This window comes from Nelumbo lutea, chromosome 7 (genome assembly GCF_056320005.1).
Source record: "Nelumbo lutea isolate HS-2025 chromosome 7, American lotus-T2T, whole genome shotgun sequence".
Classification (NCBI taxonomy): Eukaryota; Viridiplantae; Streptophyta; class Magnoliopsida; order Proteales; family Nelumbonaceae; genus Nelumbo; species Nelumbo lutea.
The window spans coordinates 25,784,338-25,856,426 of record NC_142690.1 but is presented as its reverse complement, the minus strand read 5'-3'; the positions used below and the strand labels follow the sequence as shown (position 1 = coordinate 25,856,426).

The 72,089-nt window shown below is 37.2% G+C and overlaps 1 protein-coding gene across 1 annotated transcript; it reads right to left on the bottom strand.

Annotated features, from left to right (window-relative positions):
- Window positions 1–27,993: 27,993 nt before the first annotated feature.
- On the bottom strand, window positions 27,994–57,957 carry LOC148845781 (phosphoesterase). The gene is made up of 13 exons (XM_088955386.1): window positions 57,449–57,957; window positions 57,268–57,327; window positions 57,043–57,105; window positions 56,899–56,958; window positions 56,714–56,776; window positions 55,282–55,353; window positions 55,054–55,110; window positions 48,421–48,497; window positions 33,854–33,935; window positions 33,575–33,691; window positions 32,116–32,243; window positions 31,837–31,906; window positions 27,994–28,391 (listed from the first exon to the last, which is right to left on the bottom strand). Exons 1-13 carry the CDS (start codon window positions 57,800–57,802, stop codon window positions 28,344–28,346), a joined length of 1,251 nt encoding a protein of 416 aa, XP_088811512.1. The 5' UTR covers window positions 57,803–57,957; the 3' UTR covers window positions 27,994–28,343.
- Window positions 57,958–72,089: the final 14,132 nt, after the last annotated feature.

Below are 72,089 nucleotides of genomic sequence, written 5' to 3'. Positions count from 1 at the left end.
CCAAGTATTTGACCCTTAGAGGATTAAACTAGTTGGCATAACAAAAGCAGCTCAATCCAACATTTAGTGTAGTATTGTTATCAAGTTTGGGGTTAAGTGCAATTCTATAGTTTTATCTATTTATCTCCAAAGTCTATAACATAACTGAAGATGGTCATTGTTTAGTGTTTCACCAAACACCCACTCACTGTACCTTAGGTCTAACCCTAGTAGTTGAGACAGACTACTCCACCAATTCGGTAGTACAATAATGTCAACCTTAGCATGATAAACTCCCTAAGTTTATCAAATGGCCAAGAACATTCTCTCATAAATATTCAATTTATGGGGTAAATTACCAAAACTCACATGAAATAACAATGTTCTAATTTTATTTAACAACAAATATCATATTACAACAATTTGATTGAAGTTAATAGCACACACTGTCCAACACTAAAAATAGATCTACCAATGGTGAGGAAAAAAATCCTAAAGAGGATTATCCAATTGTTTCCTTGATTATGGTAGAAATTGGTGTTAAAATTGAAAATCCTAACTAGAAAAAAAAAAAGGTAAAATATCAAGATGAAAATCTTAAAGAGGACATTACAACCATTCCTGATCATGGTAGAGAAGGGTTCTGACATCAAACTAGTACTGCTATAAGGAAGAACAATGCACTAATAATGTTGAAGATAAGGAAGTAATATGGCAGGTGTATGATGAAAATATACTGAGGTGGTGGTGGTAGTTGAGAAGGAAAAAGATATGGCATGAAATTAAAAAAAAAAAATTATAAGCAGTAGATTGGACACGGATTAGTGAGACCCTACAAAGAAGGGTTATGAAAAAAAAAATGTCTTGCCATGTTGCTGCAAAACCTCATGAGATTAAAGCAACCATTGTTACTGTGGAAAAACAAACTCGCAACCATGTATACTCAATTAGAATAATGTCCTAGAGTTTAGAAAGATTAGAAAAAGAGATCCTGCTTAGTATAACTAATGTAGTCTATTTAGATATTATTTTCATCTCAAGTGTTTATTCCTTTTTGTATTCTTCCAAGGTTTAGGTTCATATCCCCTCACAGTGATGATAGACAAAATTTTTCTTTTCTTTTGAAAAACAAAAAGATTTTTGATTTTGACATGCATTAATAAAGATGTATATATGCTTAATTATCCTTACCAAATTTATCCCCCTTTCATCACATAGTGCACATCTATGTCCCTTCAATAGTTTTTTTAAACTTTATTAAACAAAATGCTAGTTACTAGTGAATAAGCTAATTTGCAATTAACATTTACACTTTTCAATACGTGGAGAGATATGTTGATGACGATGCTGTTTGTCTAATTCCTTGGCAATTTATTAATTTGTGTTTGTCATGCACGTCAAATCTATTCCCTATTAGTTGGACCCTTTTTCACAAGAGATCAAATCAGTCTCTCACAAGATTGCTCCCACAACGTCCCACAGCACATCTCCGTCATATATTGAGAATATTTCATGATATGAAAGATTGTGGGGGACAATCTTGTAGGGGCTGATTTGAACTCTTTTCCCAATTGACGTTGGTTGTTGAAAACTTCAATCTCCATTCGCACACTAAAAAGGTTCTAATTCTCTCTGCCTCTCTGTAAACAGAGGGAATTAGGAACATGTGATTTCCATTTGGGCTGCCAACATGTAAAGAACCCCGCTTGTTCATCTATATGAAGACAAAAGAAAAACACTTTTGCTGTCCAGTCTCCCTTCATATAACACGTCAGTCAACAAATCAGCACAGGTTGTAAAATGGGATCAAATCAGCCTCTCCACAAGACTGCACCCCACAGCACATCCCCGCCATGTATCGAGAATATCTCCCGATGATAATATCAAAAATGATGATGTTATCATTGGAAGATATTTCCAATACACAGCAAGGATATGCTGTGGGATGTTGTGGGGCGCAATCATATGGGGGGCTGATTTGAACTCTTGTAATATGTGGATAATCAATTCTTTTCCTTCTAAACACATGTCCAACTGTGTAAGAAGAGTGGGAGATGAATAAAGTGCAGAGAAAAGAATATAAATGAAGAGAAAGGGGAAGAGAGAAAAACAAATGGATCAAGTTTTTATCATGATCTTAAAAATAAATTGATGTTTTCAATTAGTATCGACAATATACAGTAAAGATAAAAATAAATACATACACGTATATACAACTGGAGTTTTTTCTAATATAAATTAAAAGTTAGGGAAAATCTATGATACGGAAAAGATATGATATGGGAAGAGTTTTGATGAATCAAAACCCACCCATGAATTTTGATAAATAACACATGATTGGCTATCACATTTATGATTCCAGTTAATTGGTCAAAAGTTTTTCACATATCATAGTCGAACCCTAAAAGTTAATATATGGCTAGGGGTGAGTATTATTCCGTTAAAACCGAAAATTTGGTTTCTGTTTTTAATTCAGTTTTTAGTTAATTTGGTTGGGTTATTTCAGTTTTTTTAATATTTTAGTTTTGGTTTTTAAAATTAGAAATTCGGTTAATCAAAATAGCCGAATTAACTGGACTCTACTATATAACATTTAATATATATATATATATATATATATATATATATATATATATATATATATATATATATATATATATATATATATATATATATATATATATATAATATTTTTATTAATACATAATATAATGAAATTTGATTACATTTGAAATTCTGTTTTAACCGAAAATTAAACCAAAAATTTTGGTTTTGGTTATTTTAGTTTTTCTATAATTTGGTTTTAGTTTAGTTTTCATTTTTTAATTTTGGTTTATTCAATTTGATTTTTAACTAAATAAATCAAATTCTTAACCCTACGGATGACAAATATCACTTGAGGAAAAAATTAATACAGTGGGGGTGTTGGATGAACCCTACTTGACCTGCACATTATTGCCCAAAAAAGGAAAAAATAAAATAAAACCTTTTTCAAACAACACCAATGCATATATGCTCCTAAGCTTTTACCACCCCTCCCCCCACGGCCTCTATTTCTATTTAGGCCCCAGTTTACAAATTTCTTACTTACCTGGGTTAGTGTACTTACTCATCCACTAGACTAAATTTTGCATATGTAATATCTTGTCAAGAAATTAGATATTTTATTTTGTCAAAAATCAAGAAATTATATATGTGTGTATTAGACCAGAACTCAACTGGAGTAAATTAATATAACCATTTGGATATTGTAGAAAGATAATCTCTTGCAACTCAAAAAATCCACACCACAAATTAGGTGGTCAAAACATCCAACGATGGTGATATTTGGGACATTCAATCTATATTCCAAATTCTGCTGGATCCTGATTCTCTCCTTCCTAGCTACATAATTAGTTTATAGTTTGTGACACTAACATTTTAGGTTGAGCCTTTGTTAGATTGCTCTTTTGACATCTACAAACAGATTCAATCTATTTGCTGCATGTTAAATTAAAATTTCAACCAATCGCCTTAAAAGAAATAACATAGTCTATTTACTTTTCATTAGTTTATGTAATTATGTTACATGATATGTATTTTTATGTTTCACAAGTTGACTTCAACAACGTTAAACATGTCACTGTGACATGTTGCTTTACTACTGGTTCATTCACCTTAGTTTTAGTAATGTTACAGCGGTTTCAAAGAATTCACCATAGAATTTACCAAGGTTTTTAAAATCGATTTGGACAATGAATCGGTCAGGGGTCCAGTTCTCAGGTCAAATGGTCTGACTATTTGAATCGAACGGATGATTTGTTCTGACAAAAAAACTAAAAAAAATAAAAAACAGTTAAAACTGTTGGACAGTTCAAATGGTTTGAACGATTCAAAAACCCGGGTCAGCAGTTTGCTGACCAAATCAACAGCTTTTGACGAAATAATGATTCTGGGGTAAAACAGAACTGGTCACCTGACCAATTCCCAGTTTTTCTGATCGGACCATCTGATCCAGTCCAGTTTTGAAAACCATGAAATTTACCTACGATTGAAGTCTTAAATACCTGGACATGTGTATTTTTTTCACACGTTCGTAGTGCATCTGTGTATGTATCTTCCGTGCTTCGCTGTATATGCTACGCCATTAGGCTAATATTTTGGAAGAAGATGCAAGAGTGTGTTGTCAATTTATTTTCCAAAAGGCAAAGGAAAGAAAGAATATTAATATTCTCATCATTTGGAAACACAAAACAAGAACTACATAAGACTAGTGGTTGTGTCTGAAATTGAATACCTTCATATCATCAATTATGTATATAGAAGAATAACTTCTAAACCCAATAATTGAATGCTTTTTGAAGGCCAGAGAAATGCTTAAGAACACATCGAGATCAAAAATTTTCTGTCATAGGCATAAGCATCTGGTTCTAGAGAAGCCTTCCTCTCACCTGAAGCCACCAACTTCTCTTCAGATGAGAATATTATATCCTGTTAGGACTTGTATGTAAAGAATTTGGATTCTTACTCCCCAACCCTTCTACATTCCCTAGTGGCAAGTTGCATCTCTCCTCTTTTCTTGAATGAGATAAAGCATATATGTTGTCATTGCTTAGTTATAAATGTCTGAGGACTCAATTCATGATATAAAGGGATACCCGATATTATTATTATTACTATTGCCTCACCTATTCTTAATTCATCAGGAACTTTCCTTAGTTTGCTGTTCCTTTATTCGATACTCCTAAAACTTGAAAGTCTTCTTTATCTTATTTATTTATTTTAATTTGGGAAATTCGTGATTAGTATCTTGTACGTACTTTGAGCCTATTGTCATTTTGATCCCTAAACTTTAAAATAGGTTAATTCAGTACCTGAACTTTCAAAATATGTCAATCCAATACCTGCTGTTAATCAGCCTTTTAACCAGCCATTAATTGACATTTGAAAAGAAATAAACGCCATTCAAGTGTCATCTAATTCTCTTTATCAATCATCCAAATATTAACAAAAAATGAAAAAAAATGAACAGTCCCAAATCCTTGCCTCTTCTATTCTAAAAAGTTGGGGTCACGTCTCAATAGTGACCTCAACTTTCTTGAATAAAAGAGGCAAGGATTTGGGACTGTTCATTTTTTATCAATGTTTGAACGGTTAATAAAGAAAATTAGATGACACTTGAAGGGCATTTTTGTCTTTTCAAATGCCACTTAATGGCTGATTAACGAACTGGTTAATAGCGGGTACTGGATTGACACATTTTGAAAGTTGGGGTACTGAATTGTCACATTTTAAAGTTCAAGGACCAAAGTGGCACTCAGCTCAAAGTATAGAGTACTAATCGAGATTTTTCCCTTTTAATTTTTCAGAAAAAACTATATATCTATTTCTAATAATTTTCTATTGATATGAAATAAAACACTTGATAATTGGATGCTTATATAATGTTTTTTGTAATAATTTAATGGGTTTTTATTAAAATATCAATTTATAAATTAGTGGTTTTATTATTCAATCCACCTTATAAATTTTTATAAGTTTGTACAGTTGATAACAGTGGCAAGCGAAAGAATCCATCACAATTCAAGGGGATAGGCATAAATGGAAATTTGCGACAATACATCGATTTAAAAAAAAAAAACCAAAAAAAAATTCTGAGGGTAACCAGACAATGAAATCAAGAAATTAAAATGGTGGTTAAATCATGCACTCGAAAAAGGGGCCTTTACTAACTTACTGATATTAAAGGAGACCTGTAACGATGCCAAAGAATATATTCTTGATAGAGTGTTAAGTGTTGTTCATGGCGCTCAACTGGCGATAAGATTCCTCTCCATACACAGTATATGTATGCATGTAACGTATCTTAAGACACCGGTGCTCACTGCCCTCCACCACTAAATTTAGGACTTAGGAGAGCCTCTTTCATTCAGTTTCAGGTCACAACTCAACTCATCAAAGGAAAGGAATCACAGAATCAGCTGAGCAGGAAGGAAGAGGAACCCATTTGCCATCCTTGAAGAATCAAAGATGCCAATTCAGAGTTCAGAGTTCAGACTTGAGAGTCAGAGACCCCAAAAGCCAAAAGTTCATTTTAGATTGGAGCAATAAGGTCAAACCAAACCTCACGTGTCAGAATCCTGCTGCCTCTATCCACTTGGCTGTATACAATTGATTCGTAATTCATTGCTGGAGGGGTGCTTGTAGCGCACCAAAAGCCCAACCCAAAAAATTTGGCTCCTGGTCCATCATCTGTTTGAGGCCATTGAGTCCATGGGGGCCCATCTCCACCTAAGTGATGTTGATGTGTGATCTATGAACTATGATGTATCATACATGTATGCTTTTCCAATAATACTAATTATTATTCTCTTTTTGTCAATGGAACAGAAGACAGATGCATCCGAATTCCGAAATGCTCCTCCCCATCTCTCCTTTTTATTTTTCCTTACGTAATCCTTCATGGGGGGGGGAACCCACAAGATCGATACACATAGAGATTAGAGGTGGGCCTGGAATGAGCATGTCTCCAAATTTTCAAGGGCTTAAAATGAATACGTGAGACAGATGATGAGATCATGAATTGATTCATGACTTAGGTGATGAATAGGGAATAATGGTAGATTCCCAGCAAATCTTTTCAACTAACACCAAAGAAATCAAGGAAATAAGAGGGTTGTGTGGTCACAATTCATTTTCATTGCATAAAGTATTTATCACATATCAACATTTGGTGAGAAAGAAAATTATTCCATTTTAGAACTCAACGGACAAAAATAAATGCATTTTTTTGTCAAAATCTCCTATTGATCAAGAGTTTGATTATTCAAAGCTTCTTTTATATACCATGGTTAAAGCCTTAAGGCTCAGTTTGGAAGGAGTATAAATACAAATATAGAGTGCAAAATCATGTATTTTGTATAATTTTGAATATATTTGTACTGTACATATTTACATCTGTATTCTTTCCAAACTGAGCCTAAAGGGTAATGTGGACGTCAATGGTGAAGAAAGAGACTAAGAGATACGACTGTCATTGTTAACACTTAACACCACCATGGTTCAAACTTCAAAGTATGGATACATCATCAAAAATTCTTTTTATTTTAATTTTTAGCTGTTCAGGATGCTGTGGAACCAATAATGACATTCCATAGCAGTTATAAAATGCATGGACCCCACAATCATTCAATCTCTCAGTGTGGGGCCCATGCATTTTATCACTGGTGTGGAGCGTTATCATTGGTTCCACATGCTAGTCAGCTAATCCGAATTCTTCACATGGGGCCTCTAATACATAATGGGATTCTCTGCAAGTAAAAACCCTGCACACACCGTGTGAAAGTGTGGGAATCCCACTGCACGTTGAAAACATCTCCCCATGAATTTAAAATAAATGTAAGTGAGATGTTCCTGTGGTATGGATGGATGCTATGTGAGCAGAGTTTTTGCTTGAAAGAGAACCAGTTCCCTCTAGGCTCTAACACTGGTTTTTAAAGACTTGAAAAGGCCGTATCATGGACCCATCAATACAGGAATAGGATCACCTGCCAAGAAAACGTGTTCCAACACCCTACCAACATCATCTGACACCATACATCTCATACATACATGATGGATCCAACTTTTATGGTGGGCCCTAGTTTGGTAGTGAGATATGCAGTATCAGATCAAGTTGGGAAGGTGTTAGAATTTGTTTTGTTGGCAGGTGATCCTAACTCGTCAATATAAGGCGTATAGCATCAGAATATTGAAACTTGTCAACAGATTGATTCCAGGTCAGGGTGAACCAATCCCAAAGCAAAAAAAGAAAATACAAAGACCCAGTTGGCCTAAGTAAAAGAACCAGAACCAACCTTGTTACCCGATCCAGATTATAATTTATAACTGATGGGTTTTTAATTTCTAAATCTTTTTTTTTCTTAAAATAATAATTCCAGACAGTTTATATGGGGTATTAAAGGCAAATACTATAGGGATACAGGATGCATATGAAAGCAGACCCAGTCAGACAACAGCAACACCTTATTTAATTTATAGGTAATTGAGATGCAGAATGTGTTAGAAAAACTTGTATCGGTTGCCTTTATGAAATTTTTAAACCTTGTTACCACCAGCTCTGTCTCATTTGCCTTTGTGAATCTCCCTAGTAGGAAACAGAGGGAAGTGGAAAAAGTTTACATCATTATGCATTTCATCAGCTTGGACGACCAGAAGGATGCAGTTGTAAAAAACAAAGCTCTCGCATACAAAATACAAAACCATGCATCCTTTCTGACAAAAAAATAAAAAAAAAATACAGAAAATTAAACAAAGAAAATAATTATCAACTGAAACACTAGAACCCTACTCTAAAGCAGTTGAAGAAATAATTGTTCAATTGCCATCTCTCTTCTCTTCTGGTGGTGGCTTCACATATTTTTCCGATTGCCTTTTGGCGAACACGCCGCCTCATCCTCGAGAGCTTATCCTTGCTCTGTTGTTTCTTCTTCTCCTTTTGTCTGTGCCGTAGATTCCGTTCCCTCTCATACACCCCTTGCCAGAAGACCTCACCTGTTGATGGCCACAGCCACCGCCGAGTGGGATGGTCAGAATCTGCCTCCTCATCTAAGTCCTCATCCATGCTCTTGAGGGTGGTGTATGAGAACCACCTGACCCACATCTGACTTCTCCTGCTCTTCAACCTGTGTTGCTCCAGCATTGCACCTGTCTCAGGGTTCACGTAAACCATTCGCCTTGCACTGTGGTATGCCCATACATTCACAAGCAGTTCAAGCACACGAGAGTAGCAATGCCGATCCTGCAATATGCAGTATCATCATTATGAGCCTAAAAAAAACAAAGGAAAAGACAATGAGCAATGGTTGAAAATGAAAAATTGGTAGGAAGCTACTTCTTGGAAGTCTGAATAGAGGATTTTGACTATTAACTGGAAAATTGTTATGTCTTTGAACAAGTATATTTGTTAACTAGCCAGCATCATTCACTCAGCATGCAAGCTAGACGTTCTCAATGTCCACTTCTAGGGCTTGGAGATCTAGATTGGATCACCAGTTGAAATGGTCATACTCCTGTATGTGCATGATGTTGAACGTACTCCAACTCGAAGATAACATCCCACCATTGTTGCCATAAGACAGTTATTCTACTCCAGTCCAGCTGATTTTTGACTAAAACCATCCAGTTTAACCCAGGGGTGAGGCCTGGGTGGGGATGCAACTGTTGTGGGAATTAACAGTGTGGGCTTCGGCCCATTTATGTGATGTTTTTGACTATTTCTTGTTGGGCTGTACTGTGATTTTTTTCCTTCTTCTTCATAAATCAGAATACAAATAGCAACTAGTGCCACGTTAGCCACAAGCCCAACCCAAAGCCAATATGTCTTCATATGTATGCATGATACTCCTAAAGCACCATAATTCTGTCTTTATTATTTTATTTTATTTTATTTTTTGACAGGCAAGCATCCTTGTACATATAATAGTGTCAAAAGTTAGTTAACCATAATCTACTAATGTGAAGAAATTGGTGCATGTTTGGTTGGGTTAGGTTGGGTACTTTGGTTGAAGGTCAATCCAGGCCCAACCCTAAAAGGCTTGAACCTTAGTCCAATCCAAGGTCAAGCTCAAGTTTACCAATCCAAGCTTAACACACACAGGATGGGCCCGGGCTTGGTCATTGGAAGGCTTTTTTGCATGTGTTTTGCATACCCACTCTTGATTGGGCTTTATAGCCCACTTTAGGAGTAGAATAGGTTAAAAATATAACACAAGTGACATCAATAAACGCATACTTACATATTTTATACAATACATACATGCATATATATAATTAGACAAGGACATTTTTATATTAATAACATGCATAATATGTGTATATTTGCACATATTTGAGAATGGATGTGAGTTAAGGTTATTCATGTGTGTGTGTGTATTATAAAAGTAGAAATCTGCTGAATTAAAAAATATGAAAGAAAGTAGTTTCTTGAAGAGAGAAGGAGAAGAAGAGAAGTTGAAAGAAAATAGAGCAATTCATCTAGCCACCCCCTTCACTTATTATTTATACTAAAATAATAGAACAGTACAAAGATAACTATGCCCTTATAGGGCAGCAAAACATAAACAGCATATATAAAACTCAAAAAATATAATAAAATTTGGACTCACATAATTACTGTGGTCCCCACCTCCTATCTAACAACTAACATAAACATCTACTCAGAAAAACATCATAAAACTAATTAATCTTCAACACTCCCCCTCAAGTTGGGAGTAAATGTCACACATTCCCAACTTGTGTAGATCATGTTCAAGCTTGTTCCTTGCCACCACTTTAGTGAGAACATCAGCCAGCTGCAACTCTGAAGAGGCATAAGGCAAACAAACTTCTCCAGTTGTTACACTTTCTCTTATAAAGTGTCTATCAACTTCAATGTGTTTTGTCCTATCATGTTGAATTGGATTGTGGGCAATATTGATTGCAGCCTGATTGTCACAGTATAACATCATAGTTTCTTCTGCTTTTACCCCAATCTCACTCAAAAGAAATCTAACCCAAAAAAGTTCTGAGACACCATGAGCCATGGATCTATACTCAGCTTCTGCACTTGACCTTGCCACAACCGCTTGCTTTTTACTCTTCCAGGAGATCAAATTTCCACCTACAAAGATGCACACTCCTGATGTAGACCTCCTATCATCTAAGCATCCTACCCAGTCTACATCTGTATAGGATTCTAGTTTCAGATTCTCATGATTTGAGAAAAAAATACCATTGTCAGGGTGTTTTTTCAGATATGCAAGTATTCTATCAATAGCTTCCAAGTGCTGAACTCGATGTGCATGCATGTACTGACTCACAACACTGACAGTATAAGAAATATCTGGTCGTGTCATACACAGATACAGTAGTCGGCCCACCATTCTTTGATATTTCCCCACATTCTTTACTAATTCACCATCCACATCATTAATTATGTGATTTGGATCAATAGGAGTATTTGTTGGTTTGGTCCCTAGTTTCCCAGTCTCTCGTAATAGGTCAAGTACATACTTTCTCTATGAAATGAAGATCCCATGCTTGGATCTTGCAGTTTCAATCCCTAAGAAGTATTTGAACTCACCAAGATCTTTGATCTCAAATTCTTGCTGCAATTATTTTTTGGGATCATCAATCTCCTCTAGATCATTTTCTGTTACCACTATATCATCCACATACACAATTAGAATTGACACCAAAGCATCTCTCCTCTTCACAAAGAGGGTGTGATCAGACTGTGTCTATGTGTATCCAAAACAGATGAATGCCCCTCTGGACCTGTCAAACCAAACCCTAGGTGACTGTTTCAATCCATACAAAGATTTTTTGAGTCTGCACACCTTTCCTTTACCAACATTTTCATAAAAGCCTGTTGGAATATCCTTATATACCTCCTCCTGTAAGTCACCATTGAGAAAATCATTTTTGACATCAAGCAGGAACAAGGGTCATGAATAGGTGGCTGCTAGAGATAAAAGAATACGAATTGAACTCATCTTAGCTACTGGTGCAAAGGTTTCCAGATAATCAACACCATAGGTCTGAGTATACCCTTTTGCTACCAACCTTGCCTTGTACCTCGCTATCTTGCCATTGGCCTTATACTTCACTATGAATACCCATCGACATCCGACTGTCTCTTTGTCTGGGGGAAGATCAACTATTTCCCAAGTTTGGTTTTTGACCAAAGCATCCATCTCATCTTGCATGGTTGTTTTCCACTTAGGTTTGGAGAGTGCCTCAGTAACATTCCTAGGTATAGACACAGAATCCAGGGAAGAAAGAAAAGCATGGTAAGAGGGTGATAAGGCACTGTAGGAAAGATGGTGTGAAATGCAGTGGGTTGTACACTTTATCTTCCCCTTATGAAGTGTAATGGGAAGATCAAGGTTAGTGGGATCAGTTGCAATAGTGGTGTTAGGGACAGAAACATTATCATCAGAAAACATAACAAGCTCAAGAGGAATACCTGGAACTATATCTACCGAATCTGGAGTTTCAGAAGGACTGACAGAGAGTGGTGTGGGTCAAGGATGTGAAAGTCAACCATCATTTATCGGCACTGATATTGCTGTGAGGCTGCCCGTAGTGGCTCAGGTAATGAAACTAGAGGTGCTGGTGCTGGTTGAACCGATAGAGGCACCATAGAAGCAGGAAGAGGAACAGATTATTAGTTCTCCTCCCCAAAACTCTCCCCTTGAGGAGAACCACTCGAGAAGAACAATGTGGATTCAAAAAAGTTAACATCCATAGTGACAAATCTGCTCATCGACACTGGGTCATAACAGCAATACCCCTTTTAGTTCTAAGCATAACTAAGAAAAACACATTTATTGGTCTTACAATCAAATTTCTTGCGATGAGGGCCAAGAATGTGAACAAAAGAAACACAGCCAAAAGCCCTCAGAGGTATATATAATATCTCTCCATCTGAAAAAATGAGGCAAAATAGCACCTTAAACCCCAAAGTCCGTGAAGGAACATGGTTAATCACATGTACGACTGTAAGAACTACATAGGGACTGAAGTGCGCACCACAAGACTCCTTGCCACCTCCACAATGTGTTTGTTTTTCCTCTCAGCAACTCCATTCTGTTGCGGTGTATATGCACAACTGCTCTGATGAATTACACCATGTTCTAAGAGATACGTGGTTTGATCCTTCTCAAAGTACTCTCTAGCACTATCTGATCTAAAAACCTTAGTTCTCACTCCAAATTGTGTGAGAACCATCTGGTGGAATTGTCGTACTAAGTTAGAAACCTCATCACGTGATTTCATCAAATATAGCCAAGAATACCGTGTATAATCATCCACAAACAAGAGAAAGTAACGGAACCCTCCCATGGAAGGGATTTGATATGGCCCCCATACATCAGTATGAACAATATTAAAAGCAAAAGTACTTCTTTTATTACTTGGTTTAAAAGACTATCTACAATGTTTTCCTAACTGACAACTCTCACACTCCAAAGTAGATAATTGAACAGACTCAAATAACTTTGGGAAAAGACATTTCAAAGAATTAAAAGAAAGATGTCCCAAGCGATTGTGCCAAAGAATAATCCGATTTACTGACTCTGACCAACTACTATTACTACTGCTAACATGATGGTCCTAATGTCTCAAAATCTCATCCATAAGGTAGACTCCATTCACCTCATGACCACTTCCAATCATCTTCTTTGACTCTAGATCCTGCAAAATACAATTACCAAGAAGAAAGGTCATAGAACAATTCAATTTTTTTGTCAAAAAACTAACAGACAGTAAGTTGGTATGAACTCTAGGGGCATGTAAAACAAATGACAGAGTAATATCATTGGTCACTCTAACTGTCCCCTTCCCAGCAATAGGCATATGTGAACCATCTGTTGTAGAGACTATGTCTCTACCAAAGCACAACTAATAGGAACTGAAAATGTTAGGGGCATTAGTCATATGCTCAAATGCTCCTGAGTCTATAATCCAAGGAGGTCCCTCCTTGCCTGAAGTGGATGCAAGATTCGCAGTTGCATATGGACTACCTGTATGTGCAAAGGAAGTGGTGTAGTTGGCTCCTGCATTCTACTGTCCATCTGGAAGGCTAGGGCTGGGTGAATCTTTCTTACTCATAAGATGTCCAAACCTCTCCAATTTTGTTCTCACTGCTACTACTGCAATGGATTCCCAATCAGTTTGGGAGAGAGGGGCTGAAGAGTCTCCTGTAGTAGCTACATTTGCATTTCCCTTCTTGTTTCTTATCCGAGCAAGCATAAGATTTGGATGAAGCTTTCAACAAGTGTTCCTGGTATGCTTAGGCTTCTTGCAATAATCACACACCAAGTCCTTCTTATCTTCCCTTCTAGTCTCACTACTCCTGTCTCCATTCGGCTTAGGTTTTGTTGTACCAACCATAGTCGACTGGTCAATCCCAAGCTGTCTTAGTATTACATTCTTCATACTCTCCTCTCCAAAGACAAAAGCATAGGCCTGAGTGTCATACCCTCCCTAGAAAAAATATGCTGCCTAGCAATGTCAAATTTAGGGTTCAGCCCTACCAAGAACTCAAAAACCCTATTCCTCTCTACCAATTTGTGATAAGTTGTTGCATCATTTACACTTTCCCATACCACAGTTTTTAAGTGATCAATTTCCTATCATAGGGTTTTCAGCATGGAGAAATACATAGCAAGAGGTTTTTCTCCTTGTTTCATACTTATAACCTGATTTCTTAACTGATAGGCACTAGCTTCATTTTACTTCTGAGAGTAGGTTTCAGTCACTACATCCCAAATCTCCTTAGCAGTATTAGCCCATAGGAAATTTTTTGCAATATGAGGTAACATAAAATTACACAGCCAAGACATTACCATGTAATTCTCTCGCACCCATCGGGAAGAGTCTGTATCAAGTTTCTTCCCCTCCCTAGTGAGATACCCTAATTTTCTACAAGCACCAATAGCCATCTTAGCTGATTGTGCCCACTCCAAATAATTTGTGCCACCAAGTTTTACTGTAGTAATGATCCCAAACTCAAAAATATCACTACTACCTCCAACACCCAATCCCACAGTACCGGTAGATTTCATCTCGGTATTCCAACTCTCCATTTTACTTCAAACAGTTCAATAGTAAGAAAAAAATAGATTGAAAATCTTTAAAAAATAATTTAATACCACACCCACAGAAACCAACCCTTCCGGAAGAAGAAAACCCTATCTGGAGGGAAATCTCTCTCCTCCCCACACCTCCCAACAAAGAGAAAAGTGAATCCATCAGAAAGCAAACCGCCCTCTTTAGAAAATCAAAAGAAAACTAACAATACCTAGGCGCCCAAGATTAGATCAAAAACAAAGAGTTCAACTTTTCTGGGACTCTTCCTCGTAGTCCAGTTCTTCCTGATTTTGATATCGAACAGTAGATCACATTTTTGATGTCTAAAGCCGACCAAAAACTCCAAGAACTGGACAATTTATAGCAGATCGATCAGCCCTTTACTTTTTCATGCAATCGACTAATCTAGGGCTGCATGAGAATGCTTCAAGTAACCCTAGCCGATGCTCTGATACCAAGTAGAAATCTGCTGAATTAAAAAATATGAAAGAAAGTAGTTTCTTGAAGAGAAAAGGAAGAGAGAAGGAGAAGAAGAGAATTTGAAAGAAAAGAGAGCAATTCATCTGGTCGCCCCTTCACTTACTATTTATACTAAAATAATAGAACAATACAAAGACAATTATGCCCTTATAGGGCGACAAAACATAAAACATCATATATAACACTCAAAAAACATAATAAAATTTGGACTCACATAACTATTGTAGTCCCCACCTCCTATCTAACAACTGACATAAACATTTACTCAGAAAAACATCATAAAACTAATTAATCTTCAACAATAAATACACAATTTACAAATCATCACAGATGTACGATATCAAGTAGGCACAGGTTAGGCTGGGCTTGAGCTACCCAAGGCCTCAATCCGAGCCCAACCCGAGTTTAGGTGAATTTTCTGGCCCAGGCTCAGCCCAGGGCCCAAAATCTCAAAGCCTGAACTGCACAAAAGGCTTGGATTGGGTCAGGTTGGGCACAAATTGGGCCCATCCAAGTTGCAGCCTTAGGTGGACCAAGACAAAAATTTGGAACCTTTCTCTATGCACTACATGGAATTAGCACATACCAAATAAGAAAGCCATCAAATGATGCAATAAAACAGTACCATACATAAACTAATTTTTGCAAGAAAAATAAAAAAAAAAATAAATAAATGCAACCACCTTGGATAAATTCAGACATCAATGTCCATTTTGATGATGCTCGTCGTACATCTGTGCATCCAAAGCGTCAACAAACATCCTCCAAAGGAGACTGGTGTTCAAGTTAATGGTTTCAAAAAGGATGATAAATCTCAAGAAAGATGGGACTGCTTCTTTGTTTTTTGTTTTAAGTGGTGGGGTCTTTAGCTGGAGTTCTAGTCTGAACCTGCAATTTGTAATCTTCTAACCTTGAAAACATGACAAACTCAACAAAGGACCGGGTTGGCAACACCCAACTCTGCATGACAGGCCATGTATCTCCATCCATTGGCATGGGTGGCAAGGAATTCCAATCATGACTTACACCATACATTCGCTTAAGAGCCTCAGAAACTGCAAACCTTCAAATAATCACAAGCAAGGAAGCAATAACATAAGGCTTCTTTAAATTAGGAAAAGGTTGAGTATTCAAGCATCTGAAGTGGAGCTTCTTAAGCATGAAAACTTATTCTTAATTCAAGATCAAATATTCTTACAGGGGCATCAGAAATTCCAGCTTTAGATGTTATTACAATGTCTACAAGGAAACAAGTAGCTTTAGTGTGTGTGTGTGTGTGTTATTGGTAATTTTAATTATCTTCAATAACCAATGTTGAGGACCACTATACAGTAAAGGGGTAGACTGTTGATCCAATGTAAAGGTAGGAAGCTGGAAGCCACTGTAGCATAGGAAACTACATGGCACACACTGTGGCATAGGGAACCCAGGCAATATACTGTTTGTCGTGTAAGAAATATGATACAAAGGACAACAGGAATTAGATGCTTTGCATATATTGAATGGTTTGTGACTAAAAGCTGGATAAGGTATTCTACATAGAACTTATTAATAAATATGTAGTAGCACAAGATTAAGGAAGAACCGTAGAAAAATGAATTACATTAACCAATCGACGGTAATCTCTTGTCTGTTAACAGTGTTAACAATTGTGACAGGCATTCTTACATTTCTCCAGACAACATGCACAGGACCATCTTCAAGAGAATAGACCTGCAAAGAACAAAACCAAAACCCAACTAACTATACTCTCAAAAATTTTGCATGAATGAAAAAATATAATGCAAATATTTTATATTTCAATTCATATACACAGGGATGAGTCTTCAGTTGCAAAAAGAACTTAAACAGATCTCATATTTTTCTTTCCTTTCATATCAACAATATAAGATCAGCTCAACTGAACTAAACTCAGCCCCAATTCCAACTATTTGGGGTTGGCTACTCCTATCCTGCCATTTGCCACACCAAGACTTCAAGACCCATGCTTTCTGTCAAGTTCTAAGTCCTTGGATTATTTCTTACCACTTTAGAGTTTAGACCGCGTTTTAAGCTGGATAGGAAATCACAACCTTTGTTTTCCAAAGAAAGAGTGCAACCTTGATTATTTAATGTGCCCTTTGTTTGTGGTATCTTCATACCAACACAACACTGATTGGAAGAAAATTTAAACGAATTCCCCTTCTGCCTTTTTTATTTTATAGTCTTTTTCTATTTTATATTCCATCATTCAATCATGTTCCATCACAAATATTTAAAGCAACAACACGAATATAACAAAATGAAAGCATATTCTGTCTTGCTCCAAACAATTACTTAATTAGAAATACAAACAAACAAACAAATCTTTAAAAGACTTTGTTGTTGACTAGTTGCTAATCAACTAGTCAACCTAGTTGATGCTTAGTCATCCTAGGCAACCACATTAGAAGTATCAACCAACTAGTTGATTCCACCCTGGAAGAAAATATCATGGGTCACCCCATTAATCAATCACCACCTGCAAATGCCAATACACCTTTGAAATCCTTCCATAGCCTATTTATATCCTCCACCAAAAAGTATATATACAGGATCCCCACTGTTGATATGCTGAGAATGAAAGGATCGGTAATTGTTATTCATTGTTGCACCATGTGGTGCAGTTGAGAAAAGTGGGTCAACAATGAATAATTGTCCTCTCGGATCGTTATTGAGAACTTGAGCACAGGAGTTCTAGATTCAGGTTCAAAATTGTCTTTTTCCTGAATTTTATTCTCGAATTAAATGCCAGCTAAAGTGGGTCAAAAGTCAAATATCTTCATCCTTCTGACAATGGGCAACCTCTGATGTCATTTCAAGAGGCCGTATTCGTTTTCCTAGTCTAAGACAACACTTGAAGACTTATCAGGCACGCAGAAAAAACTCAAAATTGGCATGCGTCATGAAACTGGGCAAAAGGCTTCAGCAAGAAATTCCCTGGATTCTTTTGATGTCCATTTGATTAAGAACAACAGATATCACCCCATGATGCCATAGATCACAACCCCAATTCAGTAAGGAAGAACAGAATTCTAGCTTCTTTGTACCTGAATTGTGTAACCAAGCTCCTGCAATGAAACAGCAATACTGACCATCAGCAACTGCTCTGGGTCAACCGATAGATCCGCCAATACCTGCATGAAAAGAAATCAGAATTTAACAAACTTTAGTAGTCCAGGAAAGAGAACAGCCAACCGGTATATTGCCTGACAGAAACATCAAAATGCAATCGGAATTCAATAGGCCAACAAAGATGTCAGGAACATAACATACAAAGAAATGAACAAAAAACAAGTGAAACACAAAGGGAAAGGTGCAGGGGATACTAACCAAGGCAAGCTGCGGCTTTCTGACCCCAGAACGCACTCGAGGTCTGCTCAAAATTGAAGACGAATTCACTTCTCTGGCCTCTCTTTGGAACTTGTCCAACAACTTCGACGGCTCGAACTCGATTCCTTCTCCGAAGTCTAACTCACCCATATTCTTCAAAAACATCCAGTTGCCGGAATTTGTCGCCGTTTCTTCAAGCAAACCTCCGGATTTATCCAAAACAGAACCGGGCAAAAATGCCTGAAATAAAATAATGACAAAGAAGAAAACGGCAATGGTGCAAATCCATTGAAGGTAGTCAACCTTCTCAAATAGCAAGAAGCGAGCAAATCTGGATCTGGGTCTATGGAGAAATGAGTGTCGATCGCCTCTGATGGAAGAGCCAGAGCGAAGCAGAGGAGCCTTCTTTAACGTAGCCCCATTCTCTAGAGAACCCATCTACAATTCCATAGACTTAGCTCAGAACAGTAGAACACTCCATAGAGCTGCAGAAACCAAATCGAGAACAAACAACAAAACTCCACAAACAACGACAAAGCTGCAACCTTCTTTCATCTACTAATGAAGTGATAGTTTGTTTTGTTGGAGATGGAGTCTTCCAATGTCTGATTCCCGTCATTAATAGTGCAATTGTGCAAGATGGCTGTGAGTTCCAGAGTTGGAGTAAGGAACAGTAGTAAAGAGAGTTGGGGTGGGGGTGGTGGATAGGTTAAGTTCCGTGCGCACCGCACCCCGTTGACGTGGCTTGATCGTCGTCGATCGTCAACGGAGTCTCGTTTTGCATTTGACTTCCTCAAACGACAAGAATTGTACGGCCGAAACTAGTGTTTTCATTTGTGTTGTGATAACGAGGAAAAGGTGGAGATTGGGTCGATAGACAATCATAAAAAGGGACAAGGATCTGCTATCAACAAACAATGTTATCCCAACAGCCGCATGCAAGTTTTTAACGAGTTATTCCAGCTCGGCTTGTAAAAGGTTCGGTTCGGCTCAGTTTTAATCGAAGCTTAGAGTTGAGTTTGAGCTCAATTTATAGGCTCGTTTATTAATTGAATCGAGCTTGAGCCTGATAGAATTCGACTTGTGAGATTCACGAGCAATAAAATATTGTAATTCTTAATTTTTTAAATATTAAATAAAATATATTTTTATATATAATTTTTTATTTTTATAAAACATTTCTTCTCAAATCGAGCTCAAGCTCAAGGTTCTAGTTCGAATTGAGCTCGAGCTCGAACTCGAGCCTTTTACTATCTTGACGAGGCAAGCTCGAGCCTCGTACTATTCGACTTGGGTCAGCTCAAATGCACCCCTAGTTGGGAACGTGATGGGATCTGCTCCTCACAAATGGGCGTCTCACACACACATCCACCGTGTATTGGGAACATCTCCCATACTTCTCCCTTGAATAATGACTAATAAGTACGGAAGATGTTCCCAATGCATGGTAGGATGTGCGTGTGAGGCGCCAATGAGGCACCAGGTGTGAGGAGCAGATCCGGTCTCGTTGGGAACATCTCTTATGAAAGATCAAACCTGCAACCCACAAAGGCCCCACATAGAAACATCTCCTAATCGTTTGTGGGGGCCCTCAGCTGGGCGCAGATTGAATTCCTCTTATGATTTCATGCGCTGCAGTGGCTACTTGGGACACGTTGGGAGTGTTATTAATTGCAAATCGGAACTCCAAATAAAGGGGGTTAATAAAAAAAAGGAACTCCAAACAATTCACATCCCCACCATGTATTGGAAACATTTTCCGGTGATAATATCAGAACTGGTGATGTCATCATCGAGAGATGTTCTCAATACACGGCGGGGATGTGTTATGGGGCATTGTGGGGTGGAGATGTGAACTCACTCCAAAGAATGGGGGTTAAAAAAAAGGAACTCCAAAGGGGAATAATATGAGATAAGATCAGCGCCCAACAGAAGCACCCCACAGCACCTCCCACCTGTGTTTTGGGAATGTCTACCCATGATAAGTATGGGAGATGTTCCCAATGCACGGTGGGTGAGGTATGCATGTGGGCACCAATTGCACACCTTCCGTTTGTCCTCTTCCATGCATCAAAATTTATCTTAACCAAGCTTCTCTTTGGTTTCATCCATCTCACAAGTATATTATTGTTTCTATTTTGCTTGTTTGAGTTCTAGGGGCTGATCCTTGACTCCAGATCTCCCGCCCACGAGAACTCTACCCACAACACACTACTCCCGTGAATTGGGAACATCTCCCCCTGCATAATACTATGTAGGAGGATGAGATGTTCTTCATGTGTGACTGTGACGTTGTATGGGTAGATGTAGGTAGGAGATCCGGGCTCCTGACCATCATAGTTTTCACATAGTCAAATCTCATTTTATCCACTAAGCTCCCAATTTGTATGGACCAGATACTAAGGCCCTGTTCGCATTTTGGTAAATTACTTACCCAGGTAAATGCATTTACCCAAATAATTGTTTCCTAGAAAAGATTTACCCGGATAAGTGCATTTACCCATGTTCTTTTATTTTTCATGTAAATAAGGCAATGGTCATTTTATCCATAAAAATCCATTATTATAAGGGGCATTTTTGTCCCTTCCAAGTGTTGGCAACTTTCCCCCAAGGTGGAAAAATTATTTATCCACCTAAGAGATGAGTATCACTTACCCCTAGGAAAATAAACATTTCTTAGACTCGGCATAAATCTAAAAAAAGAACGTGGGATTTTTTATCAATAAAAATCAAAATCTCATTGACCAACTTTCCTCCCTCTCAAAATTTAGAAAAAGAATGCCACTAAATATTTTCCCATTACGCCTTTTTCCAAATGTGCCGCTCTATCCCACCAATCTTTTATGGTTTCGTTCAAAACAGGGATGGGAATGTTACCACTGAGGGTAGCCCGATTCACATCTCAATCTTCACCATAAAATGGGGCATTTAGCATCACTTGTCATTTCCCAATTTCTCAATCTCTTTTTTTGGATAATAATCTGTTACAAAGTATGAGATAGATAAAAAAAAAGTTTGATTCTCGGGGTACAATTAAGCTTCCAAATACGCTTAAGTCTATGGTTCATATTGGTTTGCCCCACACTCCTTTTCATCAATTTATATGCTGATTTAATAGGAAAATATGTAACCCCTTTAGGTCGGGTTTTCATACCATAATATCCTCCTTGTCATGAGTGGGAATGGGGAATTGGGGATTGCACAAATAGATGTAGAATTTTGGATTTGTTCCATTTATTCTGATCATCAATGAATTCACTACAAATGAGGCTATAAATTAGGATTTTTGCACAAAAAACCTTGCCGACATATGTAACATTGTGTAATGTCACAAGCGATTCAAAACATACAATGACTTTTCAAAATATTTTTTTAGTAGAAAGAAGAGGAGAAACATTATTAACAATGGAAGACTAAAATGTAAGGGGGTATGGAAAATGCAAATGGGAAGATAGAATGTCTCTCAAAGGGACATTAATGGCACTCAAAAATGCTCATGTGGCAGGAGATGCCGGACAAGAGGAAACCTTTTTAGGAAATCTAGAAATGAAAGGTAACTCAGTATCTAAGAGACATAATGGAAGATTAAAATGTAAATGGGTTCCAAAACGTCTCTTAGGTGGGGGTGGAGAGAGAAATGGGGGGCAATGACCACCCACCTTATAATGTAGCTCCACCCCTTCTAAGATGGTGTTTGGTATGGATGTAGCTTTTGGAAGAAACGGTGCTAGTTCATCATTGATGTATTTAACAAAAAAAATGTCTAAAAAGTTATTTGGTTGAGCCATTTATCTCATAAACGGCTCTCTCAAAAATTGTGTGAATCAATTTTGACGTTTTTCATTTTCAAGACCGTTTTTTCACTGTTTAACTTATATGGCGACTAGTGGCACCTAATAATGGTGCTGAGGTGCAAAAAAAGCGTACAAAACGTTTAAAACAGATCTTGTCTCATTTTTCAAGACAAAATCGTACAAAACGTTTATCTTATAAATGCCATCGATACCAAACAACCTCTAAGAGCGTAGCCAAGCCAAGTCGAGCTTTGGGTGCCCGAGCTCAAGTTTGACCAAGTTTTGAGTTTTATATTCAAACTCAATTCAAGTCAATACTTGCGAGTTTCTCAAAGTTGACTTGGCTTGAGCCAATTATAAACAAATTCCCATAAAAAATTATAAATAAATTAATATTTAAATATTATAAATAAAAAATATATATTAGAAAACTTGATTATATATTAAAAATTATAAACAAATCAATATTATGAAATATTATAAATAAAAATATAAAGCTTGATTATAAATTTATTTATTTATATTATAAATAAATTAATATTTCTTTATATTATAAATAAAAAATACATTGAAAATCAATATTCTTTAGAAGCTCAATTAGGCTTGCAAGCTACTCAAGCCAGGTATTGTAAAGCTCAAACTCAGCTCGATAATCTTTGAGCCAAGCTCGGTCGTATAACTTACAAATTAGCTCGACTCATTTACACCCGTAGTTTAGCTTTATATAGTAGAAAAAGAAAAGAAGAGAAAGGAAAAAAGCATTTCTTTGATAGTTGGTCTCTCCTCAACAATGACAACAATCGATTAAAAAGTCATCAGATGTCTAAAACTACATCTCAAAAAATGAATACCAATAAGATCTACTTGGTACAAGCTCCTATTTGATCAAATTTTTGCAATCACTTGAGTCCCATATGAGAAATTCTTTTTATATATGAAGTAGTCTTGACTCCTAGTTAAACTATTAAAATGCCTATGAAGTTGAAATTCAACTTGTTCTTACATTAGCAAATTGATGAATTTATGTAAAACCCATCTCTGAAAGACATGATAGTGAGGGTATGCAATTCTTTGTTTTCTTTTCTGTTTCGTCCAAAATTATATAAATTTGTTTACTAGAATTCCTCGTATGCTTGAGAAGAAAAGGAGTTTGAATTTTTTTTATTTTTAATAATTACTACAAGTAATAAGTATTAATGACACATAAATATTCGATCACGGAAAAATTATAGTACATGAAAAGCACCATGAAGTAAGAAAAAGTGAATTGGATTCTTAGATATCATTAGTGAAAATGCTAATCAGAATTGGATTCTTAGATCATTAGTGAAAAATGTAAAGGAATTCTCCTTATTTTCTGAAATCCAATAAAATAGCTAACTAATCTTATTCGTTCTCCTCTATAAAATAAACAAAACCCAATACCCCCAAGCTCAAAACTCTTGGATTTGCCCATTAGGCTGTGTTTGGAATGTATAGGAAGATCTACACCAACAAGAAGGATAGCATACTGAACTTTTTACGTAAGTAGTTCCATATCCAAACCCGGCAAATTAAATTGTGAAAACCACTCTGGTTTGTGGCACTTATGGGCCATGGTGATTTCCTCCATAGGAGGATAGAAGAGTCTGGCCTTCAAAAGTTAAAATGGATGGATTTGAATCAATGTAGTAAGACTCGGATGGTTCACAAAGCTGAAATGGTTCGACCAATTGATCAAACCCAGTGACCCTGATGTCATACAGATAATTAAAATATAAAATATTATCATATCATATCCATACCATATGTGTAAGTTGTGGTTCGATATTTTTTTCTTATTTTTTATATCAAGACCCAATTCTTTAGCTGTGTTACTTTACATAAGGAAGAGGTTACAGGAATGAATCTTGTTAATTTTATCATTTGTGATGGATCGATGACCCGGTTAGGTTGTTTTAAACCAGCTAGATCTTTGAAACAGGAATGGTTTTATAGAAGAAATAGAAAAGGTAAAGCGATTTGGGATGGGTGTTTTTATCATCCAACTGTGCAAATGGTTTAAAACAAAAACACAATTGGAAACCTCACTCTGGTGTTTATTAAGGGGGTGTTCCACAATGTGATTCGTTTTGTTTTCCAAAATAAAAACACATGTGGCAAGGCAGTGTTGGAAACCAATGTTGTTTCCTAAGAGGTATTTTTTGAGAAAACGGTGCTGCATTGGCATATGCCATTTTCTTAAAAAATGTTTTTTTTCTTTTTTTCTATTGGTACCATTATTGTTGCTGTCACATAGGTGCTTTTCAATGCCATATCAGCAAACTGTTGCTACTTGCTAGCAGTAGTAAAGAGGGTGTGTTCTTATACCACACTTTTCCCAATTTCTAAGGCGTGGTCTAAAAAAATGTTTTTTGGAAAAATGCATGACCAAGCATCAGGCGTTGTTTGAAAAAACAGATACCAGATGTGGCACGGATGCATTGTTTTAAAAGTATTAAGCCTTAAGGCATGAGGCTTATGCCTCACAACTTTAATGTAAGGCTTAAGTGTTTATCAAAATGAGGCATAAGCCTCAAGCCTCAAGGCGTGGGGCGGCGTAAAAGGGCATAAGCCTCAAGTATCAATGATTAATTAATGATTTATTGCAAAACAAATTTCTTATGCATTTTTATAGTTCAAAATATATGGAAGAATCACTTCAATAGTTATAGGCCAAATAATTTAAAAAGTAAAAATGAAAAACCAATAAGGAAAATCAAGTTTTATTAATTTCTTTTAGTATTTTAAGAGAGTTCAATGCAAAAAGGGCCAATCAAGTTCTTAGTTTCTTTTAGATGTATCAAGGGATTTTCTTTTTTCTAATTGTTCTAAATATAGCATCCCAAGTTTGTTATTTTTCTCATTTCTTTTCCTAATAGGTTTATTTTCTTTTTATTGATTTTTTTTTGCATAGATGAAATTAAATTAGTTGTTTTCTTTCTTCTAAACTTTTGAATGACCATAAATCTAATCTCCAATTATATTGATGATTCTTCATATATTTTTTTTCTTCTAATGATTATTTGAATTATTTAAGAAATTTGTATTTTGAAACATGAAATGTAAAATGTTTATAATTATTAGTTGATTAGTTATTATTTTATTTAGTGCTTAAATGCTGAAATTTACTACTTATAAACTTTTATTTTATAGATATTTATATCTTCTATCATTCTAACACGGTATACTATATGTTATTTTTATCAGTTTATAAACTTTAATTAATTTTATTCTTAAGTTGTGTGGCTTACGCAACACTTTAAAGCTTACACCTTACACCTCACCTTTTTTGGGATATTACACCTCAATTATGCCTTTAGTTTTTTAAAACCTTGATGCCGTGCCATTTTTCGAAGAAATGGCATCAGTTCCAAACACCAGCTTAGAAAACAAAATGAATCACATTGATCTAACAAGTCTGGACTGCCAATGCAATTGGATATGTGTGGTCCAAATTGTCAAGAAAACCTATACAAACTGTTAAAAAGTTTTAATGAATATTGAATGGCAATTTGTTGGCTTAATGCTAGCAGTCAAACTTTTAGTAGTGGTTATAACCGACACTATAATTTTAGTAGCAGTAATGACCACCACCATAGGTCCGCATGCATCATGCTATTCCATCCATGTCTTTAAATACTAATACAATACACCTTGCATCGGGCATATTGTATTGATATTTTAAAGTCAAAAGCCACCCTGAAAAAGCCCTCTCAAACAGGCCCTAAGTGCCCATTTTGCATGGCCTTTTGGCTTTGCAAGTGAGCCTCACCTAAGAAGCTAAAGGTGTGAACAGAGCAAATTCCAATCAAATTATTTAAATTTAAATTTGATTAAATAATCAAATATTATTACACATACATACATATATTTATATATACCAAACCAAGGTTCAAAGTATTGGTACGTATCGGGGGCTTCCCAATATGCTCCTACAGGGAGTGTTTCAAATATATATATATACCCAATATGCCACTACTGATGTATCAGGCATATTGATACTTTGCAGTTTGCACCAAACAAGGGGAGCCCTCCCATAAGCATCACACATACAATTGATTAAATTGCCAACCTAAGGAAAGACTCTCAAAACCCATAACTCTATGACCAAAGTTAGCCAACCAGTTCGTTGCCTTTGCCCATTTGCCTTTCTAAAAACAAGACATGAGAATACAATAGTTAAACAGAGATTAAAGCAAACAAAAATAAGACCATGGGAGGTGTTTAACCATTTCCTTGAAAGCTATTGATTACAAACATGAAATCCAGGGATGGCAATTTCCCTCGTAAAACCGGGGCCCCGCCCCACCCCACCCCGAATGGGGCTGGTTTTCCCCATCCCTAAATGGGGATAGGGCGAGGATAGGAAAAATATTTTTTTTTTCAAATCGAGGACGGGCCAAGGACGGGTTTTGTATATAATTCCCCAAACCTAAAGGTAAATTAGTAAAATTTCTCTAGGTTTATTATTGATATTTAAAATATTTCTAAAATTTTCCTAAATTCTTAAAATCCTAAGATCCCATAATTCCATATTTTGAAATACCCCTAAAATATTATAATTCAATTCCTAAAATACCCCCAAATTCCTTTATCCCATATGTAAATTATCCACAAAATGGATAATTTTTAAGTAGCTGCCTTGGAACAGTAAAAATTCAAAGATTCCCCATCCCCAAGGAGTAGATGCCTCGCCCAAAACCCACCCCACCAGCAGGGTTGGGGCAAAGTATCTTGACTACGGGGCAGGGACAAAGAGGGGGTGCCCCACCCCAAACCCGCCCCGTTGCCATTCCTAATGAAATCTCCTTCAATAATGATTCTTATGTACCATACCAGTTCGGGGTAGTGATATATTTTCTTTACATCCTATGGAAGTAAACTCCATGACACTATTCCTATCCCTCTCGATTATTGGGGAGTCCAACAAATATTTTGAAATATTTTATTATTCCTATTTTTCCAACAAGCATTTTGAATTTGATTCAATTATGTCAAGTCTATTCTATTTTTCCACCCATGTGGACAGCATAAAAGAAATGTTTGGTGAAAATCTAAAAAAAAAAAGCCCAGATTTGTTATCCTTCAGCCAAAATAGAGCTCTCAATTAATTGAAGCCTTTTTTTTGTGGTTTCTGCAAAACAACTCAACCAAAGCTTCAAGCTTCAGCCATCCAAATAGGTCCCAAACTGTGCTTTTTGGACCTAAAAGCACATATCTTGCTCATTCATACATCATGTCCATCATTAGGGGACCGCAAGTAGTGATGTCAGTGGACAATGGATGGAATCATTGACCTGATAAATCACCATGGGAAACTCTTGCTAAATACATCCTGTAGACTGTGGCATTGATATATTTGTGTTGATATGTGTTATATATAAGAGAATGAAAAAGGTCAGGTCAGATTCAATAACCTCCATTTAGTCAGGTCAGGTCAGGTCACGCCCTAATTAAAGTATTCACTGAAATAGGAGACCGTTGCCATTGGACAATCTTCAGGAATTCACATCGGCACCTCACTGCACATCCCAACCGTATATTAATAACATCCTTCCATGACAAGTACGGGAAATATTTCAAATGCACGTTGAGAGGTGCATGCACAACGTGTGAGCCGCCAACCTGAACTCAAATCTTCAGACTCACCTACTATCAAACATAAAGGTTAAGGGCCCTACCGCTTCCTTGGATCATCAATCAAAACAATAATTGTCAGTCCTTATCATGTCTTTCAAGTATTATAGCTTGTAGGTTGTAAAAGTTAAATTTGATTTTATAATGTGCGGTTATATATTTATCCTTTACTTTGGCATGCATAGCACGTGCCATTTACATTAGTACCTAAAAATCTGATAATGTGAAATAGTAACCAATCAGCTGATATATTCATCAAAAAAATTCAGAGGATTCTGATTGGTCAAAGTTCTCCCGGCGGGCATCATAAAAATTGCCTTGTAAACAAGGCTCAAATAGGTAACTACAGATTGGGTGGTTGCCAATGTACAAAATAAACTCCATGTTCGTCCCTCTGATTTGCAGACAGTATGATATGGAACGAGAGAGCATAAACGTTATGATGCAAAAGTAATGGTTAGACGTCCTTCATAAGCCAAAATATTCCTCGGGAAGATAAAATTTTAATCCCAGCACCTACATACAAAAGTAAAGTTTACATTAGTCAACGAATGGTTAATATCAATAGACCGTTTGGATCGTGGCAACAGCAGATATTTTAAACCTTGAAACTCTCATCACAAACAGATTTCTTAGACGTGTTTCTATTATCATCGACAAAATTAATTTCCCACAGTTAGGTGGTACATCTCCGGTAAATTGAAGATGGACAGAACCTCGAGCAACTTAGCTGGAAGAAAAATCAGCAAAAAGAACAGATGCAAGAAGATATTAGATCTTCAATAGTTTGGGGATGGGAAGATGAAGAGTGAGGATTTGAGATAATATGAATATCAGATAGCCAAGGACATAAAGCAAGGACGAAGAACAGAGAGCTTGATGATGTGGAGGGCTAGTATCAGACCTCTGGCTCAATGCTTGAAGAGTAGAGGACAAGATGCTTTGAAGATATTAGAATGCATCCATTGGATTGGATCCTTATCTGATCAAATCAAACCATATCCAATTTAATCCAATAAGACGTGCATAACAGTCTATGTACCAACTACAGTCAACATGCCAGTGCTCCATACACATGGAGCCCATACCACATGTGGGTCTCATGTGTACGGAACACTGACATGTTCACTTATGATTAGTTACATAGTCCATTATGCACGTGTTTGCAGCAGATACGGACCCTATATTTACCAGATTAAAGGGAAGAAACTGAGAGTGCTTTTCAATGCTTCCAGGAAGTCAATTTTCAATGCTAAAATAAGTTTTTCATAGAAGCTGTTTCCAAAAGTCAAGAGCCGGGGAAACCTCAAAGGTAAATTTCCATTTAGCCTTCCCAAGGGAAACCTTATGATACACATACACCCAGGGAAACCTTATGGTCATGGACCCTGAATTGTCTTCTTGTGTTTATGCTAAATCATTCCCCGGAAGCATTGCTATGCCCAGTTGTGGTGGAAAATGAGCAAGGGTTCCTGCATCATTTTGGAGAACTAAGATTCAGTCCTCACAAAACAGTGCTCACACCGTACTCACAGCCACTTGCAACCATGTATTGGGAATATCTCCGTACTTGTATGTTTTTATTCATGAATAAATATTCCCAATGCACAGCTGCAACTGGCTGTGAGTATGGTGTGAGCACTATTTTGTGAGGGCTGAAACCGATCTCTTTGGATGAATGGAATGGTGAAACAGGACTCGTATAGCCGACCCTATATAGTTGGAATAAGGCCCTAACCCGATTCTAATCAAGACATAATATCAAAACTCAAAACCGGCCCAATTATAATCAGGACAAGTGATGCAAGACCCAGATCCTAGTACAATTGGATTGCTTCTACTCAGTTCTATTGGATTTACCAACCAATTGCAGACCTAACAACTATTGGTGCACCCAACAAGTTATAACAAATCTGTCAGCATAATTCAAACGGATCCCAATATCCCATTGATCCTTAAGAAAATATATTGTATAAATCCAATTATCCAAACCTGTCCATAAATTAGCCCCAAAATCCTCTCCTTTTGCCTCTTTGAATTCTAAATGTGCTAATGCCCAGTCCACAACCAAAGATCCAATATCAGCAACAACTTTGTCTCTTGGTTGTTTTTAATCTTCAAAAATGTCTGTTTCTTTCCTTCCAAATACCCTAGCACACTGCAAAAGGGATGATGCACCAGGAATTTTTCCTTTTTTCACCACATTTAAGTGAATATCTCCTTTGTCTGAGACATAGCTGGTCTTGTAGCCTGGAATAATGGGAAAAAGAAATAACATACAAATTCCGCTATTCTGTAATAGATGAGTAAATGTGAAGCATCATCTTCTTTTCTATCATTACACATCAGACAAATGCTTGGCAGCTGAAGTATCCAAAAGTTAAAATACCATCCATCAACAATAGCCATGTAGATGCTTCAAGCCTAGGAGAGATTGGATTATCCCACACCCCTCTAACAAATGCACTCTCAAGTCTCAACTTGCCCTCCTACCAAAGGTTCATAAAATGACTTGACAGAAAATGCCTCATCCTTGCACTCTTCCACCAAATCATGTCAGTTTTGACAGTGTTACCTTCCAAGCTTCCAATTTTAATAACATGGCACACTCACCAATTTCTTTATCAAGCAATGATCTTCTGAAAATTCGACACCACACAATCTGTTCCTCCTCTTTTCAAAAAATTGACCCACTGATATATCATTGGAACTCAGCTTAAACAACCTAGGATAGATTTCACAAACCTTACATCTCCACGCCATTCATCCTCCCAAAACCTTGCCATATTACCATCTCTCACCATAAATTTAGAGAACCTAACAAATTCTATCTGGAACTTCATAATCCCTTTACATAGACATACTCGAAATGAGAAAGATACTTCTCTAGAATCCCATTCGAACCTGACCACCACATATTTACTAAGCACCACTTTCTCACAGTGAATCTCTCTTTCCCCAATCTCCATAACCATTCACCTAGCAAGGCTCTATTTAGATCAATAGTTCTTATTCCCAAACCACACAACTTCTTAGGCGTGCAAACATAATCTGATTTAACCAACACAATTTTCTTCCTTTCACCTCCTCCCTCCCAAAGAAAATCTCATTGTATCTTCCCCATCTTCGCTGCTTTTGCTGGAACTTTTAGTATTGATATGAAATAAACTGGTAAGCCAACCACAACACTCTTAGTAAGAGTAATCATGCTACCCAATGACAAATATCTACTTATCCATGATGCCAATCTATCCACACCCAGCTGCCACGTAGGAAGAAAAAAAAAAAAGATAAACTTTAGCTCCAATTAAAATCCAGCGCCTCAGTTTCCACCTCTACAGGCTTTCAGTCTCATGGCGGTGGAGGTGATAATACAGATATTGGTTGGATAGATATGAAGCTCCTTTGGTGGCTTTTCATCATCTCACCAGGTAGGGTCATTTTTTGGTGTCCAGGATGGGTAACTCTTCTCATGGAATCCTACATATGCCAATACCATTCTCTCTTGACAAGAGAAATACATACTGGAACTTGCAAGTGATTCATTGTTGAAGTGATATTTATATTTGGTTATTTCTAATTTGTAATTGGTATTTGTTTGGCCTTTGAGGCCTTTTCATGTGTATTTTCCTTTTGTTGTAATAAATGAGTTTAACCACTGAAGAGAAAGGGGGAATTTTTCATAGAAAGATCATTCAATTTGAAAGGCAATCTCTGTTGTGATATTTTGATTATCCCAAACAACCAAGGATTTTAGCATTTTTCAAACTACATGGGCTGGCTCACCTGACGTCAAAGAAATTTGCATTCATTCATTATGAGTACATAAAGGGAAACAGATTGCATCATCAAGCACAGGTGGATGGTTATTCAAGGAATCAAATAAAACCAAAATGCTGAGAAATTAAACTATCTGAAAATACAATAAAATGATAAATATATTAAGAAGTTTTGAGAACACCTGTGCAAACTTGATATCTGCATCACTATGATCATTGATTCTCCCAGCTGCGTCACCAACATAAAAGGATCTACAGTGCAGAGACAAGTTATATCAGACAATGGTCTCTTGACCTCTTAGAATAGAAAAAAATGGTAGATGACAGGCAACTGGATAGAAATTATTGAGAAATTATTAGCTAGCACCAATGTAAACTCCTTACAGGAAACTAGTAGAAACAATATATCAAAAATCAAAACTTAAGAGCATGGGAGAAAAGAAAGAGATTAGAATAATAACTGATCCATGTCAATTGCAATGCCAGAATTGAAATGCTGTTCCATTAGTCTCCACATTCCAGGTTTGGGCTTACGAAAGGAATCTTCTGTTTGACCACCAGTGCTTCCTAATCCACAAGCTATAAAGACCTGCATCCAGATGTATCATAAGTAAATTGCCTGCAATCTCCAGTTATTTCCACATAAGCTATATGTGCTGTGGCAAGGAAGGTTTCAGATGTACAATCCTTGCAAACATTTTCCAAAGTTAGGCAAATGCTAACAGTTAATAACAAAAAATACCTATTAATTCCTACTTCCCTAAAGAATACCCTGCTTCAAAACAATCATCAGATAGAATATTCAGCTGTAGTTTGTATATGTGGATGGAGTAACCTGCCTCTCTACCTGCAATTTCCTGGATGAGTCCATCAACCTAGATGGTCCAGCAAATAGAGCAACTATAGTGTAGGTACAACTAATTATACATAAGCAAAAAAATGCTGAACACCCATTAGTTTTAGTTTATCAAGTCAATCATCTTTTCTTTTCATGGTCAATAAAAATATGTACAATAGCCACAAAAGGTTTCACAAAGTAGATGGTTCAGACTGCCCATAGGATACCTTTGACATAAACCATCAAGAGTTCTTTTTTTCCTTAATTTTTTGAAGAGCTAAACTAAAATTGTATTAATAAAAAGAAAGCTGTACAAGTAGATCAGGTTCACTGTACAAAAAGTTTCTGTACATATGAACATCCTTAAGAGACCCCAAAAAAATCAACAGCCAAAAAAGAAGACAAAAAATCCTCTTTCAAATGTATGTTAATGCTCAGTCATCCTCTAAGTTTCTCAACTATTCGATTTACCAACTTCTCCTCCTGAGATTGTTTTTTATTAAAAAAAAATCCTCTTATTTCTTTCACCACATACCACAAAAAAGCCAGAAGGCAGACCACAAAAAAAAAAAAAAATCCTCTTATTTCTTTCACCACATCCCGCTTTACAAAAGAAATTTAACAGAATTGAGCACACAACTGTTATAAAAGATGGCTTTAAAGAAATGTGACCAGATTCTGAAAGAAAACCCACAATGAAGGAACAAATGATTAGATGTCTCAATTTTGTTACCATCAAGAGTTCTTTGATGATCTATGACTACATACATGATACACCATATGCATTAAAACATGCAAGCCCCTCTCGTTCATAGTGATCCACCATGAATAATGTACTCAACTGAGTAGACTTACCCATATTGGTGAGTATGCACTCTAGTCATTATAAACAAATAGACAAGAATCATTTCCATTCTTTGTCCAAAAACAAAGTACTTAATTGAATGACCTTACCTATATTTGCACTATTCAATTATTCACTCCAATCGTTGTAAACCATATAAAAACAAGGCATCAGAATCTAGTGGCACCACTGAAAAATCACAAATAAGTTAATATTACAGAAAGAATTGTACAGAAACCTGAATTGGGACTTTGACATGCTTAATGAATTTGTTGAGCCGTCCAATTTTAGAGTCAACAGCTACCTGTCTCTTATTCTTCCAGCGCTCAATGTTTGATTCATTGGTGAAAATTACCTACAAATGATGAAATTTTTAAATTAAAGGTGTAGACTACTTCCACACCTAACAAGCAAAATGACTTTGATCAGCTGGTCACAAGAACACAAGTTTTTTGGAGGAAAAGATTCCACTTCATTATAAGGATTTGGTACTCTTAAACATGAGAGAGAAACAAACCAGCTTGTAACCATCATTGTACAGTATCTGCAGCTTCTGCGGTATTGATGGATACAGAAGGGACCAAGCATCAGCACCAATTCTGAGATTTAAAGAAGTAATAATTAATTATTGATCTGGAAATACTTGTATAAAATGTAATTATACACTTTGCATTTCTACTCATTAATAAAATTTATCAGCTTCTGATCCAAAAAACATTTAATTGTTGTATCAGTATGTTTGCAAGATGGTTTGCTTAAAAATAGAACATTAAAAGACTGTTTATTTTTCCAAAGAAAAGAGAACCACAAACACAGAAATACTGCTTACTTGAGTACATCCAATTCAAATATAGATTCATCCAATGTGTCAAAATGTGTATGATGTTGGAAGCAATTGGTACAAACTACTCTTGAAAGGCATTCAAAGTAACCAGGATTTATAATGCCCAAGGATTAAAACATCACTATGAATATTGGGGGGTGGGGGTTAGCGATACACATAATAGATGTGGATACATTAGAAGGATCTAGACAAACATAATATGGTTAAGAAACGTGTAAATCTAACAGGTTCACAAAAAAGTAGTTTTGGTTATAAAATACTAGTAACAAGGTACAAGAAACATTATTGATAAAACAATAAGGCATAAGAAATTATAGAAATAGAAAAATATTTTACCAATCTATAGTCTATACTGAGAATTACCATGTATAGTGAGGACAAGGGCTTGTAGTTTCGTTTTAGTGATCTGGTAACGTCGGTGACTGGTTTTAGTGAGGGTTTGTAGTTTCATTTTTTCTCAGTCCATATGGCTCACTACTTCCCTCCCAGCAAATCTGCTGGAGGGAAGAGAAGATGGGATGCGAACAACTGGTATCGAAGAGTGGAGAAAGAAGTGAGGACAAGGGCTAACTTTTCCTAGAGTAATGCGAAAGCAACAGGAGCCTGGCCTGGTTTTGGGTCGTCGGAGGTGAAGAAGGTTGGCGACAAATGGGTTGTAGTTACTGACCCTCAGGCGGATGCAAGAAGAGAGTTTTTTGTGGAACTATTTGGTGGGGAGGTTTCGGTGGGGGGAGGGGATTAGGGAAGTGGAGACTTGGATAAACAGGCAATGGCGAGAGATGGGGGTGGTAAAAGTGAAGAAAATGGCAGATGGTCTCTTCCTTTTCATCTACCCTTCAAGAGCTGATGCGGAATGGGTTTTACGGAATGGGCCTTGGCATCTAGGGAGAAATCCGCTCATGTTGGATTGGTGGGGTGCGAGTGCGGGCTGCCCCTGCCCAAATCATTTTTCTGAAGGGGAGGACTTGGAGTCGGTATGGATCAGGGTGTTCGGTCTCCCTCTTCTTCTCTAGTGTCCAAGTGTAACAAAATCTATCGGTGATGCCTGTAGGGGCTTCACTGAGACGGATGATTTACCACTGGAGATTGCTACTTGTGAGTGGGTCAGAATTAAGGTTCGTAGGGAGAAATCCGCTCTTGCTGAATTGAAGTTGTTGTGGGGGGAAGTCCTGTTTTCCACCCAAATCTGGTCGGAGTTTCTACCGTCTGTATGCATATGGAGAGGGGGAGAAGGGATGTTTGGGGGTGTTCAGAGAGAGGGGAGAGTGATTTCAGATTGTACCAAGACATTGGTCTTTCAAGAATCTGGTGAAGGCTTCCAACCCCGAACGTCTGCAGGTGTGTTGCATCTGAATCCTCGTGCTCAGTCGAGCTCCCCGACAGTCGATGGTAGAGAAGAAGAGATGGGCTCAGTTTTATCCCGAGCCCTCTGATCTCAAAGGGAGGTGTCCAGTGGGATGGGTTTTGGTGTGTGGCTCATTGTGACACTAGCAAGTGCACTAGCCGTTCAAGTAATAAAGTAGTGAGTGAAGTATCGTTCCCACGAGGATTTAGGAAACAATTACCAATACTAAATTGAGCACTTCTTATCTGATCAACAAATAAATCAAAACTCTAATGAAAGCTAAGAAATCCTAAATTAAAATCTATCTAAATCATTGGTCCAATTGCCTTCAATTCAGGTTAGAAGAGTAAGCAGTAAATGTCAATCTCAGAATTCAGCAATCTATCAATTTGGATCATTCGAATGAATCATGATTGAACCTTGGTTTGGTGAAACCCCAAGGTCATGAACAGCCTCTCTCAAGCGCATGTTCATCCTATGCATGAGTGACGGTTCTCCTATCTCTAGCAAGAATCTAATCCCCATGCATGCATTTCTTCAAACACTTTTAAGGCATCAATTCAAATCTGAATTGATCACCAACTGAATTGTGCAAGTTATCTCTAACCTTGCACTCAATTCAGTTCTTGAATAGTAGATCTGAATTCCTAGAGTCTCTCTCAAGCACTCTAGGGATTCCAAGCTGTAGATTAATTCGCCCAATCTGAAAATTGCAGATCTGAATTCTCTTTCAAGCAATTCAGATCTTGCAATCTCATATCTGAGAATTCAGATCTGAGTTTTGAAGATTAGTTGGCCGAATTACTCTACAATCACACCCTTATTCAAGAAACTTCAAGTACAATGCATGACCATTTGAATGAATCAAAAAGAATTAGATTGATGAACTGAAATTTTACAAGCTGAAATACATCAAGGAAGAATAGAAACAAGGAGAAAGAAGAAAGAACAAATAACTAAGAAACTGAATTCAAATCAAAAGATGATGAAACTACAAATGATTTATTACAAAAGATCTTTGAATCACAAACCCTCAATTCGAACTCACCTTCTTCTTCTAGCTTGCTTGTCTTGAACTTCCTTCAGCCCTTCTTCTTCTTCTTCCTTGCGCCTAGCCTTCTTCTCTTCTCTTCTCTCAAGGTGGCCGAACCTCTAAGAGTGGGAGAGCCTTTCTCTCAAGCAATTGAACAACTTTCTCCCCTCCTAGAGGCCTCCTTATATAGTTTTTCAAGGGGGCTCTTGCCCCTTCTTGAAGCCTCTAGAATGGGGTGTATTACACCCCTCATGAACCTTCTAGAGTACTCCCTCCTTCTCTTCAAGAAACATCTAGGAGTTGCCGCCCCTAACTCCCTTTGGGCTGCTATTTGGGCTACAACTTAGCTTGCTTTTGAGCTCATGTGGGCTACACTCTAGGCTGTTATTTGGGCTAAAAATGGGCCTTCCTTGCTGGGCCGAATTCTCCTCATAGCTAGGCTTTATTTTCTTGGGTTTTCTCAAGGAATTCACTTGCTCTTTTTGGGCCGAAGTGCTCTCTCTTGCTTCCACGACCGGGCTGGACTGAAATTGGTCTTTTTGAACCTTCTTTTCTTGCCTTTTTCCTTCATTTTCTTGGATTGATTATCCCTGAACTTATTCTTAGCATTAAGCTAAATTAAGGCAAAAATTAATAAAACCGGCATAAAAATCCATGCTAAAGTCCTCAAAAATTATAGATAAATTGTAAGTTCATCAGGTTTCGAATTTCAAACTCTAGGGCTAGAGGGCAGACTTTGGGAGTAGAGGACATTAAATGCCTAATTAAAGAGTGTTTGGCTGAGATGCACGTGGCACCTAGGGAGGGTTGCTCGCCAAGAAACCAGGGTATGGACCGACAGCTACCTTATTCTGAGAACCACATGGCCCAAGATAATTTAGAAGAAGGTAATGGGCCAATTTCGCCACCTCCAGCCCAGTCAAAGTCCCCCCTCTTTATTTCGGGTTTTGGGCCTGGGCCCCAAGCAATTAGTGAGTCCAGGCTTCCTCTTGGACATAGGACGCCCAGTAGCCCGACTTTTAGGAATCTCGAATGGTCAAGCCAGCCTCTTAAAGGTTCTGGAGTCAACCGGGGTTCTCATTACCAACGGTCAAGTTCTCTACGGGTGGAGACAAAGGACGATAGGGGAGCTTTGGACCTTCACTCTCTTACTTCAAAGCCTCTACCTCCATCGGCTGCTTCACTTGGGGCCGAAACCTAGCTAGATGCTCAACAGTTTGCCTTGTCGAGAGTAGAAGACGCCCAGACTAAGGTGGATCCAATTGCGATGGTGGTTTCAGATTCACAAGCTGAAGACAGGGGAGATGATCAAGACCATGCCAGGCGGAAGTAAGAAGGAAAAGTGCTACCACTGAGGGTGTTGAAATAGCAAATCAGACGCAGAAGAACAGTAGATTGATGTTGTTTCAGTCGAGTCAGGGAGGTAAACAACCATTGACCTCTAGTGCTTCCTCCTGGGTTTCATTAAAACTGTTGGGATTGGGTAATTTTCTGGGGATTTCGTTAGAGGGGTTGGAGGAGGAGACATCAAATACTTGGAGTGAGTTGAACAAAGAGTTCTTATGGCAAGGGGGAATGTTGCAGCAAAGAAGGGAGGAAATAAATCCAAGAGAAGCAGAGAAATGATGCGGTTAACATGGGGTTCAAACAGCAAGGCTGGCAGTAGTGAGGGGAGTGTGAGGGGGGGAGAAAGTCCTGAGGAATAAGTTTGCTTTGGATTCAGGTGTTTGTAATGGAGTTAAAATTGCTATCTTGGAATGTAAGGGGTTTGGAGTCGGGTAGAAGAAGGCCTGTAGTGTGTGAGTCTCTGAAGAAGTCAGGGTCGAAAGTTGTTTTGCTACAAGAAACCAAGCTGGATAGTGTAGAGGCTGCAGTAGTTAGAAGCATCTAGGGGGAGGGAGAAGTTAGACGGAGAGCAAAGCTAGCAGTTGGGAGTGCAGGGGGACTGCTAAGTATGTGGGATCCGTCGGTTTGTAGTTTGATTTCCTCTCATATTGGAAATTTCTCGATTTCCCTACCTCTGAAATTTGCAGATGGGAATGTTTGTCGAGTCACAAATGTGTATGGTCCTAATGATCAAAGTCTGCGGGAGGAGTTTTGGGAGGAGCTGGCTGTGGTGAGGGAAAGTATGTCTTACCCTTGGGTTATTGGTGGTGATTTTAATGTCACTTTGTCTGCTGAATAGAGAAATTCTAGAGGGAAAAGATCCAAGGATATGATTCAGTTTGCTGACTTCATCAACAGATTTGAATTAATAGACTAACACCTTCATGGTAGTCGGTTTACTTGGACCAACAATCAAGATATCCCTACTCTTATGAGACTAGACAGGTTTTTGGTTACCTCTAATTTTTTTGGAAAAGGTAAAGTAAATTTATTCAACACAAACAAACTGCAATTCAGACTCAAAAAGGCAGTCTCAAAAGCAGCCAAGATTACAACTTCCACCAGGAACAAGATTGAAATAAAACAGGCAAGCTAATATTCCTAAACTCCCCAGAAATGGAGATCCAAGAAATCAGCTTACCCATAGCTTTCTGAATTACATCATCCAAATCCTTTGACCTATTACATCTACCATTTCTCTCAGTCCAAATGGACCACAACACAGCAGCTGGGATTGTATTCCACATAAGTCTTCCCTTCTTATTCAGACCCTTCCGCTTCCAACAACAGAGGAGGTCCTTAACTGATCTTGGCATGACCCACTTAGCACCCAAAGCTTGGAAAAAATGCATCCAGATCTGAAGAGAGAACGGACAATGAAGACATAGGTTATCTGTAGTTTCTGCATCCTTCCCACAAAGAACACAATTTGGATCCATAATTGGAATGCCTCTTCTCAGCAGATTTGATCTTTAAAGACACTTGTCCAGAGCCATCGTCCACACTAGAAAGTTAGCTTTAGAAGGGCTCATCGGATTCCAAATCAGAGCAGCTGGGAAATCAGCATGCCCCTCACTACATAATTTATCAACCATGGACTTCACAGTAAAGATCCCATCCGATTTCCACTTCCAGCACAACTCATCCTCCCCCAATCCATCAATCTTCTGGCTAAAGAGGGTCTTCAGCAGCTCCAAGAATTCTTCCAACTCCCAGTCAAACAAGTTCCTCCTTAAAAGAGGGGACCAAGCAACTGAGCTCTCCTCCAGAGAGAAGTAGTCAACCGCAGTAGCCTCATGATTCACTGCACAACTGAATATGTGAGGGAATGAAACAGCAAGAGGGCCTTCTGAACACCATTCATCACTCCAAAATTTTGTTCTATCACCTTTACCAACTTTCACAGAAATCCCTTCTCCGAAAATAGGAAAAAATCTCATAATTCCTTTCCACAGAGAATTACCCCAAGGGGGGGGGCGCTCTAGTTCTCCAGTCTATCCACTCCCATACTTAACAGCAATAAGAGATCTCCACCAAGCATTTCTCTCAGTCGAGAATCTCCAGATCCACTTGCACAAAAGGGCAGTGTTGAAACTCTTTACCTTCCTTATTCCAAGACCACCTGATTCCTTAGGGAGACAGACTTGGTCCCAGTTAACTAGATGAACCTTGCTGTCCTCCTCCCAGCCTTTCCAAAGGAAATTCCTCTCAAGCTGTTCCAATATCTTTGCCACACCAACAGGGATAGGAATTAGGGATAAGAAATAAGTTGGAAAATTCCTCTGAAGCTGTTCCAATCTCTTAGCCACACCAACAGGGATAGGAATTAGGGATAAGAAATAAGTTGGCAAATTAGAGAGAGTACTTTTGATCAAGGTTACCCTCCCTCCAAAAGAGAGGTACTTCACCTTCCAAGAAGATAATTTCCTCTCCATTCTCTCAATGACTGGATCCCAAATCGAGGGAGGGAGACAATTTGCCCCCAAAGGGAGACCCAAGTACTTCACAGGAAGAAAATCAGTCTTACAGGCCAAGGTATCAGCACACTCCTCTAAATTATAAACCTGCCCCACCAGAATGATAGAACTTTTGTTCAAGTTCACCTTAAGCCCAGACACCACTTCAAACCAAATTAAAACACCAAGCATGAGATTCAACTGGGATGGGGAAGCATCCATAAAACACAATGCGTCATCAGCAAACTGAAGAAGATTAACCTTTTCCCCCCTCCTGACAAATTGCAAAGCCTTCCCAACTGCCATCTTCAGCAACCCTTTTGCAGAAAAGGGTAAGGATTTCCATTACACAGATAAACAGAAAAAGGGACAGAGGATCTCCCTGCCTCAGCCCCCTAGAACTTTCAAAGAAGCCAGCTGACTGGCCATTAATCAGAACTGAGAATTTAGGAGATGTTGTACAAACCTTAATCCAATTCCTCCATTTCTGCCCAAAGTTCATATGATGTAGAACAGAATCCAAACACCTCCAATTAACATGATCATAAGCTTTCTCTATATCTAATTTGCAGATTAAACCTGGAACACCCTCTCTTCTTCTCGAGTGATTTAATTCATTAGCAATGAGAACCGAATCAAGCATCTGCTTACCAGGCACAAAAGCACATTGATTGTTAGAAATGACACTTCCTAACACCCCTTTCATTCTCTCAGCAAGGACTTTAGCCAAAATCTTGTAGAAACTATGGAGAAGACTGATGGGCCTAAAGTCTTTAACATTCACAGCCCCCTCAACTTTTGGAACAAGAGTAATGAAAGTAGCATTCAAACTCCTTTGAAGGGAAGCATTTTCGTGAAAAGCCTGAAAAACCTTCATAATGTCTTGCTTAATAGTATCCCAGCATTTGGTATAGAACAAAATGGTGAGACCATCCGGGCCAGGAGACTTATCAGCCACCATCAAGGAAATAACAGATTTGACCTCCTCTGAGAACGGCCTCTCAATATACAGCTTTTGATCTTCACTTAACTGCTTAAAAGGGAGATTCCTGGGAAAAGGCCTACAAGTCCAAAATTCTGTATAGAGCTTTTTATAACAACTTGTAGCCACCCCTTTAATATCAGCATCGGAAATCCCAACCTTACCATCCCATTCCAGCTTGGAAATAGAAGAAGCTCTCAACCTTGCATTGACCATCTAATGAAAAAAGTGTGTATTTTTATCTCCCTCTTTCAGCCACCTCACCTTGGCCCTCTGTCTCCACTTAATCTCATCCTCCACAGCCAATCTGTCATACCTTAGCTTTGCTTGAGCTCTTTTGAGTCTGCTTTCCTCGGAAATGGGGCCCACCTCTTCAGCAAAATCGATGTCCTTAATGGTACTAAAAAGGGCACACTTCTCTATTTCTGACTTCAAGGAGAGCTCCTTTCTCCAAAGCATTAATTTCTCTTTAACTGCACCTAATTTCCTTGCCAAGATATAAGAAGCTGAACCTTCCGCTTGCAGCCCATTCCACACATCCTTCAAAATCTGAATAAGCTTTGCCTCTTCCAACCAAGAGTTCTCTAGCTTGAATGGGGCTTTAACTTTGCCTCGACAACTACAAACCAACTGGATTGGACAATGATCAGACACTGGTCTAGGGACGGCAACCTGCCTGAAATCAGGGAATAAATCATCCCAACTGTGAGAAACCAAGAACCTATCCAATCTCACCAGAGTAGGGGAATGTTGATTATTTGTCCAGGTGAACCGACTGCCCTGAAGGGGAAGATCCACCAGCTCAAAACTGTTAATAAAATCTGCAAACTGGATCATCTCCCTAGATCTCCTACCTCTTGTACTCTTTTCATCGGCAGAGAGGCAAACATTAAAGTCACCTCCCATCACCCAAGGAATAGACAAATTGGCTCTCACTCCTGCCAATTACTCCCAAAAATCACCCCAGCGGCTTCTATTTCTAGGACCATAAACATTTGTAACTTGACATAATTTATTATCAAAAAACTTCAGCACCAATGAAACTGAGAAATTACCAACATGAGCATAAACAAGACTGCAAATAGTGGGATCCCAAAGAGTCACCAGGCCCCCAACACTACCCACAGCCACCCCTTCACCCCATATACTTCTGATAATGGCAGCATCCATGTAATCCAATTTAGTTTCTTGCAGCATAATTATCTTCGACTCCAATTTCTTCAAAGAAGCACACACCACAACATGCCTTCTACCTGAACACAAACCTCTAACATTCCAAGATAATAATTTCAAATCCATCTGATTCATAAGAAGAACATCAGTCATTCTCCAACCAGAACTCAAAGTCTTTTCCCTCCCCTCGACGTCCCCTCACTAGACCCCACCTTGTCATTCAGCCCCCAAATCAACCTCATCAATTACCTACTCCTCTTTGAATTTGTCCCCCCTCTCTTAGCTGCAAGCTTCCCTCTTTCCAACATAACCCTGTGTTCAATCCCCTCCAAGAACTTGATTGTTTCCTCTTCCAAACCCTCCATTGACACACCCAAGAATGTACCCAAGCCCAACAACTTAGAAGTAACCCAATCTGAAGACGAGTTATCAGACTGCAAGTTACCCAGAAGCAACACACCGGGACTCTTACTTTGCTCGATATTAGATTGAGCAGTACTGCCATTATTCTTCACTGAATCACCCTCTACATCCCTCCCTACCTCATCTCTATTCTGAAAGAAAACCCCTTCACCCTCTTCCACCGTACCAGTTGACTCCACCACGATAGGATCAGCTTCCACCAAGTCTTCTTCCATTTCCTCCCCTATCAAATCTTGTGATTCCAGACAAAGATTATCCCGCAGATGCAGAGAGCGAGAACACATGTTGCTGAGTTGACGACCCAGATTTTCTTGAACACCACCTTTACCATTCGACTTATTGCCCTGTAACAGTTGGTTACGCCCAGCGTTCGCCAACTTAGAAAGAAGGCTAGCTCTAACGGACCCCCCAAGACCAGTGTTATGGACTTCATTCCTTCAAAACTTAAGTATGGGCTTACTAAAGGCTTTTGGCCCAGGCCCACTCGAATGCCCCCTCACCTGGCCCTTACCACTGCTTAAGTGGATACAGCTGGCGTTTTGATGGTCTAATAAGTTCTCCTGACCCCCAGTTAATTTCATCAAACCCGAGCAGGACTCAAAAGTCATTTTCTGACAGCTATTAATATCCTTCTTCAGCACAAAACCCACTAAGGGAGCCACATTCAACTCTAGCAAAAATTCTTTGATTAAATTTTTTAAATCCTTTAAACACAAATCCCGCCCAACCACCCCTTCATCAGACTTTCGAAACCCAAATACCTCTAATTGGGATGAGCACTTTCCAGATTTCAAGCAGATTGCCCTTCCCAGGCCAGTTTCAGAACACATTCCAATTCATCTTGTCTGTGGTGCTAGAGGTAGAGCAAAAGCCCCTTTCAAAATGGAGAATGCTTGGTTTGAAGATGCCACTCTTGTTCCTTTGCTGAAAACTGTGTGGGATGATCTGCAAGTAATGGGAACCAGCTCTTTCATTCTGGCAAAAAAATTGGGTGCCATCAAAGCAAGATTAAAGATTTGAAAATTGGAGAAAAACATGAGTTTAGATACTGAAAAGAAGGCTCTCTTGAATACCATAAAGGAAATTGATTCAGCAGAAGAGTTGGGTCCTATATCAGAGAAGCTTAGATTAAAAGGATCTCAGGTGAAGTTGAAGTATGATAAATTGGCAGTGATGGATGAAATTAAATGGAGACAGAACTAAAGTGGTATGGCTTAAAGAGGGGAACAGAAACACACACTTCTTCCACAAAATGGAAAATGCAAGAGCTAGAGCCTTTGTAATTACCAGGTTGGAAGGAGAGAGCAGGGTGGGTGTCTCTGAGGCAGACATGAAGACAATGGCAACCAGCTTTTATAAAAATTTATATAGAAAATCCTGGTCCTTCAGACCTTTTCCTAGGTCCCTTCCATTTAAACAGTTGAGTGATGTGCAGTCTTCTTTTATTGAAAGACCTTTCACGGAGGAGGAATAAAAGCAGCAATTAAGATGTTGGCTGATGAAAAATCCCTGGGGCCTGATGGTCTCACAAATCTTTTCTACATTAAATGTTGGGATTTTGTGAGACAAGATATTCTGAATGTCTTCCAAGGCTTCTATGAGAGAGGTTCATTGTAGAGGAGCTTGAACACTACCTTTATAACCCTTATTCCAAAGATTGAAGGTGCAGAGAACATTAAAGATTTCAAGCCAATTAGTCTTCTGCATAGTTTCTACAAAATCTTAGCCAAAGTTCTTGCTAAGAGAACGAAAGGGGTTCTAGGTAGTGTCATTTCTAACAACCAAAGTGCCTTTGTTCCGGATAGACAGATGTTGGACTCGATCCTTATTGCAAATGAGCTTATACATTCAAGAAAAAAAGAAGGTTACCCAGGGCTGATTTGCAAACTTGATATTGAAAAGGCTTATGATCATGTCAACTGGAAATGTGTTGATCTTGTGTTACAGCAGACGAATTTTGGGCAGAAATGGAGGAACTGGGTAAAAGCTTGTATCACCTCTCCAAATTTTTCAATTTTGATTAATGGTCATAAAGCGGGCTTCTTTGATAGTTCCAGGGATCTTAGATAGGGTGATCCTCTGCCTCCTCTACTTTTTATATGTATAATGGAGATCCTCACTTTGTTCTATAAAAAGGCTACTGATTCTGATGAGTGGGAAGGCTTTGCAATTTCTCCAGGGGGGAGAAGGTGAACATTCTCCAATTTGCAGATGATACTTTATGCTTTTTGGATGCCTCTCCCTCCCAGGTGAATTTAATTCTTGGGATCTTATCTTGGCTTGAGGTGGTCTCTGGCCTTAAAGTCAATTGGAATAAAAGTCAAATAATTCCAGTGGGCCAGATTTCCAATTTAGCAGATTGTGCAAAAATTTTGGCTTGTCAGATTGAGTCCCTCCCAGTCAAATATTTGGGTCATCCTCTGGGGGCGAGTTGTGGATTATCTTCAATTTGGGACCCAATAATTGAGAGATGGAGAGAAAATTGGCTTCTTGGAAGGCAAAATACCTTTCTTTTGGGGGTAGGGTGACTTTGATTAAGAACACACTTTCCAATTTACCCACCTATTTCCTTTCCCTTTTCCCTATTCCAAACAAAGTTGCAAGTAAGCTTGAAAAACTTCAAAGGAATTTTCTTTGGAGAGGTTGGGAAGAGGAGAAAAAAGTTCACTTGGTAAGTTGGGATCAAGTTTGCCTCCTCAAGGATGAAGGGGGGTTAGGCATAAGAAAGTTGAAATCTTTTAACTCCGCTCTTCTCTGCAAGTGGATTTGGAGATTTGCGGCAGAAAATGATGCCTGGTGGAGATCTCTCATTGCTGGTAAATATGGTGTGGAATGGGGCAATTGGAGAACTAAGGACTCTCCTCCCAACTGGGGAAACTCGTTGTGGAACGGGATAATGAAGAATTTCTCAGCTCTTGCTGTTGGGATCTCAATTAAAGTTGGCAATGGTAATAGGACCAAGTTTTGGAAGGATTCTTGGTGTTCGGATGGCCCCCTTGCTGATTCCTTTCCTCTCCTCTTCTAGTGTGCTTCTAACCAAGAGGCTTCTATTGCTGAGTGTTGCAGTGTATCTGGTGATTTAGTTCTTTGGTCTCCTTCCTTTAGAAGGAACCTTTTCGATTGGGAGGTGGAAGAGATAATGAACCTGTTGACCTTTCTTCAAAATCAAGAGATGGATTTCAGCTCAGAGGATAAGTGGCAGTGGAAGTGGAATTCAGATGGTGTTTTCTCTGTCAAGTCTCTGGCTTCTAATCTCTGTAGAAGGGGTGTTTCTGATGTCCCTTGCCATCAGGTGTGGAATTCCATTAGCCCAACTAAATCTAACTTTCTAGTTTGGACTATGGCTCTAAATAAATGTTTGGCTAGAGCTAACCTTGTGAGAAGGGGCATTCAACTTTTGGACCTTTCATGCAGCTTGTGTGGGAGCACTGCTGAAACCACTGATCTTTGTGCATTCACTGCCCATATTCTTCACAGCTGTGGAATCATTTCTTCAGCTCTATGAACTTAAGTTGGGTTATGCCAAGTTCGGTTAAGAAGCTTTTGGGTTCCTGGAAGCTTAAGGGGTTGACCAAGAAAAAGAAGAGTGTATGGAAGACTATTCCTAGTGCTGTTTTATGGTCCATCTGGTCTGAGAGGAATATAAGGATTTTTTGTAACAAGGCTTTAAGTCCGGAAGAGCTAATCCAGAAAGCAGTGGGCAAATTAATTTCTTGGATGTCAGTGTCCGAGGAATTCAGAAATTGTAATGTGTCTGTTATTTTTCTTTCTAGTTCTTGGTGGAATGTGTAACTGCTGATTTTGTCAGTCGGCCTTTCTGGGACTGATCTCAGCTTTCCTTGCATATCTCTTGTTTCAATAAATATTACTTTACCTTTTCCAAAAAAAAAAAAAGAATTACCATGTATAGTAAAAATGTTTCAATAGAAGGTTCTATTTTGATAAATCATCCCATAGTTCCATTACTACATTTATTTTTCTACAATTATTTATAACTATTTTGTGCTCAATTCATACAGAATAATACTTTTATTCTACAAACCATATTTGTGCCTAAGATAATTATTTTTAAACTATATTGGTTTTTAAAGTTTTTTAGGCATTATAGCACCAAAGTTCATGACTCGAAACAAGATAAAAAATCGACTTGCAAATTTTTCATCTAAAACATTTGTGATGTATCAATAAAGACAATTAATTTGCAATGGAAGGAGAGTAGCACCATCATCATCTAAGCCTTGCCCCAATTATAGGGGGGCAGCTACATGAATCCTGTTTCACCATTCCATTTGGTTTCGAAAGGAGAGTAGCAACATTACATGAAATATGGGCTGAGTGCAACGCTAGGATAGACCTTCTCAGGTTCACACTAGCGAACGTTTAAAAGTTTGTTATATATTTGAAGTGATTTGGCAACTAAATCTATCTGATTATGTAGCTCAACAATTGATCTATAAGAAGTGCATAAACACTTGGAACTTTATTCTGACAGTCCACGCTTAATTTCATAGTTTACAGAGTTTTTTCCCTGAATGTAAACTAAGATTCTTATTTAATTCATTAAAAGAATACTGGGTACAAAGTATTTTATAACCATTGTATTGGCTGGACATCTCCACCTATCCCCTTTTAATTGTGTTAGGCACTGCTTCAAGGGGGTGCTACCTCCCAAATTAATCAGAGAGAGAGAGAGAGACAGAGAGATTGTTCGAATGGTAAAAATGCCTCCCACTCTTCTTATTTCTTTGATCTTTATACTGTACATGTTATTCCATCAAGATCAAGATTTTTTTATGAATAATCAAGATCAAGATTTGGTAGTTACATCTTAGCTGTATCTTTTTCTTTATATCGTTTGAAGAGCTACACAACAGAGGGTAGCCCATCCCCCAACCCAGGTGCAGGCAGGATTCAATCCCAACCAGCTGGTCGGCACCTTGCTACATCTTAGCTGTTAACAGCCTGATGTTTGTTCTTGATCCCCTTCCATAATTAAACTTTTACGGTTTAGCAATTTGGCTATTTCCATTCCTTAATTGATTGCTAATAATTCCACCCTAATTGAATTTCCATGGCCAATCAGTCCAGAATATTTACATTGTGTTACCAATAAAAAATAGTTTATATAATGTTTTGATCACAAAAAAAATAGTTTATATAATGTTCCTATAGGAGCTTTTAAGTTTTAGCAAAATTTTGGGAATTCACCGCAATATCAAGTAACTATTTCAACATACCAATGTGAACCAATTCCAACCAAGTCTAATTCAAAATTCTCGCATTAACAGATCAAGTAAATATCTAAAAAGAATTGTCATCTCCTCTCAATTCAAAGCAGACTCCAAAGTTGATAACCAAGTAGGAAAAAAAACTTTTTTATCATTTTTCTGTTTTCCCAAATGATGCAACAAAATGTTGGATACTTGGATGCAGTCAAAGTACCTTTTAACAGATGTTTTCACCAGGCACCCATCAAAATCGAATGCAGCAATTTTTCTTGAATCGTGAAGTCCATCATCCTGTGCTAACAAAGTGTAAAGGAGAACATGTAAATGAAGACCATTTCAATCACTGTGTCAAGAAGTATGAAAAAAGTTTAAAAGTGCATATTTCAATTTGTAAATGCATGTAAACATATAAACATGGGGCATTCACCATGTGTGCCAGGGGAGGAGGGGACTATTTCTTTAAAAATACATATTTTGTTTGAGACCCAGCCCTGAAGCATTAAGGATGAGTTTATTTTATTTTATTTTAGGAGACTAAATTAGGTCTTAATCGTTTAATTTGTAATTAGACAATCTACTTTATCTAGAAAGATGGGACCCGTGCCAATAATAACATCTTGAAGGCCTTTGTACTGAGTTTGTTATTGAGAATGTAAACCAACTTGAATTAGGAAACAGCACAATTTTAGTAATTAGTAAGGGTAAATTACAGACTACCACCCTGTACTTGAGGGATAGCAACACTTAGCCCCAAAACTTTATTTTTGCAACAACCCCCCTCCCTTGAACTTTTAGATTCCAATGTTTTAAAACCCAGAGGCATGACACAAGGTGTTTCACTGCCTGGAGGCATGAGACGTAGTTCAGAACATAAGACGCATAAGCCTCCTGAGCACAAGGAAGCGTAAGCCTCCTTAAGAGGAGGATGAGGAGGAAGAAGAGGGAAGAGGATCTCTTTTTTTTTCTTGTTTCTTTTTTACTAAAGATGTCTTGTATTAAGAAGAATGAAGATGCATAACACTAGGGTCTTGTCACATGAGAATCTGTTTTGAAGTTAACTCACAGAATGCTAATGGTGGGGGTTAAGTGATGGAATCTAAAAATTCAGGGAGGTCATTGTCACAAAACAATGTTGAATTTCAACCCCAACATTATTAGTTCATGGACTTGCCAAGATAGGTGCCACCAGACCATGTCCTTGTACCTCAGGCACCTTGCAAATTATTGGATCAGAAAATTGAATAATTTCCTGTTATTTGATCAGGTTAAAAGTCAACTATTTGTCTGGCCATCAAAGTTACAGATAAAGCAATTGACTTATGGGGTTATTCCTGCTATGATGGAATTTCTTTGTCTTCGTCAAGAGCTATGATGCCCAGATACAAATACAGATATGACATAGACACAGATATAGGTTATAGAGATGTGAATCTCCAGTCTCCATTTCCTAAAATTCTGGACATGGATATATATATGAATATCCCATATAATATGCTCACATCATGCATTTCTCGAGGATTATGTCTTGCAAAATTTAATTACATTTCTAACATGTACATATATTTTGATAGAATAATTTGTTAAAACATGCCACCTTACATATTTTAAAAGTGGTAATGCTATAGTGTACACCTAGAAGTATCTATGCAGTACCAGGTATTATCCCATAAGTATCAGTTGTGATATCACTATGATAGGCATGTACAGGAGTCTGGGTATCATGGGTCAAGAGGGGTTCTAATATTGTGCTCGGTCAAAGCAGTCTTCAAAATACAAGTAGAGTTATAGAAAATGTGATCAACAAGAGGTTTGGCCAGAATGTAAATGTTTATTGATTTAAGCAGAAGACAACTTACAACTTTCAGCAGATTGTGCTAAGTACAAATCAAGATTGATGGCAGAGAGGCTGGATCAGGGCACCACCAAGGACCGCAGAAGTTGGATGGTAGGGAGAGCAGAAAAGGTTTACCACTTTCTACACTGGAAGTGCCAACAACAACAATCATATAGTAGCTGAGATCATTGCAGATGAAACAAGGTGCTGATGAGTACCAGAATGAAGAGCCATGACTAGGGATTGCAACAACTGGCCAACCCCCTACCTAAAGTCCACCCTATTTTTTCAAATTTTGTGCAATTAAGTTTCATTTCCTGTCCTGTCAGACCTCTTTACAGTTTACTAATCACATCCTGCCATGTCTTCTCTTTTTGCCACAATGTAAGTAGATGTGAATCAGTCCTCTTAAGTCCGGTATTAAATTCTGATTACAGCAATAAAAAAGGAAGAAAAGAAGAGAGATACAGCACTACAGCAGAAGAGAAGAAGATTGAGAAGGAGAGGAAGAAGAAGAGAGTTCGATGGTTCCCACTCTCCCCCCACTAATCTTTTATTAATCTCAACTAATCAAGATAATTACATGTCTGCCCTTAAGTGGGCAGCCAACTCAGCAATAACTTAAAAGAAATTAAAAGAAGTTAACAGGTAACACACAAAAAATAAATAGAGCACTACTAAACAGAAAACAAGTAGTCAAGAACTAAGGCCCATTCAGCCTAGTCTCTCTACACTCCCCTCAAGTTGAGCATAGATATCAATCATGCCCGGCTTGCTTATATAGTGTATCAATTTTCCTTTTGGAACACCTTTGGTCAAGGCATCAGCCAACTACTCTTCTGAAGCAATGAACGGCAAGCAAACTTCCCCTAAAGCAACTCTCTCCTGTATAAAATGTCTACCAACTCTGTGTGCTTGGTTCCATCATGCTAAACAGGATTATGTGCAATGTTGATAGCTATCTGGTTATCACAATATAGCATCATTGGCTTGTGATAGTCAATATCCAACTCTTCCAAAAGTGATCTAAGCCACAATAATTCTTAAACTCCATGTGCCATTGCTCTACACCCTGCCTCATCTAAAGATTTGACTACTACAGACTGCTTCTTACTCCTCTATGAGATAATGTTCCCTACTACCAAAGCGCAGTATCCTGATGTGGATCTCCTATCATCAATACATCCAACCTAATTAGCATCAGTGTATGCTTCCAACTTCATATGTTTGTGCTTGGCAAACAGAATACCTTTCCCTAGAGTGCCTTTTAAATAACACAAAACCCTCTCTACAACTGCTAAATGTGTATCTCTAGGTAAATGCATAAACTAACCAATGACACTCATTGCATATGAAATATCTGGTCGAGTCATGCAAAAATAATAACAACTTCTCAAGATCTCTAGAACACTCCCCTATCAGACAATAGGGCTGTCCACAATAATTTCGATTGGCCGCTTCACCAATTTGATGTTAAAAATGCCTTCTTAAATGGAGACCTACATGAAGAGGTCGATATATCTTTACCTCCAAGGTTGTATGGGAAGGAAATGCAAGGGAAGTTGTATAAATTGAAGAAATCCCTTTGCAGCCTTAAACAGTCTCCTAGAGCTTGGTTTGAGAGAGCTGCCCTTGTCTCTTTTGGATACGCACAGACTCGGTATGCTCATACTTTATTTGTTAAGGGGAGTAATTCCTTGGTGAGTTTTTTTATTGTTTATGTTGAGGACATCGTGGTTATTGGCAATGACACCCAGGAAGTGGTTAAAGTCAAACGGTTCCTTAACACTGAGTTTGAAATCAAGGATTTGGGAGATCTCGGATATTTCTTGCAAATTGAAGTTGTTAGATTTAAGGATGGTATCTTCGTTTCTCAACACAAATATGTCCTTGATCTACTTGTAGAGACTAGCAAACTTGGTGCTAAACCAGCCTCCACCCCTACAAACTTGGGAACACTCCCAAATCCTCTTCTCATATGTAGGATCCTTCTCTTCTAGTTTCTTACTATAGCCTATAAGATAACCAAGTTTCCCACTATTGCAAACATAATTCTGTATAGACTGAGACCACTCCAAGTGGTTAGTCTGATCCGACCTTACTGCAATCACAACATTGTAAAAACTGTCCGCAAAGCTTGCTAGACCAACCCTAGATTATGAGTATTGCTTCAAATCAACTCCGAATTGCTCCATTGATCTAACAAATCAATCTGGAGGCCATTGAAAACAAAAGAAAGGTATAACAAACCTAGAACAACTGACCTATAGTCAAATGAACACCTGAAGGTAGGGTTTTCACCCACCTTGGCTCCTAGGACAAAGAGAGAAACCACAATTGCTCCTGGCAGCTTTCCTAGATCACTTTCCAAAGGCTGTTGCACCCTATAACAGATCAAATAGCTCCTATAGAGCCCCAAGCACCAGCTTCAACCCACCTCTTTAACCCTTAACTCAATCAAGTTCAGACTCCTCCTGTCAGTTCAGATTTTGGGTAGAAATTTTCAAGAGTATTTTCTAGGCTTCAAAACAGCAACTTAAGATCTGCAAAACCTTCTACCAACTAGGCAACAACTTCCAACAATGATCAGCAACTCATCCATCCATACACTCCGTTGACCCTAATGCCTAAAGTTTATGGGTTCAAGAAAGAAAGAAAAAGATGAAGAACACTGGTTTGATACCAAGTAGGGAAAAGAGAAGAGAATAGAATTGGATTTTGGGCAAAGATAATCATAGCTGTCTCCCAGTTCCCTAATTGAGTTTTATTAGATCTAATCATAATTAAAGGTATACTTACAAGAAAGCCCTTAGTAGGGCAGCTGCATGAACAAATAAATATATATATATATAAAAGACTTAGGTCCATCAAAATTCAGGCCCATTAGCATAAAATAAAAAAACACTAAAAGACTTCACACGACCCAACAACTCAACAATAGATCAAGTGAGGGTTGGTGTCCCTTCTGCTATGTCATTCTATAAGTTGTGTGGTGCAGTTCCCAAGGAAGGAACTTTAAGAGGGAAGGAGAAGGCACATGAGAGAGAGGAGGGAAATAGTCCTAGAACCAAGGGTTAATGGTGTTTCCGATTTCCACCAGTCCACCTCAAAAACAAATTCCAAAAGCTGTGGACCAAAAGCTTTATTTGTTCAATCATTTAACTTCAAAAGTGAAGGAAAATATAACTGTTTATAGAGAACAGAAGGCTCTCTTTACAAAAGAAACCTGAATTCTAATTTGCTACTGAAGCAGCCTAAACTCAACTAAACACGGCCTTGATCCTGAATATTTGAGGTTGGCCACACAAATCCTGTCCCACTATTTCACTCTATCAAGAGCCATGTTTTCTGTAAAATAATAAACCTTTAAATAATTTTTACCACTTCAGACTGCAATTTCTTTTATCTTCCCCTTGCTCTTTTAGAGCCTTCTACTTGCACAAATACACTCCTTATTGGTGCAGTCATTGGTCATCTATATACATGACTCTGTCAACTTTCCCTCATCTTGTCAGTTGTCACTACTGGAGCCACTCCCAAGTCCTCTCCAATGTGCTCATTTCTGATTCTATCACTATCAAAGCAACCTAACAGAGAAAATTAACAAAATGAAAACAGAAAAGCATAGTATACACTAAGCATCTTTTTTCCTGCCTGAGCTTGAAGGAGTGAGCTCAAACACAGGCTGAACTAGGAGGCTCATTACCCTTACATGGCAGAATTATTCCAAAAGGGATGACCTAGAATGCAAAAGTGATGAATGAACCTGCAAAAACAAGAATGAGGTTGCAGAAATGTTCTGGACTGCAGGTCATCCCACATCAATGAGCTCTGGGTTAGTTTCGTTGGCTTGACTGCATTTGTTTTTTCTTTTTTTCTTTTTGGTCTATCTTGACTGGATTTGTTACATGGAACAATCCCAATTGTTGGATTTGGAACAAAAACTAGGTGCAAACAGACACCAGGTTCAATCTTTCCAAAACCAAAAAATCAAAATTCCAAATTTCCAAAGTGTTCTCAAATTAGAGAGTGCATCCTATCACAAACACACATACATACACAGAGCAGTAGACTATTAAAAGTTTTGAACAAAAGCATAGTCACTTGAAATTGGTTTAAGTTTTGAAATATCAAGACCTCCAGAATTGCTTCAAGTCAAAAAGAAATTTCAAAACTATTGAAATTCAAAATTTTATGCATACCATACATAGAGAGAAAGACACCACTAAATTATATTACACCAGTAGTGCCAAGATGAAGAAATAATTACATATTTCAACCAAAGGTTCAAGTCTTCAAGATAAGAAGAAAATGTAGATTGCAAGCTGAACTCGACTTGATTTAGTGAATTATGAAAAATTGAAATAAAGCAATTTCAGATACAGCTGGTTTTCTTGTTGTTTTGTTCTTAACCCCTGCTGATGCTGAGGACTCTATCAGGGCTGAATTCCTGGCTGTTCTTCAAGAGGTGCAGATAGCAAAAGAGTTGAACTTGGAGAGTTTAATTCTTGAAGGGGTTCCGAGGAAGTGGTGGGATGGTTGAAGAACCCAGAGTCTGTTATATGGGCCTATAGGGATGTAATCAAGAGATTTAAATGGTTAATAGCATGACATTAAGGAAACAATAGGTTCAAAGATCGAGAAATGGATTGGCCAATACATTAGAAAACCAAGGGATTAATAGGAGAAAATTGTAGGTGGCTCAATCGTAATCTAATTTAAATTTGTGAGAAGTTGCACCCCACACCTCTCCATGGGATGCTTGTATTCTATGTATATTTTATTGGTTAATTAATATAATATTGAAGTTATTTGTCAAAAAAAAAAGGTGAAATAAAGCAAAACCTTTGCGCTATTAAAAGTTCAGATAATCAAGTATTGACAAACATCAAACTGTGGCAGAAAAAAAAAATTTGCATCACAAACAACTCACCTAACACCTAACTAATGTTCAAACCATAGATATCTAAAGGAAATATTCAATAAATTAGGACCAACCGACCAACATCTCACCCGTTCAAGAAATATAATTGTTTGAAAAGCCTTCCATTTCGGTAATAATGTGGCATCCTGATTCAAGAAAAAGATTAAAGCAACAGCTTAAATAACACGTAATGAAAAGGAGCATTTACAAGACAAGCAGATCCATGATTGATAAGCTCATCAAATTTACCAAAACGGTAAACCAAGCATAAACACCATGTATTATATGGAATAAAGAAAGCTGGGATAAGTGCAAACCTTGTACTTATCCTTTACACCAGAAAGAGAAAAAACTATGCCCAAATTAGCTTCATTTCCAGATATACACAACTGGGAACAATTATTACAAAGGAAACTGATCAGCTCAATTGTGGAAAAGCATGAAAATATCATATAGAGATAAACTAGGTAGGAAACAAACAAGTCCAGAGTGTCCAGAAAAATTAATGGAAAGGATATCATCCATATCCAAAATAATATCAACTTTTGCCATTATCAAGTATCAACAACAGTAAGAAGATACTTTAGTACAACAGATAAAATCATTGAAAATTGAAGCTTGATTCTAACTTCATAATTGGTCTGTGTAACCTATTCCATTATTATAGACAAGTAATCAGTTCAGAATTGCTCTTTGCAATGACATTCCTGGTCAGGTTAAATACCTCCTTCGGTTTCCAGAAAAGTCCTTTTCTTATTAGCAAAGTAAGATTTTATTAAAACCACTGGTTGGTTGTTCTGTATAACTATGAGAGTAACAGAATTTTCACTTCAAATTAAAAATTAGAAACATCAACATGGCCAGAAAAAAGATCCAATGAAGGGCTTGACAATATATTAATGGTGTTAGTCAGCTTCTTAGCTGATCCTATATAGTTGCAAACAGTGTTTTAAAAGCACAAGGTGCAAGGGTCAATTTGTGCCTGAGGCACAAGGCGAAGCGTGTGCCTTTATAAGCAAGGCGCAAAAATTTAAAAAAAAAACTAAAAAATTCAAAAAAAATCAAAAAATTATAAAACATAATATTAATAAAAATATAAACTTAAATTTTAAAATAAATGTTTTAAAAAACCTATTATCTAAAATTAAAATACATAAATGTAATATGTAAAGCACATTCAAGTGAGAATTTAAAAATGAAATCAAACATATAAAACATTTTCAAGCATATAAAACACACAATCTCTTTTTTTCTCAATTACATTACTTCAAGTAGCTAATGTGACATATTACATTCCTAATTCTACTAGCCACCTTTGCGCCACACCCCTCGAGGCAAGCCCAAACAAGTCCATGTTAGGGTCTTAAATTCTTAGTTCAAGAACCCTCTATTTAGTAATGTTGTCCATTCATTCATCCTAATAAAATATCTTCTTAAAAAGCAATTAAAACTATAAAATCATTATTTTTTGTGTGAAAACTAAGAATTTAAGACCCTAACATGGATCTATTTGGGCTTGCCTCGAGGAACATGGCACAAGGTCCGGGGGCGGAGCCCCCAGCCCAACCGCTAGACTCAGAAAAAGGAAAAGGTGTCAAATTTTCAAAAGGCGCACACCTGGGCTGAGGCATAAGGCACACCTAGGACCTGAGCGAGGCACCTACCCTAAAATGCACCTCGCCTGTGCGCCTAGACGCGCCTTTTAAATAACTGGTTGCGACAAGGCTTTGCAAAATAGCATCAAACTACCTTCGATTCATTTGAATTCCCTTGATCAAGGCCGTCCATCTCAGCTCCATCTGGTTTACAAACCTATAATAAATAAAAAATATGTAAGCAACAGGGCAAAGAAATAACTAAAACAATGCTCATGCCACACTAAGAGAAATACATTCATGCAAAAGTTCATAAACTTCATAAGAGTACCCATCCACCTTTGATTTCTTTGAACTCCTTTCCTTAAGTTCATCTGTCTCCGCTTCTGCTTTATTAACCTGAAACCAAAAGAAAATTAGTGAAGACAACAAATAGTAGAAACTTAACCAAAGCCATGACACCCTTTAGGCATGTTTACTTACTTTCAACTCCTTTGAACTCTTTCCCTCGCTTCCTTCGGCTCCATCTTCATCTCCATCAAAAACCTGAAAAAGAATAGCACCGGTAATAGCTCAATACCATCTAACATATGTCTTCGCACGTGCAAGTTCAATAATATCTCCCGAACAAAGAACTGTGGTAAAGGTTATTTTTTCACAACATTGATTTCGATGGAATGGCTGGATTGCAGTGAAATCAGCTCAAACCTCTTTAAGCGACTGGCTCCGCCCGGCCTCCAATTTCTTCAATGCTTCCTGATCACTGCTCTGAAACCGCAGAAAAGAACGAGAATAAAAATAACTATCAAATAAAGGAATTTTTAATCGGTGAGATAGGGATTCAAAAAAACAAAAAAGAAGAAAACGAATAGCGTGCATCCAGTAGAACCTTCAGTGTCGAAAAACCCTTTATCTTCCCCGCAGAAACGATCTGCTCAGAATCAGTAGGGAAGCAACTCAAGTGATGCCATCTCGTCATATCGAAGCCCCGAGAATCTCTACTGACCAAGCCTAACCTCAGAGTATTCACAGTAATGGTTTTCGAGCATTTCTTACAGGAAGATCGATTAGACTTCGCGTACTCGGCGACGATGTTCAATGCAACCATTATAGATCTTCTGACGCAGGAACAATAGAAACGACTCGAAATGAGTGGCAGAACTCTACGCCGAGTTCGAATGAAGAGTGAATTAGAACGGTTAGGGTTTTGTGATAAAATGGGCAAATACGTGAAACTTGACATGCAAAATGCGATGAGGTGTTGGATGAAGAAATCTAGTGACTTCTCGAAGACGATGGACTCAGAACGTTCAGAACATATCTTCCCGCCATTTTGGTCGATCGATCGTTTGTGCTTCCGCGCAAGCTGGCAGGAAACGCGGGTCACAGGGTCAGGGCCTCAAAGGCTTGGCCAAGCCGCCAAATGAATAATATAGGCCTCAATGGGTCGGTTCACCCCGACCGACCGAACGAACCGATTGTGCTGGTTCTGGTTCATATTTTGTCTCGAATCTCGATTAATATTTAATAATTTGATCAATTCTAATTATTGCTTGTTCTCGATCATTATTTTATTAAAATATACAGGTTTTATGATTGTTATTATATTTTATGTTTGAAATGATAAATTTGATAGATAATATATAAAATAGTATTAGTTAAAAAACTTAATTTATTAGCATATAAATAATTTAGTATTTCAATATTATTTTTATTAAAGCTATATTATCAAATTTCAAGTTTTTAAATTATTAATTAAATCGATAATAAATAAATATAGGTGTCAATATAATTGAGTCTATCGTGTCAAACCCAATTGTCCTAATTATTACTTAGGACGAGTCTAGGTCCATGATTTTGTCACAATTAATGATAATCCTAGGTCTAAACTAGTTGACATTTACACTACTTTAAAAAGCATTAATAGCCTCAAGAATATTTATGAAAATTTTTAAGGATAAATTTTATCCCTTCATAATTAATTCTATTGGAAAAAAATGAGGACAAATAGGATAACCGGTTATTGATATTAAATGAGTTGAAAATAGGTAATTTTAATTAAGATATTCAATCCATTCAATTCTTTCTCATTAAATCAAAAATTAATTTAAGGTATTAACTTGTATTCACTTTCATTGAATCATATATTTAAGAGAATTTTGTTTATTTTTATCATTAAATTATATTAATTAAATATATGCATAATAAATTAATATTTCAATAATATAAAAAATTATATTTTAAAAATCTACCTAGAAAAATTAGTGTTTTCATCTAGGTGGTGGTAAGAAATTAAACCATTTTGGGTCAAATGGGTCAATCCGTGTTGCTACAATGAAATAATAAAATCCAAAAGTATGTAAAATGCAAAAAAAAAATGAATTAAAAAAATGAATATTTTTAATATCATATATTTGGCATATTAAACAAAAATAAGTATGATAAATAAGAAATATTTTTATTAATGATGGAAATGAAATGTAAAATTTTAAACCAATTGAAATTAAAACTATTTTCCTATTCTCTCTCATTAAGTCCCATATCTAAGGTATATTCTCTCATTAAATCCTATATTTAAGATATATTTTTCTCATTATTAAATTCTACTAATTAAATCCATAATTTTAATTTTAATAATATAAAAACAAATATTTTGAAAAGAATTTTGAAAACAAAATAATTTTCTTCCCTCCCAATGGTGGGTAATAAATTCAAACATTTGGGGTCAAATGGGTTAATAAATAATGACATAATTAAATAATAAAAATTAAAATTAATAAAATGTATTGTACAAAAAAAGGAATTGGGAATATCTCTAATATTGTATATTCATTATACTAAACAAAAATAAGTACGAAATGTCAGAAGTATTTTTATTAATGATGAAAATGGAATGCCAATTTTAAAATCAACGTGGAAATTAAATGGTGATATCATAGTCAAATAATAAAATTAAAAAGTTGATAAATTTTTGGGTACATATCTAATGTTATATATTTGTAAAAAATAAAATATTAGGTATATATCTAATATTATACATTCATTATATTGAACAAAAATAAGTTTTATACATAAAAAATAATTTTATTAATATCGGAAATGTAATACAAAATTTAATATCAACATAGAAATCAAATTGTTTTTCTTTATGAGTGGTGGGTTAGTGATTTGGGTCAAATGGATTAGTCAATGATATGAATGGATTAGTCAATGATATGATAGTTAAATAATAAATCTTAAAAAAAAAGTATAAGTAATCAAAAAATATATAAAAAAAATTATATATTAATCATGTCAAACAGAAATTAAGTGTGATAAGTAAAAAATATTTATATAATATAGATGAAATATATAATTTGAAACAGATCCGAAAGTAAAGCTATTTTCTTATCTAGATAGTGGGTCAACGACCCAACTTTTCAAAGAAAGTCATCATGTCACAAGTGAATAATAAATATTTAAAAATATAGAACACAAAAAAAAATGAAAAAGTATAGAATTTTTTCGAAAACATTTATAGAAATTTCTAATGTCATATATTCATTGTATTAAATAAAAAATTTGTCAAAATAAAATCATTTTTTATTTATGACATAAATGGAATACAAATTTTAATAATAATAATTGTTATTGTAATTTAAAATTTCCACGTGCACATATACCTATCATAAAATTCTAACGAGTAATTAATTTCAACAAATGAAGAAGAGCAAAGGAGATGAGGCATACATTTAATTTCAATTATAATAAATAGTAAAAATTTTAAACAGATAGAGAAGATAAGAAAAGAGGAGATGAGACATGAAACAAATGGATTCAATATAGTTGCAACAATTGATCACAAATTTTGATTTTTGACTCTCTTGTGAAAGTCAATAAAAAGTAAAAACAGATAGATATATTTGTCTTAATAATAGTTGCTTTCAACTCATTTAAGACTAAGAACTTTTAATATGGAGGGGCAAATTTCATCCTTATAAAATTTAAAAAATAGTTTATTCAGAAATTTTCATTTTTCCTTCCCATCCAATTTAGCAAGAAGTTAAAATAAATAGCTAAATTTGTCTAAATATTAGCTCTTTTCAAGTCATTTAAGACCAATAACACATTCCTCTCTTTTTTCCTCATTTTTAAATCAATAATTTTCCTTACAAAATTATTTGTACTTTTTAAAGTAGTATAGGTTTCCTTGATGTTGTGATCATTAATGCTTTATTTTTTTTATTACCCAATTAATAATTGCAAGGCCCTTCTCCATTAGAGAGCCAAGTAAAGTTATATAAAAGAATTATCTTCTTACTACCTTACAACATCTATCATGATTCTTATTTTTCGTGCTTTCATGGTTACAATACATTTTTTTATTATAGAGGGAATTAATCCAAAAGCTTTGTGCCTATAAGGTAGTACTATAACTTTTCTAAATAAACTATTTCTTTGAAAATTATTCACTCTTTCATAATTAGCCTATTTTCATTTTGTAGATTTCACTGCAATAATAAATATTCAACCTAACAATGAAAGTACGTACATAATGTAATAATACTTTAATAACTATATCAAAACATGCTAATTATATTCTTATATTTTCATTTCAAATAAAGGATGAAGCTTAATATAAAAGAAAGCAACCAATCTTGAAAGCAAGCTTGATAATTCATTTATCTTCTATGATGCATATGTTTTAAAATTATATTAATATCATTGAAAGCTTTTTCATTGACAAAATAAAATTAAATAATCTAACATGTAAACTCAAGTTAAACTATATGATGTTTAACTATCAGCACTAAACTTATAAATTGTAATATAAACTCCATCCACCTCATTTCTTATGCACCTTCAAAATTAGATTTCATGTTAAGAAATTGCATTGTTCACATCATTTATAAATCAATTACACATTGATGATATGTCTCTTACTTATCTTCATGCTCATGCTTAGAATGGGCACCTTCCACTAGTTAATAATAATATACAATACTAACTAGTTTGGTTAACTTCATTTTTTTTTCTTCATTTTGGTTGATTTTTTTAATCTTTTATGAGCAAACTCATCCCTAACTATAAGTTTATAAATAAATAGCTGCAATGGATTTATTAAAAGAAGAGACAAAATTAAGATATAAATAAGTATTTTCTTAAAATGTTGTCATTAATATATTGAATTCATAGATGGTTGTCCCAATAAGAAGCTTAAACCACCATTGGGATAGGATAAGAAATCATCATTCTTGTCATATAAGCCTTATCCCAACTATATGGAGTTAGTTACTCTAAAAAATAAAAAAAAAAAAAAACATATGGGAGTAATAACATGAATCTTGTATAAGTCATTTTGTTCTATTTAATGATATATCCATTGTTAAATTAATAGTGATTTTTATTCATGCCTTTTTTGGACTTACCCTAGTCCTTTCAATGTCTAAATGTTCTGATATTGCAATAGTGAATATGGTCTTAAGGTATTCAAATGTGTTTTGGAAAGCGAATCAAGTAATTAATTGATTAACAAGTGTGATTTATTTGATTGAGTAAATAAAATTTTCTTATTTAGCATACTTGTTTGCTTGACTTTGAGAACATACTATAAATATGAATTATATCTTTTTCATTCCATTAATGATGAGGAGTTTACATAATTGATGGAATCTTTTATTGTCACGGAAAAAAGAAAACCAACATTGTCATCATTTAAGCCTTATCCCAACTATACGGGGTTGGCTACATAAATCCTATTTCACCATATACATTATTAATTTATGAACACTTAAAATCATTTCTTATTTCTTTGATTAGTGTCATTTTTTTATTTGCTTCTAACTCTTTTAGCCTATTCAATTTGCAATTGGTCACCTTTCCTTATGGGCCCCAGAGGTGATCTATGCACATGATTAAAATTAAAATGCAATTAAAATTAAATTAAACAAAAAAAAAGATTATTTAAAAATGTCCAAATGGTTTGAAGGGGGATGCATTACGCTGGATTTGGTCATATGCATCAAATAATTCAAAATTCTTGGTACACTCCCAAGCATGAAAGCCATTAGAAATTTATTAAAGTGCATTTTGTATATTCCCAAACCAGGAATATATAAAATAAGGAAAAAAGTGGTAAAATTAAATAAGAAAAGTTCCATATGCAAAATAAGAAAAAAAAATTATATATTCCCAAACTGGTTCATTAGCATGAATAAATGCTAAGAAGTTAATCATAAAAAGAGTGTAAGAATTAAATTGGGTAAATTGCATATTAGTACCCTATACTTTGGGCCCAGTCGTCTCACATTGGTACCGAATTTTAAAACGTTCCACTCTAGTACTTGAACTCCCAAAATGTCCCAGCTCAGTCCAAAACCGTTAATTGTCATTAAGTGGCAAGTGAAATGACACAAATGCCCTTCGGGTATCATCTAATTTTCTTTATCAACCATTCAAATGTCTTTTGGGTTGTTCACCATTGCTTTAGTTTAATATTGATTCTTGAGGAAGAAGATGATGAATAATGTCTTATTTTGAAGGACAATTTTGACATTTTAGAAGTTTTAAGTTGCATATGTCATCACATAATACAAATAATTGACGGAATGCTAACAATAGGGACTAAATTAGGCCGTTTTGAAAGTTTAAGTACTAGATTGGAACATTTTGAAATTCAAGTACCAAAGTGAGACTAGGCCCAAAGTACAAGGTACTCATATGCAATTTACCCAACTAAATACAAAAAATTCAACAATAATTATAGAGTCAAACTACAATGAATTTATGGATATTTGTTGCACGTTAAATCAAAATTTCAACTAATTTTTACAATAAGTACTGTTGTTTCATAAGATGTTATAGGTACATGTTATTCATCACGATTGCAATGGCACAGAAGATACTAAACCAGTGCTATAGAGACATCCACGACAAACTCACAACTTGGCATGAACTTACAATGAGCTCAAAATTGCCACAGATTTGCGATGAGCTCAAAGCCAATACAAACCTGTGATGAACTAAAAGCCAACACAAATCTATGATGAGCTCAAAGCCACCATAGACCTGTAATGAGCTCAAAGGCACAATACATATGATGAATTTGAGGACACCACATACCTAAGATGAGCTCAGAGTCATCGCAAATTGATGATGAATGAAGATACAATGACTAGTCGATATCACTCGTGAAATGACATCTAGTAGGCTTAAGAAAGACACGCCATATATGATTCTATCGATAAGAGCCTTTAGCCTACCCTTGCTCCCAATCTTTATTCATCCTTCAAAGAGACCATCACACTTATCCTTACCACACCACTCACAGATGTATTTACCACTAAGAGGTTAATAATATTAAAAATGTAAAGTGTAATATATCATTTTATTACTGGTTCATGTTTTTTTTTCTTCAGTATGTAGCTCATTAACTATAAACTTTGCCATAAGTTCATAACTAGCCTAAATATCTCATAATAGTTATAGAAGTCCGACCTAAGGTAAAGGGTGTAGGTGAAACTTTTCTAATAGGCATCCGTGATGATGAGTACGTACTTCGAAAAAAAATGAATAAGAATATTGAAAGTTTTTTTTTTGAAACAGATTGTTCAAAGCATTTGGTTCTTCTAGGTGAAGTAAACCTTTGCCTCTCACCTCATTTATTCCCAAATAGCTTTCTTGGTGTATCTCTTGGAGACTACAAGTAGTTTACAAAGAGAAACAAATCAACCAAACTAGCCCGAATTGGTTTGTTTACTAAGCTTGTTGATTAGTTTTGGATAATTAAAATACATAACATGACTGATTGGGTTGGTTTGAATATATAAGTTTGCAAACTAAAATGACACTATCTGACTTGACTATAATTTAATATAGATTAACCATTGCTAGATAGAGCAAATGATTAACGTAGTGTTATGAACTTTTGAATTAGCCAATTCTATTGTCTCTACCCTTGTCTCAAGATCCCTTAAGATAAGAATAAAGAATAAAAGACTTAAGAGATATTGATTAAGACAATAAGCTTATTGGATAATTGGACTCCCATTTTTAGATACCTTTTTATTGCATTTGTTTTGAAGTTGGAACATCATACACTAAATTGGAGACTTAGAAAGATTGAAATGATGCAAAGCCAACCTATAGAATTGTCAAACACATAAATATGAAATCGTCCTAACCAACTTGTCATAATCATTGACCATTGTCTAATTGTCTCCAACCTATGGTTCACTAGTCGCTAATGAGTAATGACCTTTGAATTTTATAGCATCAAAGAAATGCGCAACTATCATGAATGTGTGAAGGAAACTTTCAAGTTTTAATTGTTATTGACTTTTACCATTGGTTTTGTTTATAAATTTCCAACCTCTAGGCCATTGTCAATTGCTATTGTCGATGACTTACAATTTATAACATGGTAAACTAGTAATGTGCTATTCTAAGTTATTGTTTCCAATGTTGTTACTTGTTAACTTGTGAAGTGAACTAGTGAAGAATTTATATAGTAGTATTATACACTACAAGAAAATTGGTTAAAGGCGGCGGTTTATAGCCAGCGGTCTTACTGACCGTCGCTAGAGTAATATATAAGGAGGTGGTCCGCTAGTGTAATATACGAGGAGGCGATCCTCTAAAGACCGTCGCCTACATCACTTTTAGAAGCTGACGCGATGGTCTATATTGATATATTCGGCGGATTTTAGGTTTAATCTTACCATCGACCGGTTTTAGGAGCAATGCAGGGAGGCGAAAAAAAATTCTTTCTCCCACGGATATCTCCTTCATGTTCGACCAGATGCAAGGTTTTGCAAGCTTTGCAGAGAAAGTTTGAAGAATGCAACTGAGTTTTTGCAAAGAAGATGACAGAGGATAATCATTCGATCAATAGAACTGTTAAAATGTGTTATTTCAGAGGCAATTCATAGCAGCCTCTATATTGTATTTTATATGCAATTTATAAAGACATTTTTGGTATTAACCAGAAGTTACGATTTTAGTTTTTATACTAACGACATGCAGCTTCGGCTTCTCCTCATTCTCCATTTATGATATAGAATAAGAGAACACAATTTGGGATTTTAAGATTTTAGTGGATGGGGAGAACAATAGCAGCTCTAATGGCTAAGAAAAACGATAAGAACTCCACTACAACAGGTTTGGGTTCTGTAATTTCAAACTTTTCTTTCTTATTTAATTCGTTGGGCTTTGAGGTCTTTTTTTTATCTAATTTGTTTTTGGTATTTTTTCCATTAAATGATTCTAATCTTTTCTCTTTCTCAAGCACAACAATGGCTCTCTTGGAATAGAGGAATGGAGGGTGCTGTTGGTTTAGGATTTCAAATCTCAATGAACAGATGATATATTTTGTCTGCTGAAAAGGTGTTCTACATGTTTCTAGCTCTTTACCTTAAATGTTGATTGTTTTAGTTTGATTTTACTACAAGCAATTGGAGTGGATGTGTTTTATAACCTCATTGCTCGTATGAGACATTCGCAAAGTAATTGAATGCATCTCACAACCAAAGATGCTGGTCACCTCTGCGTCCAAGTTTCAACTTTACAATTGGAGGTGTCAGCATCGATAAACAATTATCAGTTGTAGTATGGCATTGATAAACATTAGAATGATTGATATTTCACTAGGAGAAGTGCAATGCCCCTGGAGAGTAAAAACTTCAATAGATGATGATGCAAATTGCATAAGTAATTATTCTTGATGAGGGCAGATTTGGCCCTCCACAAACATCATGACACATGGCATATCAAAACAGTTGAACTATATCCCAGCATCACCTAGGCATCAACTTGCCTTAGCCAAAATGGGGTCCCAGCTGACGACCTGCCTCTGTCGCCAACCTGACAACCTACTTCTACAGCCGACTTAGCGACCTGCCTCTGCTGCCGACCGGGCAACCTACTTTTGCTGTCGACCTACCCCTCTGCTGCCAACTTGGCGACCTACTTCTGTCGTCGATTTGGAGATCTGCCTCTGTCGCCGACCTGGCAACCTGCCTCTGCCGCCGACCTAGCGACCTGACAATCTGCCTCTGTCACCAACTTGGCGACCTACCTCTCTAGAATCTTGCCAGTTGTCTCCGAACCTTTTGGGATCACGCCGCATAACCATAGGCCTTATCCTCATCCCACCCGAATTGAAGGGAAACAATAAGCCTTATTAACTGACACGTTATCCTCCTTCCAAAGCGAAACAGACCCCTATGGTGGGCCGAGGATTCTGGGAGTGTTTCGCAAGACCCATGGCAACCCAGCTATATAAGGGCGTCAACCCCTGAGACCCAAGTATATGCGCAATTTAGTTCTCCGAGCTCTCCAGCTCTCTTACGTTTAGCTATCTTAAAATCTCTAATTCGCTAACTTAAGCATCGGAGTGCCCACCCTGGGTAAAGCAACCCAGGCACTTTGACACTATTTCCTTGCAAGTCGCATCAGAGTCACCTCTCCAGCTCGTTACCACTCAGCTAGGCATCAGAGCCACCTCTCTAGCTCATCACCATTTAGCTAGGCATTAGAGCCACCTCTCCAGCTTGTCACCATTCAATTAGGCATCAGAGCCACCCCTCCAGCTCGTCACCACTTAGCTAGGCATTAGATCCACCTCTCCATCTCGTCACCATTCAGTTAGGCATCAGAGCCACCCCTCTAGCTCGTCAGCACTCAACTAGGCATCAGAGCCACCTCTCCAGCTCGTCACCATTCAGTTAGGCATTAGAGCCACCTCTTCGGCTCGTTACCACTCAATTAGGCATCAGAGCCACTTCTTCATCTCATCACCACTTAATTAGGCATCAGAGCCACCTTCCAAGTAGGAACCATTCAGTTAGGCTTCCAAGCCACATTCTAGGTAGGGACTATTCAGCTAGGCATCCGAGTCACCTGCCAGCCAGGAGCTGCCAAAATGCGCATCATCAATTGGTGCCGTCTATGGAAAATGCTACAAAAGGCTATGTTCTCACCCAATTCTCTGAGCCTCAAGTAATAACATCTTCAAGCAACAACGATAGCGCTTCATTGAAAGAACCCCCTAGGGGGACAAGAGCAAAATGATTAGTCCAAACAAGTTCTCGTAGTCTTGCCCAGACATAATCTCCCTAACTATGAGGTACCCCCATATGTCGAGCTCTACATGCTCTCTACAAGAGTTGACAACCAACAAAATGTGAGGCCACCCCATAGGTCGAGCCCTCTGTGGTTCCCGTGGGAGTTGATAGCCAACAAACTGTGAGGTCGCACTACAGATAGAGCCCTCCATGCTTTACGTGGGAGTTAATGGCTAGCATGTTATGGAGCCGCTCTCGCGGGTTAGTCTTTCCGGGGTGATGAGGTGTCTGTAGGCCGAGGTGCTGAGAGAAAAACTAGACTGTCAAAATTCCGACACGTTGGAGACCTAGAGACCTGCCTCCGAACTAGCAACCTGCTTTCGCCTACCTGGTGACCTACTTCCACCAACCTAGCAATCTGCCTCTGCTGCCGAGATGGTGACCTACCTCTGCCGACCTGGCAACACATGTAATCAGCCAGGATGAGCCTTGTTAGCCCTGTTCGCGAGGTCATCCCTACAAGTCGAGCCCTCCATGACTCCCATAGGAGTCGGCGACCAACGGACTGCAGTCGCCCTTGCGGTTTGAGCCTTTCAAGGTTCCCATGCGAGTTGGCAACCTGCAGTTAGTAAATCTGCCCCTGCTGGTTGAGCTCCTCGTGGCTTATCGTAGGAGTAGATGGCCAACACCTTAGAGGACTGATACAATGCAGTCATGACATTGACCTACTATTTAAATTCCAACATTGGCGAACTTATCGCAAGGGGAAGCCAAACCGCTTTCAGCATCAATGACCCCTAAGCTGACCTCAAAATATGTTAGTAATAGGCCAAAGGACCTACACGAAGCACGAATGTACTCCTTTCACTAAGCTGATCTCAGCTCGGGAGTGGGGGCAATTGATGAGGGTAGATTTGGCCATCCATTGACATCATGACACATGGCATATCAGAATAGCTGGACTACATCCCAACATCACCTAGGCGGCAACTTGCCTTAGCCAAAATGGGGTTCTAGCTGGCAACCTGCCTATGTCGCCGATCTAGCAACCTACTTCTGTTGCTGACCTGGCGACCTGCCTCTGCCGCCGACCGGGCAACCTACTTCTACTGCCGACATGCCAACTTGCCTCTCTGTTGCTGACCTGGCGACCTACTTCTGCCGCCGACCTGGTGACCTACCTCTCTAGAAGCTTGCCAGTTGTCTCTGAACCTTTCGAGATCATGCCGCATAACCGTAGGCCTTATCCTCATCCCGCCCCAATCGGAGGGAAATTGTAAGCCTTATTAACTATCACGTTATCCTCCTTCCAAAGCAAAATGGACCCCTATGTCGTGGGCCGAGGATTCTGGGAGCATTTCGCGAGACCCACAACAACCCAACTATATAAGGGCGTTAGCCCCTGAGACCTAGGTAGATGCACAATTTAGTTCTTGCAGCTTTCCATCTCTCTCACATTTAGCTATCTTGAAATCTCTGGTTCACTAACTTAAGCATCAGAGTGCCCACCCCAAGTAAAGCAACTTGGGCACTTTGGCATTGTTTCCTTGCAGGTCACATCAGAGCCACCTCTCCAGCTGATCACCAATCAGCTAGGCATCAAAGCCACCTCTCCAGCTCATCACCATATAGTTAGGCATTAGAGCCACCTCTCTAGCTCGTCACCATTCAGTTAGGCATTAGAGCCACCTCTCCAACTAGTCACCACTCAGTTAGGCATCAAAGCCACTTATCTAGCTCATCACCACTCAATTAGGCATCAGAGCCACCTCTCCATTTCGTCACCATTCAGTTAGGCATTAGAGCCACCTTCCGGGTAAGAACCATTCAACTAGGCGTCCAAGCCACATTCCAAGTAGGGATTATTTAGCCAGGCATCCGAGTCACCTACCAGCTGGGAGCTGCTAAAAAGTGCGTCTTCAATTCTTATATGAATTCAAGTTTCTATTCCAAATTTAACTGAGAATTTCATAAGCCCATGAAAAAGAAAATGACTACTTACTAATCTAGTTTACATGTTTCTAGTCCAATTGGAGTGGAGGGGGGGATTGAGAGCTGAAGTAATGTCATTACTACAAGCAAATGTTGATAAAAGTTGATACTGTATCACCGGGCGATTTTTTTTCTTTAGTTTTTTCCCAAACCTGTTCAAGGGGGTCGGTATAAGGCCTATCTACCCCTTGAAACAGGTCAACTCCCAAACCAAAATGAACACTCCACTCACTTGACAAAAACCTACTCAACCAACTACAAGATCTGGTAGAAAAGAAATAATTTATATTAATTTTAGGGATTTCTTCATGCATCAGGCATTCAAAATATTTTGGTGGAATTACCTCTACACATTATGGATTTGATGTTGAGAAAAATGATTGCAGCATTGTGTATTATCCAGGGAATTTAATTTAGAAAAGCAAACAGAAATGATTAAACTACCCACAATAAACTTGGATATACTTCTTTGTTTGGATAAATCATGAGTACCTATCACATTTTCTGCTTGTGAATCAACTGTATCTACTGCCACAATCCTATCTGAAATTTCACTTTCATCCATTTTTCTTGGTAACAAAGAAAAAATAAACGTTAAGGCATCTGAATTCTTGCCTATCCAAGTATAAAAGTCATTGGTTGTATTAAAACATAAAATCACTATCCATAGGTCCATGCTAATTTCTTTGATGGGTTCTCTAGGCAATAACAGGGTATGCATTTTAATATTTCCTTTCTTTTCCTATTTCATTGCTTTTAATGATAGTATTTAGGTATTTAATTCTTGATATAATCTTTCATAAGTATATAGACACATTGCAGGCTGAGTTCATAGTGGAGCTCTTAAATCACAAGACAGAAAATTGAGTCAGAACCACATCTATACTCTTGTCTTTTTGCACCAAATCCCATGTTTTAATTTGTCCTGCTTTGATTTAAAGTTCCACATTCTGTTCATGATGCCAATATTTGTCTATTTTATTTATTATAATTCTTGTAGATGTTGATACATGTTTGGGTATTTCATTAATATTGCACAGATTTGCTACTGTGACCTTTTCATATTTATCTCTGTTTCTGACATTGGACCTCGTATTCATCCTTGAGTTAATATACGTCTCCTACTCCTTTGTCAAATGTATGTTGTAATCCTTTCTTTTATTGCTGACTGATTTTAACAACACTTATCTTTTCTATGTAATTCTGATGCTTGCCTTGGCCTTGTTATGAGTTCTTTTGGTTGATCCCAAACTAAAAATGTTGGTGAAGGTGTATAACAAACCGGGTGCTGATGAGCTAGTAATTCAATTACTTGAGGAGCAGAAAAGATTTTATATCCAAGAATCAAAGATAAGAATTTGATATCATAATAGTAAGGTCATTGCTATTGATAGAGCAACTTAAAGGGAAACAAAAACCTCTTTAACACAATTAGTATGCATTTGAACATGGATTCTCTTTTTCCCAATGAAAGCCAATTTCAAAACTACATCTTATGTGAATGACTAGAGACCCTACCAGTCTACCACCATACTATTGTTCGTTCTCATGGAAAGCACAAGAAATGATGGGGTAATGATTTTATGTACTGGTCATCCAATCAATCTCCTTCATTTGATGATCCTTGCTTATGGTGATGTTTTATCACCTCCTGCTGTATTTTATGACTTCTGGTTCTTCAAAAAATGAATTATTCTATTGTAACTAATATAGGAAAGTAAGGGGCCATAGTGAAAATTCAAGTGTAAACCTAGTGTATTTATATATTGGACCTAAATATTAACTTAATTTCCCATTTGGCCTACCCAACCTATGTACACCACCCACCATTCCTATTCCTAGGGTAGAATCATTTTGGTTAAGCTAAGTTTGATCTAGTTGAATTCAGATCTATTTGTGCATAATGAACCTAATCCTTTGCCATCACTAATGCAACAAAACAAGTTGAAAATTTGACTAGAGTAGGATGAGTTAGCCTATTGGATCATTGGAATAGAACCATTTCATTTAAGTTTTACATAGCATTTGAACCCATATCATTGACACCTGAAATGGATCAGTTGTCAAGAAAAACTACATTTGATTAATCTCAAATGAAGTTTGAAGAGGCCTCTGCTACATGACACTATTATAACCAGGGAAAAGTTTTACCAACTCAGCAAATTAACACCTTCTTTATTGATGATTAGTTGAGAAGACCAAAGGTAGATCAATTGTCACTTGTTGCATCTCAAAATATCCATTCAATTTCATTATGCCCAAAAAGGTTCATTTCAATTAAGCTCTTAAAAATCATAACCTGGACCAAGTAAAACAGATGATATACTTGCGTCAATAAACTTGACTTAATAGAAGCATATCAGTGGTTCATTTGATGAAAGCCTGTACAAATACCTCTTCATACACTTGGATCCTCTACTGTACCACGTAACTATTTAAAATTCATTTGGATTAAAAATTATCTTCTAAATCTCTATATAATCCTCTTGATCTTGA

Excerpts from the sequence above, each read along its gene's own strand:
- LOC148845781 (XM_088955386.1), bottom strand. The coding sequence starts at position 57,802 with ATGTCAAGTTTCACGTATTTGCCCATTTTATCACAAAACCCTAACCGT. Across the intron at positions 33,936-48,420 it reads GTGAAAACATCTGTTAAAAG|AATTGGTGCTGATGCTTGGT; the intron begins GTACTTTGACTG and ends TTTAAATCTCAG. Across the intron at positions 33,692-33,853 it reads ACAATGATGGTTACAAGCTG|GTAATTTTCACCAATGAATC; the intron begins GTTTGTTTCTCT and ends CATCATTTGTAG.